Genomic DNA, 72,089 nt, shown 5'->3' on the forward strand with positions numbered 1-72,089 from the left:
AGATGAAGAGTACGCGCACATGAGCACTGTCCGCCTATTGCATGCTCTCAAGAAACATGGCGAAAAAGGGAAGAAGGCCCTGGGGAAGGGGCTTATGTTTGTGGATGCCACCATCAACGACAAGCCTGCCAAAAACGTGATGATCGACACAGGCGCCACCCATAACTTCATCTCAGAACTCAAAGCAAAGCGACTGGGACTAAAACTGGAGAAAGATGCATGTTGTATGAAAGCGGTCAACTCCAAGGCCTTGGCCACAACTGGCGTGGCTAAAGGCGTAAAAGTTAAAATCGACACGTGGGAGGGACAGACTAACTTAGTGATGGTCCATATGGATGACTTCGATGTAGTTTTGGGGATGGACTTCCTAACCGAGAAAGGTGTCATCTCAATTCCTACCACTGGGAGTTTGATCATAATGGGAGAGACTCCTTCAATGGTTCCCGCAAAGGTGAAACCACCCCCTAGTGTGAAGCTTCTATTAGCTTTACAGTTCAAGAAGGGTGTGAAGAAGTAGGAGCCCACTTATGTAGCAGTACCCACCGTGTTCGAAGAATCAGTGGAAGAGATTGTTCCACTAGAAATTATGAGGGTCTTGAAGATGTATGGGGATGTGATGCCAGATAAACTCCCCAAAGCCTTGCCACCAAAGAGGGGGATTAATCACCAGATAGAGCTGATGTCGGGGGCGAAACCTCCAACAAAAGCGCCTTACACAATGGCACCCCCTGAGCTAGAAGAGTTGAGGAAGCAACTAAAAGAGTTATTGGAGGCAGGCTTCATCAGACCGTCGAAGGCGCCATTTGGTGCACCTATGCTATCCCAGAAGAAGCACGATGGGAGCTTGAGACTGTGCATTGATTATAGGGTTCTCAACAAGGTGACAATTCGCAACACCTACCCCATCCCTCTGATCGTTGATTTGTTCGACTAGCTAAGTGGATCCAAATACTTCACAAAGTTGGACTTGAGATCGGGCTATTATCAGGTAAGGATCGCTGATGGGGATGAACCAAAGACAACGTGCATTACTCAATATGGAGCATTTGAGTTTCGAGTAATGTCGTTTGGGTTGACAAATGCACCTGCCACTTTCTGCACACTGATGAACCAAGCATTCCACGAGTATATAGATAAGTTCGTGGTGGTGTACTTGGATGATATCGTGGTTTATAGCGCCACGATTGAAGAGCATCAAGAACACTTAGCTCAAGTGTTTCAGAAGTTGAGAGAGAACCAACTATATGTGAAGCGTGAGAAATGCTCATTTGCACAGGAGAGCATCAAGTTCCTAGGCCACGTTGTGGAGCATGGCCGAATTCGTATGAATCTGGAGAAGGCGAAGGCAATCCAAGAATGGAAAGCCCCCACAAACGTGAAAGAACTCCGCTCTTTCTTGGGCCTAGCCAACTACTATAGACGATTTGTGGACGGCTACTCAAGAAGAGCGACACCCTTGACCGAGCTGCTGAAAAAGGGTGTGACTTGGGCGTGGACTGACAAGTGTGCTGAAGCATTCAAGAGTTTGAAGGAAGCCATGATGAAGGATCCTATGCTTGCCTTACCAGATGTTAGCAAGCCCTTCAAAGTACATACAGATGCATCAGATTATGCTTTGGGAGGGGTACTAGTATAAGAAGACCACCCGGTAGCATGTGAGAGTGGCAAGTTATCTGAAGCTGAGAGGCGGTATACTGCCCAGGAGAAGAAACTCGTCGCAGTTATCCATTACTTGCGAGTGTGGAGACATTACTTGATGGGGTCAAAGTTTGTGGTGAAGACGGATAATGCAATGGTTAGTCATTTCCTTACTCAGCCGAAACTGACCCCTAAGCAGGCTCGATGGCAGGAGTTCGTGGCAAAATTCGACTTCTGTTTTGAGCACAGGGCAGGACGCTTGAACCAGGCAGCTGATGCCTTGAGTCGCAAAGCAGAATTGGCGACTCTAAAGATCTTGGCTAGTTTGTCGGCTAGCGTGGTGAACACTCCACTCAAGGAGCGCATCAAAGAAAACCTGGAGAAAGACCCGGTTGTCAGAACCATCCTGAAGCTCGTAAAAGAAGGCAAGACTCGCTAGTTCTGGGTGGTGAATGATCTTCTATGGACCAAAGGGGGTCGCTTGTATGTTCCAAAAGCTGGAGATTTGTGAAGGACATTACTAAGCGAGTGTCATGAGACCTTGTGGGCAGGTTATCCAGGGTGGCAAAGAACGCATGCTCTTTTGAAGCAGGGATATTACTGGCCACAAATGCGAGATGATGTAGTGGAGTACACCAAGACCTGTCTCGTTTGTCAACAAAATAAGGTCGATAGGAACAAGACACCTGGGTTGTTGGAGCCGTTGCGAGTCCCAAGCCGACTATGGGAGAGTGTGTCGCTTGACTTTATAACCAGCTACCGAAGACAGTGGATTTAAGTGCGATCTTGGTGGTCGTGGATAGATTTCGAAGTATGCAACATTCATCCCGGTGTCAAAGTACTGTTTGGCAGAGGAGACAGCCCGACAATTCTTCAAGCATATTGTCAAATATTGGGGAGTGCCCCAGAACATTGTTAGTGACTGAGATGGAAGATTCACTGGGACCTTTTGGTCTGAACTATTCAATCTCTTGGGGTCACAACTGAACATATCCTCAAGCTACCATCCACAGACAGATGGGCAGTCATAAATATTCAATGGTATGTTGGAGGAATACTTGCGCCACTTTGTCAATGCCAATCAGAAGAATTGGCTGCAACTACTCGATGTAGCTCAATTTTGCTTCAACTCTCAAAAGAGTTCTTCATCGAATAAGAGTCCTTTTGAAGTTGTTAATGGACAGCAGCCACTGTTGCCCCACACAGTGGATGAATACTGCAGTCAGAACCCGCGAGCCTTTCACTTCACAAAAGACTGGAAGAAAACGACAGAGATTGCCCGAGCTTATTTAGAAAAAGCATCAAGAAGAATGAAGAAGTGGGCAGTTCAGAAGCACAGACCACTAGAGTTCAAAGCAGGTGACTTAGTGTTAATCAAGCTGAGGCCCGAACAATTGAGATTCCGAGGAGACAAAGACATCAGACTCGTTCGCAAGTACGAGGGTCCGGTCTCAATCATCTTAAAAGTTAGCCTAACTTCCTACAAAGTCGACCTACCAGCATGGATGAAGATACACCCGGTCCTTCACGTCAGCAACTTGAAGTCGTATCATGAAGATCTAGCAAATCCAGAGCGCAACCAGTCAACTAGAGGAGGAGTCATCATTCAGCCAAGGAGCAAGCGTCAACCTGAAGAAATCCTGGCAGAAATAACGGTCACCATTGACCGTAAAAAGCATAAGGAGTATTTGGTAAAATGGAAGGGGCTCGCAAATGACGAGATCAGCTGGGAGAGGGCAGAAGACTTGAAGAAGCTCACGCAAAAGATTGAAGATCTACGAGCTACTTCGTCGAGGACGCCGAAGAATTAAGTGGGGCAGAATGTGGCGTGCTGCCCCTTTGGCACACCCACATGGGGCCATTTTGTAAGTGAGCATGCCTTGGTGCTTGATCATTAGTCAAGTCTTACACCAAGCAACCTCATGGGATAGGGTAGTGGCAGTTTTATAATTATGCATATGTCGTCCCAGACAAAAATCATATATGTTACTAGGAAGACCTTGTTTCCCTAGAAGGCTCTTTAGGGGGGGGGGGGGTTACCTGGTGACTTAGGGAAGCACCATGCCCATCAGCAGATAGGGGCCAAAGCTGTGTACTCCCTTGCCCTATCAAGGCTATATATTAATAAAACGATGTTTATCCATACTTGCCCCTGTGTGCTCCCTTGTTGCTTATGTGTTACTTGTTTATTATATTCGTTGGGCCACTGCGTGCCACTTGCCTTGTTGTGTGCTTTGTGTTGTGTGGACGTTCCTAGAAATGACTTGCTTTGTGCTTGCTCATACTTCGTTATTGCCCGTTGCATGTCCGCGACTGAGTTTGTTTGCCTACAGGTGTGTGTTGTAGGCTGACTTGCTAGCTTGAAGTGTCTGCAAGTGTCGCACGTTCCGTCTACTTGGAGTACCCAAATAGTCGGCCCATAACACACAACACCACCTGAGCTCTCCACTCGAGGATGGGTGAGCTTTTCTTTCCCTTTACCTGCACCACATAGCACCCATGAGCCAAAACCCAGCAAGAAAACCCAATATAGCATGAATATAATATCAACAATGATCATAATAATCATTTAGGACTTTTAGTCCAAAACAGATGAGTGACAGTCGCAAAAGTCACTAAGGTGGGTTCCGTTCCCTCTAGCCATGTGACGATAGGGTCACCTGGGCTTTATAAATAAGTGATCCTTTCACTAGCTTATCAAGATAGGTGCTCGATGAACTAGTCACCAATATAACCTATCGCATGACCATAGAGTCAACCATGGGATTCCGCTCCCTAGCCACGTGACAACTGTCACCTAGGCCTTTGGCCCTGGCTTTGAGTAACTAGTCCTAGACTAGTCAAGCGCTTATAAGTTTCATCGACCTTAGGATCGGTCCAACATTAATGCTCCTAGAGTCATTCAATGCTGATATCGATTAGATCTAATCTTTTATCGGCCCTGCATTCGCGACACTTATGCCATTTCTGACCCTCAGGTCAGTAATACGCGTGATTAGTGGTGAAAAATACACATTTATTGATTTTAATAGTCAAAATAAATTAAGTTTTGATTAATATTTTCATAGAATTAATATGATTTATTTTATAAATGAAAATATTTGATTATGATTTAATTTATTGTTATTTTGTAGGAATTAAAGTTGTATTTTGGCACTTTGAAATGAAGAGAAAAGAAAACAATTAAATATGAAAAAAGAAGTGAAGAAAATGATATTTTTCTTAAGTAAAGAAGCTCAGCCCACTTGGCCCAAGCTCAACAATTGCCACCAACCCAACATAATCAATTAGCATTCCTTTCCAAACAACTCCAGCAGCCTCCTTCAACATGGCTGAAATTAGTCCAAGCCCAATGAAGGCCCAGCTCCCACTTCCTCCAACTTAGCAGCAGGCCAAACAACTCCAGCTTTTCCCTAGCAAAGCCATCACCCCTGCACGCCATCTGGCACACTCCACGCCTGCCACGTGTCCCAGGCAGCTGCTTCACCCCAGCTTCTTACCCCGCATAGCTCCAACAGTCATGCCCAAACCCCATCTCCAGCTGAAGCCCACGCAAGCCCAACACTTTCAACGCCCAAGCTCCTCCTTCAACGAAGCCTTTGGCCCAAGCTTCAACCAGTCTGCCCAAGCAGCCCAGCCTCCCACCGTTGACCCAACTTTTGACCAACGCAGGCCCATCTGAAGCAGCCCAATCCTCCCAGCCAGTGCCTACGTGGCGCGCTCCCATTGGCTGGGAGTGGGTCAAAACCCTCATTTGCCACCAGCCACTTTCAACCCATATTTTGTGGGTATTGGGCCTTGCAAAATTTCCATTTTGAGATTTAAAGCTCATCTTTTTTGGTGCTTTTGAAAAAGGGCATTTTGACCATACACAAAAATAACTATGTTAATATTTATAATAAGATTTGATTTTTCAAAATCATATTTTATTATTAATATTTCAGATTTATTTTGTAAACCCCAAATTGTTGTTTAATTTATTTTTAGTCATTTTCTCCCTTTATAAATAGGGACTATCATTTCACATTATGTTTATATTTTTTTATAGGTAGCAAAACTCTACCAAATTTTAGTCTCATTCCTCATATTTTCTCTCTAGAATTTCATGAGAATGTCTGCATAATAGGCTAACATTATTAGGAAGGTTAGGATGATCCTATATGCACTATGACTTTGTTTGGTATTTTTGATTCACCATGTGCTTAAAGTTTATATATTTTAGTGATTTATTTTCTTTCATCTCTACTTCTTCATCTTATTATCTATATTTATGTTTACTAATAGTATATAGATTTTGTCATGCACTTTCTATGTATTATCAAGTTAGTGAAAATAATATAGATAATATTTTTATCATTTTCTCCAACTCACTCATATATATGTACTTTTGCTAAAATCTATATAGAATTAGTCATGCTCTTTCTATGTATTTTATAAATAGTAAAAGTAATATTTGTGTTAGGTTTTATCTCCAATCTTTTATTGCATTATTGCCAATGGTATAATGTCATTTTTAGATTTCTCATAAGATTTATCTCATATTTCCATGGTAAAGAATAATAATCACTTGAATACATTTTTATGAAATATATTTGTGCTTCAATGTTAAATATTCCAAATGAATAGTTGGGATGTGAACTATCTATTTGTGTAATTTTTGTGAATCAAAGATCCAAATAAATAAGTATGCATATTGGTGACTCTTGATTATTCCTACTTGTTACCTATTGTTACATCACACTTTATTCTATCTTTATTTATAATCTTTAAATCTCAAAAACAACAAAAATATCATTTATTCTATTTTCCTTATATTATTTATCTCTAAACTTTATTTATTGATTAACTTTATTTATTTGTCTCCTTGTAGAATCGACCGCCCGATCTATACTACAACCACCGCTAAGTGGAAGTCACGTTTGGGCATTAAACAACGCGACCAGTGTCGTGCTTGACTAATCAGTGCCATACACAAGTAAGCAAGCTCTGGTAAGCATTTAATATGCAATCAATGCCCACATTTATCAACCAACATGCCTCAACAACAATCATGCATGTCATATACACAGGGTGCAGTTTTCTTACCTCTGATTCGAGCGAGAATGAATAAAAGAACGACCCTTGAGAACGATAAACCTTTAAGCCCTTTAGCGGTCACCTAGTCATAACCAAATATGGGACACCATCAATAAAATGAGTAACAAAGGTTCTCGAACAAAGATCTAGCCTTTGGGACATCAAACCACACTAATTTGAGTAGTAGGAACAATCCTGAGGCCTAAAACTAAGTTCCCGAGATCAAAACACTCAAACGCCCTCAAAACCCTGCCTGAGCCGTGGCCCTAGCACCTTGAGCCGCGGCCCCCAGCCACACCAGGAGCAAGGGCTGCAACACCCACTACCCAGGGCCGCGGCGCCCAGCACGCCCAAAATGCCTCCACCTGCTTTTTCGAGCTTGGGCCGCGGCGCCCAAGAACAGGGTCGCGACCCCCACCCAGAAACCAACCATAACCTCGATTTTCTTCATTCTAAACCTTCCAAAAACATACCTAAACATGTCCAAATCCAAAAATCAAAGTTCCCAAACATCCCAATGATCCAAAATCATCAAATCCCGAGGCTCAAACGAATAAAAAACTCAACGATTCACAAAATCCAATTCAAAGCTTAGAAACTCTAAAAACTCAAAACTTAAAGCTTAGATTACCTTTGATTGGGTTGTTTTCTATTAAATCCTTCGGTGAAGAAGCTTCTAATCTTTCCTAGGATCGCTATGCCTCGATCCTCGCTTGATTCTGACTCCTAGAACTCAAGATTTCTTCGAAATTGCCTCGAACGGTAAAAGGAACTATCGGGAAGAGAGAAAGTGTTTTCTAACGTACGGTTCTATCTGACGAGCTACTTCAAGCTTAAGTAACCTTAAATAAAACCTAATGCTCGAGGTCCCAAAAACACCCCCAGGGGACATTATAGTCAAAACTCCCAGAATTTCCTCCTGATCTCAATAACTCTCAATTTATCATCAAATAAACATTCTTATTACTCAATATCCCAATAAATGACCCCGTTATGACAAAACCGCTAATTTATAATATAAGACCGTACCATGCCGAATAGCTTGAATATATCTCCATAATAATGGGATCTCATCCATAAATCACAATTTGCACCAAAATACACAAATATGCCCTCAATGGGCCAAATTACCAAAACACCCTAATAATCAAATGTGGATCCACATGCATGCATTTAACATCACATTATAATATAATTCACATAAACATGCATATAATCAGTTAATGGCATAATTAAACAATTATGGCCCTCCTGGCCTACTAATCCAGCCATTAAACTGCATTAAGGATTTCGGGGCATTACATTTATTGTGATGCTTCGAGCCAATGGTTAGGTTTTGTCCTTATGCAGGCAAAGAAGGTGATTGCTTATGCATCACGCCAATTGAAAGATTATGAGCTGAGGTATCCTACCCATGATCTGGAGTTAGCCGTAGTGGTCTTTGCATTAAATGTATGGAGGCATTACATTTATGGAGAGAAGTGTGGGATATATACAGACCACAAGAGCCTCAAGTACTTCTTTACACAGAAGGATTTGAATATGAGGCAGAGGAATTGGTTGGAACTGGTGAATGATTATGATTGTGAAATCCTTTATCAACCAGGGAAAGCCAACGTGGTGGCAGATGCCCTAAGTCGGAGAGGTTAGGGGCAGTTGTATAGTTCGAGGCAGATATCCAAAGAGTTGGCAAAGGATATGACCAGAGTAAGGATTAAGTTAATAGTGGGCCAGTTAGCCAACATTACCCTACAGTCTACTCTTCTAGAGAGGATAAAGGAAAGTCAGTTACAAAAGCCACAGTTGGTGAAGATTAGAGAGGACGTCCTAGCTAGAGTGGTTAGGGACTATACAATATCAGATATGGGTTTGCTAAGATATAAATGTTGGATCTGTGTTCCGATGGATACTGTTATCAGACGGGAGATTCTGGACGAATCTCATACTACCCCGTATTCTTTGCACCTTGGCACCACGAAGATGTATCAAGGCTTGAGAACTTTGTATTGGTGGCCGGGAATAAAGGGGGACATAACTAAGTGTGTAGCCAAGTGTTTGACGTGTCAGCATATCAAAGCTGAACATCAGAGACCAGCGGGGTTACTACAGCCCTTGGACATTCTAGAGTGGAAATGGGAAGACATCACAATGGATTTTGTGGTGGGATTACCCAGTCGATGGGTTAGCACGATTTAGTATGGGTGATTGTAGACAGATACACCAAATCGGCTCACTAATTTAATGAAGACGACTTACACCGTTGACCAATACACAAATCTCTATGTAAAAGAGATAGTATGTCTTCATGGAGCTCTGAGGTCGATCGTGTCTGATTGGGACCCCACATTTACTTCCAAGTTTTGGGGAAGTTTGCACAAGGCAATGGGCACGCAACTGAATTTTAGTACAACCTATCATCCTCAGACCGATGGTCAGTCTGAGAGAACTATACAGATATTGGAGGACATGCTGAGAGCATGTGTACTGGACTTTGAGGGGTCCTGAAGTATATATTTACCTCTGATAGAGTTTTCCTACAACAACAGCTACCAGGCGACCATAGGAGTGGCTCCTTATGAGATGCTTTATGGTAGGAAATGCAGATCACCTATTCAGTGGGAAGAGATGGGTGAGCGCAGATACTTGGGTCCTAAGGCAGTTCAGAGGACCAATGATGTAACGACCCAAATTTGCTAATAAGGCTTAAGGGCCTTGATTAGTGTGCCTGGAGGGCATAATGGGAATTATGTGTGAATTTAATGATTAAGATGTAATTATGATTTAAAGCATGTTATATGACTATTTGAGTATTTGAGATGCGTGACTATGTGTATTATGTTATGTGATAATTTTAGCCCATTGAGGGCATAAACGTGATAATTATGTTATGTGATTTGTACCACGTGGGTGTGGTGATGTCGATGTGATGCACGTGCCGAGACGGTCCTAGAGAGCTAGATAACTCAAAAGTCACAACGGGATTTTATACCCGGCTCGGGAGGAGTCTAGGGGTATTTTGGGGATTTTGTAATTTAGTTCTTGTGAGATAATGGTAACTGGTAATTTGGTAACCTGTGTAACTGTTAGTAACCATAGAGAGTAACATGTTTAGATGGAGAAATGGTAGAATTGTAAGGAAGTAGGAATGACAAAAAGGGCCTTGAGGTTTAGTTGGAATGAGAAATAGATGGAAGGGTAAAATGGTCATTAGGCAAGGATTTGGATTACATCAGCTGAAGGAGAAGGGAATACGTATTACACTTGGGTTATATTTTGGTTTATGCTGAATTTGGAAGAAAGAGCTAGAAAGAAAGGGGAAATGAAGAAGGGGCTGAACTTGTGACCTAGGAGGAGATTCAAAGGAGTTTGAGGCAACCAAAACCAGATTTAAGCTAGGATTGCTCAAAGGTAAGAATTGTACTCTGTTTAAAGTTGAATTTAAGTCTGAATTTTCAGAGATTGAATGGGAAAACTTAAAGGGAATATGGCTGGTTTTACTTGGAAATTTAATTAGGATAATCAAGAGGAAAGAGGTTGGGAGATGGAATTGGGAGGAGTTCAAGCTGAGTTTGATTGAGGTCTTTGGTGAGGCTCGGGATAGAGGACCGTGCTCGCGGCTTTGGGGCATCGGAAGCTCAGGATACAGGTAAGAAAGCTGCACCTGATTATGTGGCTAGGTTGAAACTAAGTGTTCCCTATGTTTGTATGCATTGTTATGTGAATGTGATTAACCATGTGGACACGATGGGACTAAGAGCTCCCTACATTTGTATATCATGTCATGAGATGGTATTATTATGCCATGGGACATGCGACAACCGGCCTAAGAGTGTTGGAATCAATATTTGCACACAGGGCGCGGCTTGGCCACTGGTAGCTGAGGCAGCTTATTTATCACTGAGCTCGGTTAAGCTGGCCGGAGTCAGTGAGTATTACACTGGGGGCGGCCCGAGAGAGCCGAAGACAATGTATTAAATAGAGGGTGCGACTAAGGGCACTGACCCGGAGTATCATTTGATGATGTGATACACTGTTGATTGTGAGCGTGAATATGGTGTTGTGAACGTGATTTGTTGGCTGTTTGGATGACAAACTGTTATTCTGTTGTGAGTTAATACTGATTAGATAAATGTTATGAAATGTTGAATTCCTGGTTGAGCATTGTGAAATATTTGATAAGTGTTGTTGATCTTGCTATGTTATCATGCTTTCTTGCTGGGCCTCGGCTCACGGGTGCTACGTGGTGCAGGTAAATGCAAGGGTAGGCTGAATCAACTATGAGTTGGAGAGCTCTGAGGGCGAGGTGTACATTGTCAGCTGCTCGGCCGCCACGGTCGAGAAATTGTACAGGGACGGAAACCTAAAATGTATATTTTGCCATTAGAGTGACTTGAAGTATTTGTAACTCTTGGAATTTGTTGTAACTAAGACGTCTAAATCCTGTTTTGAGTTTCCATGTATTAAACCGTCATTTTTAATGAAAATAGCCTGTTTGTGACCAAAATGTTTTATTCCTACTCTGATGATGGTATAGAGTTCACACTATGACTAAATGACTTGATTAACAAGTCTTGCACTATTTTAAACACACAGTGTAACGGTCTTGGTTAACCAGGGCGTTACAAATGAAGCCATTGAAAATATCAGAGCTCAGATGCTCGCATCACAGAGTAGACAGAGAAGTTATGTGAATTTGAAGCGCAAGAATGTGGAGTTCCAGGTGAGAGACTATGTCTTCCTTAGAATCTCAACACTCAAGGGGGTGAGGAGGTTTGGGAAGAAGGACAAGTTGAGCCCTAGGTTTTTAGGACCTTTTGAGATCTTGGAAATGATCGGTCAGGTAGCCTATAGACTAGCATTACCTCCGGCACTGTCGATCGTGCATAATGTGTTCCATATTTTGATGCTGCGGAAGTATGTATCTGATGAGACTCATGTACTGAGCTATGAAGATCTGGAGCTGCAGACAGACTTATCCTTTGAGGAGCAGCCAGTCCAGATATTAGATAAAAAGGACAAGGTCTTGAGGAATAAAACCATACCTTTAATTAAGGTATTATGGAGGAACAGTAAGGTTGAGGAGGTGACCTGGGAGTTGGAATCAACCATGCGGGACCAGTATCCTGAGCTGTTCAGGTAAAATTTCGAGGATGAAATTCCTGTAAAGAGGGGATAGTTGAAACATCCCAAATTCCCTAATGTGGCTTGATGCCTGGATTAGGGGGTCGGGAGGCAATAATTGTATTAATTGTGTGCTTATGTATTATGAGCATGTCATTATGTTAATTACATTATAATATAATTATGCGTGCATGTTTAGAAATATTAAATATGTATGTGGGCTCATTTCTTATAAGAAGGACATTTTAGTAATTTTGACCCGTTGATGGTATAGTTGTAAATATGTGTGTGTATAATTGAGACCACATTATTATGTGGATATATTTGGGTTATTCGGCACGAGGCGATCCTAGTGAGCAAGTTAGCGGAAAAGTCACAACGGGGTTAAATACCCGACTCAGGGTGAGCCTAGGGGTATTTTGGTACCTTAGCACATTACCGGCGTTTATCGGGTAATGAGAGATTAAACACTTATTATGTGGAGATAGTTGGGGAATTAGAGGAACACTCGATGATTTGATGGGAAGTGGCAATTGACGAAAGTACCCTTGATGACATTAGAGGATTTAAGATAGTCTTGAGGGCATTTTGGACTTTTTGGCAAAAAGGGACATGCTTGGTCTTAGGCAGCTGAGACTTTAGAAGCACTTAGAAAGAAACATAATATTTCAGCTCTCTCTCCCTCTTGTGGTGCTTGAAGGTTTGAGGAAATTTGGAGGATTCTAGACTAAGGGCTTGAAGGATTGGATTGGCTGAGCTTGGGAATTGGTTCAGGATTGAGCATATCTCAGAGGTAAGGGCTTGAACTTAGTATTTCTATGTCAATTCTATTGAATTTTGTAGGAAGTTTAGAGCTTGCATGTGAGAGGGTTCAAAGATTGAATTTTGGATTTTTGATGAGTTTTCCATCAAGTTTTGAGTTAGGTTTTGTTGCTCGAGAAATGTTAAATTTGTTATGGGAATTGAATTGAGGTTTTAGGTTTGATTTGGGGTGATTTTGAATGGGTTTGGCTGAAGGAAAACCCAAGAATTTTGGGTTCAAAGGGTCGGGCTGCGACCCTGTTCTTGGGATGCCGTGACCTTCTTGAACCCAGGGGGCTAGGGAAGGGCTTTGGCGCGAGGGCACGCCGCGACGTCTGTTAGGCAGCGCCATGGCACGTGTTTAGTAAAAAGGGAGGCTAAGCCTCTGACTTGGGGTGGACCGCGTCACAGGGGCTTGCGGCCGCAGCGCTTAAGGGGTTTTGAACCCCGAGTGGGTTTTTGAGTGCGGGAACTCAACCCTAAGGGCTCGGGATCAATCCTACTACCCGGTTTAGTGGAATTTAATGTCCCGGAGGCTAGGACTCGGTCTGGAAGCCTTTATTTACTCGTTATTGACGGGAACCTATATCGTGGTTGTGACTAGGTCATCGCTAGGGGCTCGGAATAGGGATCGTACTTGAGGATCGTTCATGGGTAGCCTGTACTTGGACCAAAGGTAAGAAAACTGCACCCAGTATATGATATACATGATTAGGGCTTGGCCTGAATGCTGGACACAGTCTTGATTTGGGTGTTGGCCTGTAAATGCGCATGATTATGATTATGCTTGTGTATATCTGTTTTAATGTATTGTAATGCATTGTATCTGTATGTACGATAAATGTATTATATGATTGTTTGTTATGGTAAGGAAGCTAGATTTATAAGCCAAGGATTTGTTGTTGTATCTGATTAAAGATCGATCTGCTAGTCGATGGCATACTTGATTTAAGGGGCTCGACTTATAAGTCGAGGGTCTCCAAGGCTCGACTCATAAGTCGAGGGTTTTCAAGGCTCGACTCATAAGTAGAGGGTCTTTAAGGCTCGACTTATAAGTCGGGGGTCTATGAGGCTCGACTTATAAGTCGAGGATATGCAAGACTCAGCTTATGAGCCGAGACCGACATTATGCGCGTTGAGCGCAGGCCACCATGGCTGGGCCACCCCGGGAGTGCACAAGCACTTGATTGGCTCGGATGCCATATGAATGGGAGTGCAACATGCACTTGTGTAATCCTATGGTCGCTGATCTGTATAGTGTTTATGCTTAGTTCCAGTTATTACTACTAAGCCTGCTGTTTTACTCCGTGAATTGTTTGAATATGTTTTCTTGCTGAGTCTTTTGGCTCACGGGTGCTTTGTGGTGCAGGTAAAGGTAAGGAGCAGCTTGGCCAGCCATGAGAGAGTGATAGCGGTGATGTGTACATATGCAGTCCGCTCGACCGCCACGGCCGAGATATCACAGGGGAGCTAGGATTGGACCTGTTTTGCCGCCTAGGCCGGCTTATTTTGTAACCTTTGGATTGTAACCAACTTTTAAACTTGTGTTACGGGATCCCGTGCAGAGACTAAAGTCTTGGTATAATGGAAAATTTTACTTTTTGACCAAAATTTTTAATACCTGAACCCTTAGTGGAATAATCACATGTTTTAACCCAAATGACTCGTCTAGCGAGCCCAGCACTAATTTTAAACACACATAGTAACAGACCCTAATTAGCAGAGCGTTGCAATATGCATCCAAGTAGGACCTTCCCAGGAGTAACCTCTTGGTTATAGTCATGGGGTTCCAAATCCAAAGTGAGCTCATCACTTGATATCTGAAGAGATTCATGGAGTTGGAGTCTAAGGCGTTTCGTGTCCATGATGGAAACTGAGCATAATGAAACAATAAGCACTCAAGAAAGCAAAGAGTCTTCGAAACCGAAAATCCTTAACAAGTCAAATACAATATAACAGTAACCACAACAAATAAGAAGAATAAATCAGGGAAGAGAGATGAAGTTAGAAGCACAATCAAGATCATTAAGAAACCATAGAATTCAATGGAGAAACCCCACATAGAATTCAACAGAGAAACCCCACGACTAAGACCATAAATTCACCTTGCTAGGGAAGCTGCTAAAGAGCCATGCACATGATGATTTATATATAAATTCAACGCTTTTTGGGGGTGTACATTACTCTATGTTAATTGACACCTATCAATAGATGAAGCACACCTCCTACGAGAAGTTTAAATTCATAAATTTTGATTATAAACTAAAATTAGTTTTTACCAAATTGATACAAAAGGAATTTTTTTTTTTTTTGAAAACATTACAAGGAACTTAAAAAAAAAAAGAATTTTTGGTTGCGACAAAAAAATAAATAAATTAAATAGGAGTAAATTATATTTGCTTTTGTTTTCGCTGAGCGGCGTCGTTTAAAGAGCCCGTTCGACATTTTGGCCTTGGTCATCTATTTCCCACCCCATTCCTAGAAACAAGAAAAGAAAAAGCCCTAAAGCTACTGAAACTCTCTCAGAGAACCCGATCAAACACCGTCGTTTTCCCCAGTTGGTCGATCAACAGATCATTCAGTGCTCTCTAGAGATCGAAGAAGAAATGATTGCTGTCAGTTATCTGCGTTCTCTTCAACCTCCTTTTGCATAATTTGTAACCGAAAAGGTGAGCTTTTGGTGTTTTTTTTTTTTTTTGCAATTTATATTCTGGGCAGCCAAACAAACCCTTGTAAGATTTTGATGGAAAGTGGTGACTAGTACTAACTCGGGTAATTTATTTTATCTGGGCTTTGGGTGTTTTGGTTACATTGTACTAAAATCGAGCTATTTCTGAGCTCAGTTGTATCAAATAGAAAATAATTTAGTAAAAGAAGGAAAATAATTTATTCATTTTGTTGAATTTTGTGTCTGCTGGCATTTTTGTATGATACAGTGCCCTAAAGGTGCTTGGATTTTATGTTCTTGTACAAAGAAGGTCAGAGCTTGAGTTGACACGCTTGTTTTTTTTCTCCTTGTTTTGATTGAATTGTAGTTGAAACGAGATGGCGTCTCCGCAAAATGTAGAATTGGAGGCAGCAAAGTTTCTGCACAAACTAATCCAAGATTCTAAAGATGAGCCTGCTAAATTGGCTACAAAGCTTTATGTGGTTAGTGTAGTAGTAGTATCTATGTAAATTTATTCTCTTTCTTGCATTTGTTTTTGGCTGCTTCTTTTTTTCGTAACTTTTATGTATGTGTATCAGATACTGCAACACATGAAGTCCAGTGGCAAGGAACATTCAATGCCATATCAAGTAATATCAAGGTATTAGAAAAATGTTTTTCTTAAGATTTGACTGTGGTTTGACACACATGTACACCGTGTTGATCTGAATTAGTTACTTCTTAATTTTTTCTGTATAAATTCTAGTAGTGATTTTTCTTTTTTGTATTTGTGTTTTTAAATTCTTTATGTGAAAATTAAAATAATAAAAAAATTGTGGGGGGCTTGAGCCAGCCCCTTCTGTGAGTGGCTCCATGCCTGCTTATAAACCTTAGTGCTTAACATCACCTGGTCAAGTTGTCATTTCTTCCAACCACATCCTGTGTCCCTAATTGTTTCAAATTATCTTGCTTTAAGGGCCATGGAGACTGTCATAAATCAACATGGTCTAGACATTGAAGCTTTGAAGTCATCACGCATTTCTTCAGCTGGTGGTTCTCAACCATCTGATGCCACGTCCGCCCAGTTTGAAGGTAAAATGCTCTTAACATAACATCTGCTGGTACTCCTAGGTTTCTGTTGAATTTGCTTGTCGTAGTGTGCTCCTTTTGGATCTATACTTAATTACCGGAACATTTTTATTCAGGGTCTTCCCAAACTGTTGGAATTGCAAAAGATTCCAAATTGGGCTTGTCTGAAAATGACCTGTCGAAAGTAGATACCTTTGCTTCAAGTAGACCACCTGCTGGTCCAAGTAGTGCAGGTCATGAATATTTTCAAGGACCTGGAAGTCATCGGAATAGTCAATCTTTTGATCATGAAAGTCCATCTAGTATGGACTCTAGGTCTGCTAATTCTCAGTCACAAGAAAGGCGTGATTCGTCAAATTGGGACAAGCAGGCAAATCAAAAGGATGGCAAGAAGACCACCACTAAAAGAAAGAGGGGTGATACATCAGTATCCACAGAACCCCATAATGACAATCCTCAGCAACTTGATTCTCGTAATACTGTAGTTAACACAAGGAAGGGGAAAATGAGCAAGATGGAGTCTTCTTCTGGTTTTGCTCTCAAAGGTGGTGAACATGCTAATTTTAATATTCTCCAAAGTAGCAGTCAAATGGAACAATTTGCTGCATTGTCTGGTAGCATGAGACCATTGATCAGGCCCAAGCAAGAGAGTCAACATTTAATGGAAAAGCAGTTGGATCCGGCAAACACGAACAATTCAATGTCTCGTGCTCCCAATTTGAAATACCCTGATGAAACAGAAGTCTCCTCTACTCATAATCCCTTGTCACAACAGCAAGTACCTTCTGTTGCACATGATATTATGGGTGCATGGAATCAAAACAAAACTGGGTTGCAGCTGGACAAATCTCAGATTCCTCGGTTTCCATCTAATGTTCCTGGCAATGCAGACATTCCATTGCAGTCAGCTGCTTCATCTGTTGGGACAGGTAAAAACTTGGAAAGTTATTGTTGTTGGAGCTATTAACTTTTATGTTGGTACTCTACGTACTTGTTTTGTTGGAAGGAAACTTTGGAGATGGTAGAAATAAACAAGGATCAATGTTTAGACTATGAGAATCTTTATTTTTTTTCATTGAAGATATCTTGATTGAATGAATATGGATGTTTTAGAAATATACATTTCGAGTGGTAATTTCTTTTGGTGTAGTTTCCTTAAATAGTAGATAGTTGAAAGAAAATTTAAAATACAAAATTTGATTAGTGTATCCTGAAGATGGCTTTGGTGAAAATTTAGGTTCTTTTGGAAAGGTTCATGGAGGGCCACCTGTAGGTTCTGGTTCATTTCCAACTGCAGAACCTGGGTTCACTGCTCCACTGCAATTTGGTGGCTCAGTTCTTGCCACTGGAAAGGTTTTTGAGCATGATGGAGGATGTTCAAATAAGTTAGCCGATGCAGGGAAACTTGCTCAGGTATTCATTTTTCTGTTGTTTTTACTGTAGGCTAACAAAGATATGATGCCTAATTTCCCCTTTGTGTCTGTGTTGGATCTCTCTAGTTACAAGAGAGTTGGTAGGTTGGAGGTTCTTTTAGATTTCATTTTTTTTTGGTGCAGCTATTTTGAATTTCTATTCACAAAATTGGTTTTCTCTGCAATATTTCTTATGTATGGCAGCAAGGATGGGACAGCATTGCGTTTGCTTTTCACCATAATCAATACCCTTGATTTTTTTATTTAAAAATTTTCTTATAGGAAACAGAGTTTTATTAGTAATGAAAATGAGCTCTATTTGAGCAGTTTCTAAATATTACTTGTCTTGTTAAGTTGTCGAATTAGGCATTAATATTGCTAAAAACCATAGCTATTTATATGCTTATGTTATTGGGATTGGGTGGTTATATGGATCTTCAACAATGAGGACTTTACGACATACTCCTTCTCAATGCTTCTTTGTGATTGGTATATGTGGTTTTATTGTGATAATTGTGGTGATAGTTTTATGTGATCTTGTGTGATTTAGATTGGAGAAGCCTTTTTGGGGTCGTTTAGTTAGGCTGCAATACAGATGCTAACCTATCATCTCATATATATACAAAATTTGTTTCATATAAAAAAATATGCTTTTATGCTTACACTATCTGAAAAGAGTTTAGCCTTTTTTTTATAATTAAATTACTATATTCCTTGTCAATAATTCCATATGACGCATAATATTAATTTGAATTTAAATAATAATTGTCTTATCATTTTATTGATGTATTTATATTCATATTGAAGTAAAAGTAATAAGAGGACAGTCCTGAAAATCTATGGGATAAAGTTAGATATTAAGGAATGTTATTTGCTGATTTAGCTAGAGATTGGAGTTTCCTATTGTAATTTTCTACAGCCTGATAAAATCAGACTTATTTGCATTTTCCCATTTATTTATACAAGTTCATTTTCTATAAAACAAATTATTGTTGTTGTTTAGAATATTTTCCAGTTATCTAACTATTTGTAGATACAACAGCATCTATAAAAGAAATCTTTTGCCACCTCTGAAAACTCAAAAGTAGTTTTGCCATAGCAGCAAGGAGAAAGTGTTCATGGTGTTATTCCAATAGCTGTAACAATGTGTGCATTGTATACATTCTATTTGTTGCTTCTATTACATTGTTCCTTAATTGTCTTTTCACATGTCTAGTTCTTATCTATATTTATTTTTCTTGTGGTATCGTTGTTGGAACTGTTATTTTCTGCGTTGTATAAAGCTGCTTGTGCTATGTAATGCTTTTTTGTAGGCTGGTAGGCAGAATAGTGTATCAGAAACGAGTGTGCTTAGAAGCACAGGACCTAGAGATGCAGGAAAGTCTCCTGTTCCCCAGTCCCCTGTCAGTTCTGGGATGCCTTTTAAGGAACAACAATTGAAACAGCTGAGAGCCCAGTGCCTTGTCTTTTTAGCTTTCAGGTAGTTATTGCTTGGTTTAGCATTTCATGTTTCATTGGAGAACCCTATAAAAGGATAAACTTTCTTTTTATGGAGTTCTTTCAGTAAGTATTTTGTTTATGCGCAGAAATGGTTTAAAGCCCAAGAAGCTGCATCTTGATATTGCATTAGGAAATATTTTTCCTAAAGAAGGTGAGTAGAATGCGTTTGCATAAATTTATGGTTTTTGCTTTTGTTATTGAACTTTTTAATTTATTAGCTCTTTTAAATTCAGGTGGTAGTGCTGATGGACCTCGTAAGGAATTAATGGATCATAAAGGAAAAGTGCCATCTTCTAGTGAGCCAAATAATGTGCCTGATATGATGCCATTTGGAAGAATGAACAATGCAAGGGAAACAGATAAAATCCCTTCAGCCACCTTGTCTACTGGAAGATTCCAAGACATTGATTCTTCGTCTAAAGAAGCTGGGAACATGAAATTTGAGGACAAAAGTGGCCCAGTTTTTGACCAGGTTTTGCCAGAAGAAAGAAAATATCTTCAAACTTCAAGAAAACCAGATGTTGAAATGCAGACTTCGGAAATTACAGCTTCACAGGCTTGTCTAACAATGGCATCACAACATGAGTCTTCTGGTACAAGGAGTGCTTTAGCTTTTAATGCTCCTGGGGACAAAGTGGAAAATGGCCATCAGCTAGCTGGAAGGGCTAACCAAGCTGTTTCCTTGATGGCTGCGAATAAGCAGATTAGCCCGGAGATTGTTAACTGGACTACTGTTGGTAATCATGATGAAGTTTCAAGAGGAGTTCTGCCAGCATCTGCTGTTCAGCATGAGTTAGTGCCTGAAAGAAAAGATAATGCACCAAGTCAGAGTCACAATCCTAGCAATATTGGTGGTTCAGGGAATCATCACCCTGATAATAATTTATCTCCTTTCTCCTTAAGAGATCATTGGAAACCAGTTTCTGGAATTGACAATTATCATCATACAGTACTACCATTCAAGGATGCTAATATGATGCCAAAACAATTATCACAAGGTGAAAGCCATACCTCTAAACGTATCTATATCACGAATTATGTTTTTGTTTTCTGCTGTCGTGGCAGTCATGCTACGGTTGATAACAGTATATTACTGGGCTTTAAATGAACTTGTATTTACTGCAGAACAATTAGAGGAAGATAACTTGGTACCTACTGATGTACCACCTTCTCCAAAGTACACAATGTCTGAAAAATGGATAATGGATCATCAGAAAAAGAAATTCCTGGATGAGCAAAAATGGGTTCTAAAACAACAGAAAACAAAGCAAAGGATTGCCACATGTTTTTACAAGTTAAAGGTTTGTGCTTGAGACAGTGTTGACCTTCTTATACAAAAGACTCTATTGCATTTTTTCCAGTAGTTTCTCATTTACCCAAATCATGCACCGATTGTTTCTTTTTTGCCCATTTGAAACTTGTGAATAAATAAAGATGCATGTTTAACACGTTTCATCTGGGTTAGATGCTCATTGTGAAGTGAGCAAATCTAGAATGGACAAATACATTGTGCTTTTCCACTTATAGATGCTCATTGTGAAGTGAGCAAATCGAGAATGGACAAATACATTGCGCTTTTCCACTTATAGATTTTTTTCCCTTTCTCTTTTCCATTCTTAGAATAATGATAAATTTAACAATATTGTTTGCTACTTTATTGACCATGTATGCATAAATACTGCCGTGCTACTTGCAAGACATTAAGTTAAATTATGGCTTAATGGGTGTCATTTTTGCAATGTAGCTCATGTTTTATGTTTACTTTATGTAGGAAAATGTGAGCTCCTCTGAAGATATATCTGCGAAAACAAAAAGTGTAATAGAACTCAAAAAGCTGCAACTCTTGGAGCTTCAGCGTCGTCTTCGGAGGTTATTGGTTTTCTTTTTATGCATTAAGTTGTTAACGTAAAGATTTTTATGAGTGGGAGCTGTTTCTATTGGGGGAGAGTGGTGGTTGAATAATTATATATTTTATTTCAAGTTTTAGTCTATTTGTGCTTTATTCATGTTCTAGTTTTAGTTTATGCTATTATATCTTGAAGTTAATTTCTTAGCAAGCTTGCACCTCTATGCAGGAAAATTATGGATCAAAACCTTTGAATTTGAAAAATTAGTTAAGATGCTAGGATCTACCTAAGGCTAGGAAATGTTAAGCTAAGCATATTCACAATAGGAAAGTTGTAGAAGAGCTATGCCCTGTGTAATCCACCCAGGGAAATCTAACTCTTCTATAAACGAAATCCGGTTCCTTATTTATTAATAATTTAATCCACACAACAACTTTCAATTGCCATGTCACTTGCATTCCAGACTTAAGCAAGCATATGTTGTTTTTAAATTCAAAGGTATACTGTTTACCATTATAAAGTGGAAGTTTTCAATAAATTACCTCTAGACTGCACTTTTAACAGGGTTTCTATTTTACTTGGGCAGTGATTTTCTGAATGATTTTTTTAAGCCAATCAATACTGAGATGGATCGCTTGAAATCATTCAAGAAGCATAAACATGGTCGGAGAGTGAAACAACTGGAAAAGTTTGAGCAGAAAATGAAGGAAGAGCGACAAAAGAGAATACGAGAGAGGCAGAAGGAGTTCTTTGGAGAGATAGAAGTTCACAAGTATGTGATTTCTTTTCTTTTGCCATTAATTTTCTCACTTTATTTTTGTGAAGTATTTCGTCTTTGAGGATAATATGTGTTTTACTCACTCATTACCTGAAAAATACAGGGAAAGACTGGATGACGTATTTAAGTTCAAAAGAGAACGGTGGAAAGTTTTCAATAAATATGCAAAGGAGTTTCACAAAAGGAAGGAACGTATTCATCGCGAGAAGATTGATCGTATCCAGCGTGAGAAGATTAATTTATTGAAGATCAATGATGTGGAGGGGTATTTACGAATGGTGCAGGTCTGTCTTACAGTTCCTTAATTGACAAAAGACCACAGTTTAATCTTATTTTTGCGTCCTGATGTTTCTACTTAATAATAGGATGCCAAATCTGATCGTGTTAAGCAACTTCTCAAAGAGACGGAGAAATATCTCCAGAAGCTAGGATCCAAGCTGCAAGAAGCAAAGTCTATGACATCTCGGTTTGAACAAGAGATGGATGAGACAGGAACCGCAGGCATCGTCGATAAGGGTGAAAGTGCTATTGAAAATGAAGATGAAAGTGATCAAGCAAAAGTAAGCCCCCCCTCCCAAGTTTAAATGGAATTGTCCATTACAGAATTTTATCACTAATTCTGTTGGATTATGTTTTCTTTGTAGCATTATCTGGAAAGCAATGAAAAGTACTACATGATGGCTCACAGGTATGGAAACTTCATTATATTCCATGCTGACATTTTCTGCTAGTTTATATCTCCATCTTAGCATTGTATATTTGTTGTGTTGTAGTGGCTTAGTCAGTCTTTTTGCTTCGTATTCTTTCCTTTTTTGTTCCTTATTGACATTAGATTTGGAGTTTTAGGTCTCTTGTCAATTAAGTTCTGGTTGCCTTGCATCTTGTTAGTAAAATCAAGATATCTGTTGTATGTTTTGGATTTTCAGGCCTTTCCTGTTTTGTTTCCAAGTTTAATTTAAACAGAATAAATTTTATGTTCTTTATAGAAAACATTCTCTATCCCTTCCCACTCCATCCCTCTTGGAAGGGTTATCTGGGGTGGATAATTTAGAATTTCCTTTTCCTGCTATAGATAGCGAATTGTGTGCTTGGTTCAAATAACTTACTATTGATATGGTTTTGTGCAGTATAAAAGAGAGCATTGCAGAGCAACCATCTATTCTTCAGGGTGGAAAATTAAGGGAGTGAGTAGATTTGAATTCCTTTATAGTTTAAGTATATATCTTATACTGGGTTGATGAGTTATTTTCTTTTATTCATCATTGTTGCGTTTCCTTATTATTTTGCTGATATGTTGCCGAGAAAGCTTACTTATGTTATTGTTGTTCTTGTTTGTTTATAATTTTGCTTCTGCCCGTCAGGTATCAAATGAATGGCCTAAGGTGGTTGGTTTCACTATATAATAATCATTTAAATGGTATTCTAGCTGATGAAATGGGCCTGGGCAAAACTGTTCAGGTATGGGCTGATTATAAATTGTCTAATGATGGCTGCATTTTGTTTCTAGTTTACATGTTTGGAATATGATGATATGTGCTGCAGGTTATTTCTTTAATTTGTTACCTGATGGAAACCAAGAATGATAGAGGACCTTTTCTAGTGGTTGTGCCTTCTTCAGTTTTACCTGGATGGGAGACAGAAATAAACTTCTGGGCACCCAGTGTGAATAGGATTGTCTACTCTGGGCCTCCAGAGGAGAGACGTAAATTATTTAAGTAATTACAGAAACCCAACACTTCTATTTTCTTTTCTTTGTTGTGAATCACGGCACGTATAAACCTCACTTTTCCTCTATATTGCAGGGAAAGAATTGTGCATCGGAAATTCAATGTCCTTCTGACAACATATGAGTATCTGATGAACAAGCATGATAGACCAAAATTAAGTAAGATTGATTGGCATTACATAATAATTGATGAGGGGCATCGTATCAAGAATGCTTCTTGCAAGTTAAATTCTGACTTGAAGCATTATCAGAGCTCTCATAGATTGTTGTTAACTGGAACTCCACTACAGGCAAGACACTTTTTTATTCTTCTCTTATTTTCTTTTTTTATACCTGCAATGTATAACACATTTAAAAGTTAATTGTTGTTATTATTATTTTCATTATGACGTTGGCTTTTATTGCTGTGGTCATTGCTGTTAATATTATTATTTGATAAATCGATGATGATACTCTTCTAGTTATTATTATTGTGGTGACGATGATAAGTTGATGACAATGTTCACCATTTTTATTGCTGTTCTTTATTTATTTATTTATTATGATAAGGATAACGATGATGTTGGTTTTTATTACTACCGCTTAAGAATGTGCCTTTTTCGGATTTATGTAGAGATTGGCAATGCTTTGTGTAAATATTCTTATACTTAAAGTTCTTAGTTCTGTGTTCTAGGGACTTTATATTTTGTTTTCTGTTTGTTTGATTATATATGGGTAGTAAGGTTCTTGGACTCCCATACCTCTTGTATTTTTTTTTCCTATTAATTATAGGAGCACTGATGTTTTGATTAAAAAAAATAATCATAATAATTATATTATTATTATTTTTTCTTATGGGAGTTAAGTGATGCTGAAAAAATCTATCTTTCCTCTATTATGCAGAACAATCTTGATGAGTTATGGGCACTATTAAACTTCTTGTTGCCTAACATTTTTAATTCATCAGAGGATTTCTCTCAGTGGTTCAATAAACCATTTCAAAGTAATGGTGATAATTCAGCAGATGAAGTAAGAGATGCTTCAAGACGTTGATTTTAGATTCACATTTCTTAGTTGTCTCTGATTGCCTTTCTAATCTTCTGCATTTATTGCCTGGTCATTTTTAAAAAGGCCTTGCTCTCTGAAGAAGAAAATCTTTTGATCATAAACCGTCTTCATCAAGTGCTTAGACCGTTTGTACTTCGAAGGCTGAAGCACAAGGTACTTAAAATTATATCTTTTGTGTAGCAGTACAATTTCCAACTTTATAATCTATACATTCCTTTATAACTTTAATTAGCATAGAGTTGTATAATATAGTTTAAACTATTGTTAAGACCTTACGGTCCTTACCTAGTTAGTGGTTATCAATGAATTGGTCTTATTTATCAATAGATTTGAAGCATGCTTCTTTTGGGAAAGAAGTTTTTGATACTTTAGGTGGTGTTTTCACCTAGCTATTAGGTTTGACTTGTTACGTAGCATTGCATTTTGGTATTTCTGTAATATGTAGCAAACAGCTATTATGAGAATATTATTGTTTTCAATTGCAAGTTTGTACTCAATTAGTTATTGGACTTACGGAGTTTTGGAAGTCAATTATCTTGTTTGACCACAAAAACTCTTAATTTTTTTGGCAGGTTGAAAATGAGTTGCCTGAGAAGATTGAGAGACTTATAAGATGTGAGGCTTCTGCTTATCAGAAACTTTTGATGAAGAGGGTGGAAGAAAATCTGGGATCTATTGGAAGTACAAAGGTGTTTATTACTCAAACTTATGTTTGTTTTCCTAAAAGAGAAGAATTTATAGTCAAGCTATCTGTGGGATGGCCACTATTCTATTATCTGACCTCAATGGCATGTTTTCAGGCTCGCTCAGTGCACAACTCTGTTATGGAACTTCGTAATATATGCAATCATCCTTATCTTAGCCAGCTTCATGCGGACGAGGCACGTTCATTTGCAACTTTTTGGTTCTTAAACTAAATGATTAAAAGTAGTAGAAAATTATCTGTTAATGGATTGAATACTCAAGCCCTTCAAAGTTTTTATTAATTTATTGTCTGTTCTTTCTTTCATTATTTCCTCACATGTAGTTTTATGCTTGAGGCCCTAATCCTGATGTTGATTTTCTTCTAAATGCTCTTGCATATTGAATTGTTTTCCAGGTTGATAATTATATACCAAAGCATTATCTGCCACCTGTTATTAGGCTTTGTGGGAAGCTTGAGATGTTAGATCGACTATTACCGAAGCTCAAAGCAACAGATCATAGAGTATGTTTTTTATGGAATTTAAAAAAAAAAATAAAGAATTGCATTTGATGTTAATTTAAAAACTAGTGGGATATTATCTTCTGTAGGTTCTTTTCTTTTCCACCATGACCCGGCTACTTGATGTTATGGAGGAATATCTTCACTGGAAACAGTATCTGTACCTTCGATTGGATGGGCATACATCTGGTAGTGATCGTGGTGCCCTCATTGACAAGTTTAACAAACCGAATTCACCATTTTTCATATTTCTTTTAAGGTGATTATAATGTTTAATGAGTTATATATATCTTTTTTGATCATCACTGTGTTGGGTAGTTAAGTAGGTAACTGGAATTATTGTACATAGGATATGGGGAAGTGATACATTGGAGGAAGGGCCAGGGGGACATTTTTATACATTACTGTTGAACATGCAGAGTAGCTAAAATTTGGTGAATGGGCTTTAGTAGGCTTTTAGTCAAAACTAATCAAATTCCTAGAACCACCAATTGGCTACTGCCTAGTTCACTAGTATTGAACCACCAATGAACAATGTTTTCTTTTGATTTTGTTAATTTATGTGCCAATACCCATTGCAAAACTTCTATTGACTATGGATGACATTTTTTTATGTTGCTATAGTATACGAGCTGGTGGTGTTGGAGTAAATCTTCAAGCTGCTGATACAGTGATTATATTTGACACTGACTGGAATCCACAGGTAGTATATACTTTCAGTGTTTATTGATTTCATCAAGTAGAAATTTCATGTGATACATTTTCACCAGGTGGTTCGGTTTTCTTATTGATGCATATTCAATTTCCAGGTAGATTTGCAGGCGCAGGCAAGGGCTCATAGAATTGGCCAGAAGAGAGATGTCCTTGTTCTTCGTTTTGAAACAGTGAGCTATAACTCAAATTATATAAAAAAAATTTAATTGACATTTTTGGTTACCTTTTGCAACCTTTCTGTACATTATTATTATCCTACTAAATATTATAATTGTTGTTGCAGCATTTTTTATTTTTTAAAAATACTTCATTGTAGGTATCGCTATTCTTATTAAAAAGTTGGTAGAGATAGGGTCCGTTTGTCATTGAAGAAGATAATCAAAAGCCTTAAGTTTTTTTTTTTATTTACGGTTAGGAAAGTCTATTTTAAAAGAGTTTTTCAAATTACAAAATGTTTGAATGTATTTAATTTGTACAATTTAAAGTTCTCATATTGAGAATCTGTCAAATTTGTTTGGATTAATTTTTTTTTAGTGAAAATCTCATTTTGTAAGTGACTAATTTTTAAAAGTGATTATATATATTATAATTAGAGGATTTGAGTATCATAAAATACCATTCTAGAGAAGTAGGCGGCTGCCTACTTTCTTGGGAAGACCTTCCAAATTGAATAAGATCTTTTAAAAATTTATTCAAACACTCTCAAAATTTACTCATAGGCTCTGGGAGAGCTTTCTAAGTAATGCTAGCTCATTATAGTTGAAACTAATTTATTCAGTTGAGAACAGAACGACATACGTCATTTGCAATAACAAGACTATAGAAGTATTTGCTTCTTAAATTTCTGATTTACGGTTCATTTCTAGTTACTACATATGTTTCCATAATGAATTGTACTACTTGGCCAAATCTGTTGCTGCTAGATTATCACGTTTTGTTCTGTCATAAGGTCCAAACTGTTGAAGAACAAGTGAGAGCTTCGGCTGAGCATAAACTTGGTGTTGCCAATCAGAGTATCACTGCTGGTTTTTTTGATAATAATACGAGGTAGATTTTTGTAAAGTTAACTAAACTAGAATACTATATTTTCATGTTTAAACTAGGTTCTAAGGGTTTTGACATTGATTAATTACAGTGCTGAGGATCGAAGGGAATATCTGGAGTCCCTTTTACGAGAGTGTAAGAAAGAGGAAGCTGCACCTGTGTTAGATGATGATGCATTAAATGACATTTTAGCTCGCAGGTAGGTACTCAATCCGTGGTTCATTTACATTTGATTGGGCTTGCAGAGGCCGTCATTGCTACTTTCTAGCATTTATGTGAAATCTTTGTACTGTGATTCTGAAGGACTCCTCTGGTTTGTCTGGTTTGTTCGGGTCCGGAAGTATTCATGAAAATGTTATTGGATTTTTTTTTGTAACATATATGTAGCTGTGTTATTTCTGTCTAAAGCCCGGAATCAATATTGCGTTGGTTTCCTTACTTTTCCTCTTGGTCCTTCCATATAGGAACATAAACAAATATGAAATTTTCACTGTTGAAATTTCTAACTAATTTTTTTTAATCTGCAGTGAATCGGAGATTGATGTATTTGAATCCGTGGACAAGCAAAGGCGGGACTCAGAAATGGTATGCATTTGAGCTTGTGCAACTCAGGCTGTGAATTTAATCTTGTGCCATGTGAATATGCTTGTGTATTTGGTTTTCTGCTTGGCTAATGGGGCAATTAAACACTTATCATGCAGGCAACATGGAGAAAGTTGATGAATCAACAGGGGACAGACAATTCTGAAACTTTAGCCCCCCTTCCTTCTCGTCTTGTTACAGAGGATGACCTGAAGGAATTCTATGAAGCCATGAAGATATATGAAGTACCAAAAGCTGATGTAGGGTCAAATGTTGGTGGAGTCAAGCGGAAGAGTGAGTATCATCTTGATACTCAACATTATGGAAGGGGCAAGAGGACAAGAGAGGTATGTGTTTGATACTTGGTGGCCTGAACTTGTGCTCGCTCTTTTTTCTTTTGTCCAGTCCTGCAACATCTTGTCTTGTAGTTTTTGAATTTTTTTTTTATTGATATTACTTTTAATATACTTTATAGGTTCGTTCCTATGAGGAGCAGTGGACAGAAGAAGAGTTTGAGAAGATGTGTCAAGTTGAGTCTCCAGGATCTCCTTCCAAGCCAAAGGAGGAAGTTAAAGAAACAAATTCACCAACAGATGCAAATCAAACTGTTATGGCTGTTAAGACAGAAGTTCCAGTTTCACCTGTAGCTCCTCCACCAGCCATTGGGCAGCCACCACCAGCCATTGCGCAGCCACCACCAGCCATTGGGCAGCCACCACCAGCCATTGCGCAGCCACCACCAGCCTGTGCACAGCCACCGCCAGCCTGTGCACAGCCACCGCCAGCCTGTGCACAGCCACCGCCAGTCAGTGTGCAACCACCAGCAGCCAGTGTGCAACCACCGCCAGCCAGTGTGCCAACACAAGCAGCCAGTGCGCCAACACAAGCAGCCAGTGTGCAGCCACTGCCAGCCACTGTGCATCCACTGCCAGCCACTGTGCAACCACCGCCAGCCAGTGTGCAGTCAGCAGCAGCTGCCATATTGCACCCGCCATACTTGCAGCAAAGCAAAGAGGTAACTCCACCAGTCAAGCGAGGCCGTGGCAGGCCAAAAAGAGCCACAACAGATCAATCCCCTGGTGCAGTGGCTCAAAATCTTTCTGGAACTACAAAGGTAGATGCAGGGTTAACAAGAGGAGCAACTTCCACCTCCGAAACAATCTTATGTTCCAGTTCCTTACAGGCAGGTATTGGTGGAAAAGTGCAATATGCCAATGTTGCCAATGTTGGGGTTGCAAGCTCTCAACCAGTCATTGCTCCCTCTAATACTCCGGGTTCTCAATCTAGCACTGTTGGTTCTTCCATCCCTGCACAAGTAAGAGGGCAAGGTCGTAGATCTCAAAGCGGAACTGAAGCACCCCGTCGTCGGGGTAAAAAACAGGTGGTCGTGGCACCTGCTGTTGCTGGTAATTTGATTGGTCCAGATCCAAAACCAAATGAGCTTACACAGAATAAACCTGTGCAACTGTTAGTAAATCAAGCCACCATCACTAGTGGAACCACCTCTAGCTTTCCTGCAACCCAATGCCCTGATTCTATGTCGGGTTCTACTGCCTTACAGAAAACTGGTGGAACTGACCATCATGCCATTGTAGATGTTGCCTTAAATTCTCCACAGGCCACTCTCCAGCTTGATGTGCCTGTCTCTCTCTCTCCTATTCCCTCTATGCCTGTGCAAATGAAAGGACAAGGTCGGAAGGCTCAAAGTGGTGGCTCTGGAACTCGGCGGAGGGGAAAGAAAGCGGTGGCTACCCCTGTTTCTGGTGCTTCAGCTGGCGAGGAATTAAAACCAACTCTGAATTCAGATGTGAAGTCTGATGATATGTCAAAGGGTGACACCATGAGAAGTAAACAAGAGAATATTGCAGAATTGACAAATGTCACCCAGGAGCAAGTATTTCTTTCGCCTGATGGTGTGGCAGCACAAGCTATAACTGAAAAGTCAGTTGACCTTGCTCAAGGTAAACAGACAGATGGCTCTTCAAACATGCATGGCAGTGCTGGTGGGTCCCAAGGTGAGTGCTGTCCATATTTAAAGTAGATTTTTTTTGCACTTAAGTGGTGTTTGGTTTGATGGAATAAAGTAAGAAAATGAAATACAAATAGGAGTGGAAAGGAAATACCAGTTGAATGCTGACAAAAATTAGGTTAAATGCATTAGAAATTTTAGGTCTAATTCGGGAAAATAACTATTTCATTAATTAGATTTTGGAACGGAATAAGTATTCCAGTGGTCTTCTTTAGAAATAAGGGTTTTATTCAATTTGTGGAATAGCTATTCCTATGCTTTTTCTTGTCAAGTCAAACATCACCTTAAACTAAATACTGAATCTAATTATCTAGGGGATTTAATCTTGCGCAGGCAATGCCTTGGCAGATAGTCAAAGTGCGGGTGTGTGCAAAGCTGCTTCTGTGGTGAAGGAAACTTTGCCTGAATTTTGCTCAACTAAAACTGAAAGTAGCGAGCCTTCAAGAAAGGAAGGTGCGGTTTCCCCAACCGCAACTGTATTTGATAAAACCCTTCCTGAAGTCATTAAGAACCAAACTTTAGTGGATAAAACTCTCCCAGCTGTGTCTTCTTTTACTACTGCAGCATCTGGTGGTGTTCCTTCGTCTGCTTCTTTCTCTGGTTCTGTCACAGAAGGTATTTCTAAGTACCATTTTTATGCAAAAGTTTCTATCCGCTCTTACTCTATGTTCACTCACCCTTCTGTTTCTCCAGGCATTCAATCTACTCCGCCTTGTCCTGCTGAACACATGCCAGTGAAAAGGTCAGGTCGAAAGACTCCAAACCGAACTGAAGCACCACGTCGCAGAGGAAGGAAACAAACTGCAATACTATCTCCTTTACCTGATGTTCTGGCTGGTCAGGATCCAAAATTAAGCTTTCATTCACAGAATAAGTCTGCTGCCTCGAGAGGTAAGCTAGGAAGTGATACACAGGAAGTTTCTCAGTCTCAAACAGGTGATGTTCATATGACTGCTGGTGTATCTGGCCATGATCCCAAAAAAAAAGACCAATCAAGCTTTACCCCACAGATGAAGCAGCCAACAAACCCTCAAGCAGCAATTGACAATGCTCCTGGATTTAGTGATAAAACCTCAGTTTTGGGGCGAATTCAAACTGCTGATGTAAATGATGTTGCACGTGTGATGAAGGAGGTATTTTCTGGAACTTGCTTGAAGACTAAAGTTTTGGAGTCTCATGGGAAAGAGGGCAAGTTTGCTCCTAATGTACCAGTAACAAGAAAGACTGTTTCAGAAGTGGCCAAAAGTCAAACTTTGGTGGATAAAGTGCAGTTCAGTGCGACAGCATCAGAAAGATCAGCTGCATTGTCTGACTTTCCAGTGAAGTCTGACAAACAAACTGGGACTGGAGGTGATACAAAAGCAGAGGGGGAAAAGGATTCTGCCCCAAATGAGACCCCTGTTTGCACGATTGTTGTGAAAAAATCTGAAATCAAGGCCACTGCAGGCCATTTTGAAAAAACAGCAGATCCTGGTCAACATTCCCAAGAAGATGCAATTATGGCAGATAGTAAGGAAGTCATTTGTCCTCTTGGTGTTGGAGATGAAAATGAAAATGTCATGATTGGTGATAATTCTGAAACAACTTCTATTGCCATGGGCACTGAAAATCTGGGTGCTCTTGTCCCTTCTTGTATGACTGAAGATGGCTCAGGGTACACACTAAAGCCTTCTGCTAATGAGCTTCAAGTAGTTTCCCAGCATGATTTGAGCAACCACGGAAGTCCCCCAATTCTAGAAAAACCTGAAAATGCTGGTGATTATACTATTGTCACTGCTTCTATTTCTCGAAGTTCAGACGATTCTAGTGTGATGAAGCCTCATTGTTCTACCGAAATTCACTCTAAAGTAAAGCCTGCATCAGAAGAGTCTCCTGAACCTTGTACTGACAATAGAAAGCTTGAGAATCCTTCAATTACCATTGCACCGGTTCATTCTAGTTCTGGTAAGTTTGGGGAGGGTGACTTTGACAATTCTACTTTGTCATCCATGGAAATCGAATCAGCTAATTGCAGTGATGAAGCCATTGTTGTAGGTCCAGAATCATCATCAAAAGCTGATGCTTTTGGAGTTCTGGAATGTTCTGATACCTCCATTCATAGAGATTTCAATTTGCATGATGCTTCTTCTACAGAAAGGAAAATTGAGGCTTCTCATGTTGATGTTGGAGACAAAGCAGAAACCACCTTAGAACCTGTAAACTCAACTACGACTCAGTCTGGTACCATTGAGCTCATTTTGAAAGATCATGCAGGAGTTCCACTTTCACAGGAAGTTAAAAGTATTGGTGGTGATAATGCTGAAGTTTTCAGCATGCAAGTTGACCTGCCTGAGGCTGACAATACAAATGTTATTACTGATGTTGGCTGTACAGTATCTGAAAAAATTGAAGAAGATGCATCTGATGCAGGTTCTGGAGAAGTATTTGAGGAGATAATTTTGCCTTTGCCTTTGTTGATTACAGAAGAAAAGGCTGATCACTCTGGGAAAAGTTCAGCTAGCAGCTCTGTAGAACTTAAGGAAGCAAAAAAATCTCATGCTGAATCTAGTGATCAATTGGGTGTTTCTACTGGTGGTGATTTTGTGTCAGCAAGTACATCAGAAGTGTTTCCTGCATCCTCAAGAGACAGGGAACAAAAGGCTGAGGGTTTGTATGAGACAGGCCTAGATCACGGCTTAGCACCTCCAGATGCACCAAAAGATTCTGAAGCTAAGATTGATTTAACTATGGCTGGAGAAGTTATGCCAGAAAAAATCCTAGAGCCTTCTGAGAAAGGTCAGGTTTGCAGCTTGGGGCCTGCAGAGGAACTAAAAGATTCTCAAGCAGAGATGGATGTTGAGTTTGGGCAGCCTATGGCTGAGGAGATTTTGCCAGAAAAAGCTGTGGAGTCCTTGTCTTCTTTGGAAACAGGAATAGAAAAAATTGAATGTTCATCTGCCAAGGGTATAGTTTGCAGCGCACCTGCTGCAGAAGAACCAAAAGATTTAGGGGCTGAAATAGCTGTCCAATTGAACTCAAATAACACTAGTGGGGATTTGTTGGAAAATATTCCAGAGCCTTCATCTTCTTTCGAGAAAGGAGTTGATTTGGATGTTCAATTAAATTCACGCGATGGTGGTGGGCTTCTGCCTGAAAATACATTGGGTGTTCAAACTTATTCATGCCATGTCAGCAGGATACTGGTAGAAAATGTTGTAGACAACACAAATCCACCACCCTCTTCTTCAGTGACAGAGGTAGAAAAGATTGAGGCCTCATCTGTGAGGAGTCCAGAAGAAATGGAGGAAAAAATTGAGGGCTCATCTGAGAAGGGTCCAGCAAACCTCTCTGTACAACTTGAGGGGTCTAAAGATCTTGAGTCTAATATGGAAAGCACAATGGAAGCATGTCAGGTTGTTGGGGACATCTCAGATAATTTGGGTTCAGATACTCTGGATCTACCTTCATCTTCTTTGGTGTCAGAGGAAGAACAAATTGATGGTTCCAATGATAAATGTCTAGTTAACAGTTCAGGAACCCTGCCATCCCTTGCTGGCGGGATTCTTCCTGAAAATTGTTCACAACTTATGAATAGACCTCCATCTTCCATGGAAGTGGACGAGGGAAATATCGGCATTGACAGCTCTGTTGGGCTAGCAGAATTAGAAGGTTCTAAAGATGAAGTTATTGATCAGATGGCTGTGTCTCATGGCGATCAAGTTATACCTCAAAATGTTGCAGATACTGTGGATCAATGCTCATCTCCCTCTACAGAAGTGAGGGTTGAGGACTCATTTGAGAAATGTCAAGTTGATTGTTCAGTGGCACAAGGGGAAACTAAAATGTCTGAAGCTCAAATCAGTGATCAAATTGATGCTACTGTGGTTAGTTTTGACAGAGAAAATATGTCAGAAGCTGTGGTACCTGCATCTACCTTGAATGAAGTTGAAGAAGAGATTAAAGGCTTGTCAGAGGAGGGCCCAGGCAGCAGCTCAGTACCAGAGGATAAATTAAATGGTAATGATGCTGAAATGGGTCATGATAAGCCGGAGCTTGGTGGTTCATTGTCGGAAGATCTGGCTTCTATCCATGAAGAGATTGAGCGCTCATCTGAGAAGAATCAAGCAAGCAACAGTGGAGCAGTGGTGGAATTGGAGGGTTCTGATGCTGTTACCAATGATCAAGTTAATTCATCCCAGGTTGGTGGGAGTCTGCCAGATAAAATCAATGTTTTCTAAAATCTTTGAGGCTTTCCAATCAATGCATTCCAGTAGATCCTAAGAGACATGATATGTCATATTATTCTGGAGTAAATATATTCAACGATTAAAAAAATTGGAAGTTCTTGTAGTATTCCTCTGCTTTTCTTGACAACCGGTAAACAAATAATAATTGTGATAACAATAATAATAGCAGTAATACTACCAAGTATTAATGTTAATAGTACAAGATAAAAGTTCTACCTCTTCATCGACCACTTTAAAATACATGCTGCATACATAAATATATACCTTGAGGAAGCTTTTTATGTTCATTATTTTTGTGGCACTGTGTCTTGCACTGAAACATATTCTTTCTTGTTCTTGTGGCTTCTGTATAATGTTGTGTTTAAACTCAGGCTACCGTGATGTTACTGGAAAATGATAATCAGACTAGTATTGACCTTCCTGCGTCTTCCATAGTGATGGAGGGCAAGAAGGTTAAGGGAAAGGAGGATTTACTTAGTTGCTCGGTAGCATTGGAGGCATCTCAAGGAATGTCGACTGGACCAGTGAATTCAGGTAACGAGTCTCAGCGTTGCGGGGTGGTATCAGATACTGTATCTGAAAATATAGATCATCAGCCTCAACAGTCCTCAGAACCTGAAGCCAATAATGATACCAGAAGGGAACTGGATGGCAGTATTGTAGCACCTGAGAACTCAGATTCTGATGTTAAAGATAAAAGTTGCTTCTCCAGTTTGTGATACAGTACCCGAATGTGAAAACATTGATCAGCTTCAACAATCATCAATGGCCGTCAATGATCTGACGTAGCCAACCAGCAGTATTATAGCATCTGAGAAATCAGAGTCCGAAGCTAAAGTTGGAGTCGCATGTCCAGTTTGTGAGACAGCCTCAGAATGTGGAAACAAGGATTTGCCTCCATCTTTCTCAGCAGCAGAAGAGGGTCCTCATGGCAACTCAGTAGAACCTGAAGAAGAGATCAAAGAGTCAGAATGATTAGTTGAACGTGTACAGCTAGCTAGCTAACCTTTTGAATATTTTTTCTTTTCATTTTAAGAAATGCTTTGGCCTGTATAGAAGTTATATTCATATTATGTTATGCAGTTTATATGAAAGAGATCATTTATAACTTAAAACATGTATGCTCTATGGTTTCGTGGTCTTCATAAATTGGCCAATTGATTTAACAAATACAAAACTAGGGCAGAGTTTTTACAGTGGAAAACTGTCTAGTGAATAAGAATTAGGATATAAAAGGAAACTAAAATATTCTTCATCAAAATTATCACTTCTCATAAGCAAATGAACCATATGCTAAATATTTTTTTCATATGCTGCCACCAAACATAATAATAGAAAGAGTTAATTTAGATTTTAACAACCACAGATTAATTGTTGTTATGCCTTACGTGCAGGTCCGAACTTACCCATGTTTCATTGTCTACGACAGCAATTCATCAAATTTATTAGGGATGACAATTTACCCATAAATTTGTTTACGCATGGGCCCTACCCATAGGATGGGGTATTAGCCGATAAATTAGTATTTAGGGCAGATTTAAGTGTACGCAACTCAATTATCTTACCCGATTATATTATATTATAATTTACTTTACAAATATAAATAATATATCATATTAGTATTTACAATCTCAAATACGTGATTTTATTATATTCTTATTAATTTTTATAAGTATAAATAATGAATAATTTATTATTAGTGTTTACTATCCTTAATACTTATTACATACTATATTTTATTTAATTTTATAAGTATAATATATTAATTTTTATTTTTCAAGTATTTTTTTATTTTAAATTTGATTAGGGTAAGATTATACATGTGTACCCTATATCCGTTAGGGTAATACCCGTACCCAGAGCCGGCTATGTGGCTGTGCAACTTGGTTTATTGCCCAGGACCCAATAAACTAAAGGGCCCAATTCATTTACCTACCTTTTCAGTTTTTTTTTTTTTTTTTTAAATAAATAAAATGAAACGTTGTTCCCACTTTTAAAGGAACGATTATTAAGTTCCATTTCTAAAAGTTGTTTCTATTCCCAATCCCACTTTTAATGCTAAATTGTTAATTCATAAATATTTAGTCAAACCCTCAAACGGTCAATTGCTTTCATCATATATATATATATAATATTATATATTAAAAATCAAGAGTAAAATTCATGAATAGAAAAGGATAGGTAGGCTTTTAGTTAAACTTTTTTTTTTTGTTAGGGGCCCAAATTTTTAGATTAGAACAGGGCCTCCAAAATATTTAAGACGACCTTGCCCGTATCCTACCCACAAAAAATTATAGGATAATAGGGTAAGGTATGTGTAGAACTTTTTTTTTATAAGGTAGGGTCGTGGAATAGATATACTCTATCTGTCGCTATCCCTTAAAACAATTGAGAAAATAACAAAATATATTTTTTCACTTTAAATGCTTTATATATATATAGTTTTTATTACAAAGATAAGTTATATTTACTCTCAATGGGTTGCGGTTATTGAAATATTTAACAATTATGACTTAATTGATTTTAAAAGTCAATTTTTGTTTAAATTGGTAAGTTATATTCGATTACATAAAAAACGGAAAGTTATTATGCATCACACATGTTTTACTTCATTTTTAATTAATATATTCCATTTTATTGTCCCACTGTTTACTCTATTCCCCCAAATGTCTTTCCCTATCCATCTCTTGATATCAAACAAAAGAAAGAAAAAAAAGGTTCATTTTGAAGTCATTTTGAAATTTTGAATGTTGTCTTATTAGTTGCAGTTTTAGTTTTATAATTTGTAAAATGACAATAATTTTGATGTTTGTGGATGAGTAGATTTCTTCGATACGTTGTTTGTGTTTTTAAAGAATTTAAAATATATTATTAATGTTTATTTTGTTTATTGTTAATGATTAGTTATTTTACTATGTTTGATTTATCTACCATTTAGTTTAAGTTAATAGATATTTTTTTTTTTGAGAAAAAAGTTTAAGATATTTTAATTGTTAATATAGTCCTTTAGGTATATATCCATTTTACTTTAAAAAGATGGAATTTGCTTTTGGTGTACATTTTTGTTGCTTGGATGTTTAATTTGATTGACTAAATTTTCTAGGCTTGAAATTTGACTCATATGAGTGGAGAAGAGAAAACCTTTTGTAAATATAATCTTTTTAGTTTATATTCAATTTAGCTAAAAGAAAAAAAATTGAATTAGACATTTTATAAACTAAATAATTTAAAAAACACTTTTGTTTAGTTTTAAACTTATTGTAATAGTTATAAACAGAAATTAACTATGTGGTATATTAATTTCACAATTGCTAACTATACGGTTTATTTTCATTAAAATATAAAGTATCATATAACCAATGATTTGGCATGATATTTTAAATTGAATTAAAACAATAAACTAGTTAGTTTATGAATTATAATTGTAGTGTAGTCAGGTCATACATATTATATTTTAAATAGTATATTTCGTTTTTATATTTAAAAATGCTAGCTACAACTATGTTTTTTCTTCATCTTATTTATATTATAAAATAATAGTTTAACTAATTATGCTATTGTATTTGAATGTGGCTCGGCGAAAAACAACTTATTCCTATTATTTTAAATTTTAAATGATGATAAGCAAATAAAAATCCAAACAGTTTATAAAATTATGTACATAAAGAACACATTATTGTTGGTTGAAGAGAGAAACGTAATAGTAATTACAATAATTGCAAATCGAAATCAACTATAAGGTATATTAATATTGTTTTCAATAGCTAACTATATGGTTTATTTCTATTAAAATATAAAAGCAATACATATTTAATGAGTAGGGATTATAAGCAAATAATAACCCAAACAATTTATAATATTCTACACATACTAAGAATGACATTTTTGTCGCAAGAGAGAAGCGTAAGAATATATTTTAATCAAATTTATAATAGGCGGTATATATGGTGATAAAGTTGTTTTACTTTATTTTGGGAAATTTGTAGTGAAAATCAATAAGCAGTCTATAAAGTTGCACATAAATCACAAAGTATTTTTTTTGTGCTGTGAAAAGTAAGTAGTCTAAAATGTTGCACTTAAGTCACTAAGTGTGGACCAACATTTTAGTCAACGACACTGAGTCAATATGAACGACAGTAAATAATCTTAAGAGCTAAAATCAAGTAAAACGACACATGAAATTTATAGTGGTTCAGCCCCAAGAGTTGGTAATGACTTACGTCCACTTGCACTTTTATTGTTTAAGAAAGTCTCTGACTCAAGATCAAGAAGAACAAAGTTCAACTGAGTTTCCTAAGCTTGAGAGAAAATACAATCGATAGGGATTTTGTATGTAAAATGCCTATTAAGCTTGTGAAAATAATGACGGCGAGAGATCCCTATTTATAGAGTCTTTTAGTGGGCTATGAGCTCTACAAAATGATCTAGGCCCTACACGTGTAGTGTGGGGTTATTACAATTGATTACATATTCAAATAATACAAGAAAAATACATTCAAATAACAGTTACATAAATATCTTGTGATATTTCATGGTATCTCGTAAAATCTGGATCATTTCGTTTGAATGACTTGATCTTCGAACAAGCCTCCCTTCGAGCAGCATATCATAAGGCAGAGTGATGCCTTCATGCTGATGAAGCTTACTCGAGCAGTTAGCTTATCTTGACCAGCTCTTGGGAGTTTTGATGTTGTTTACTGACACGTGTCCTCTTCAAATGCCACATCATCATGTCTAATTTTGAGTAACATTTTCCCCCCAAATTTATCTTAGTGTGACCAGCTCTGGATAAACTTGCATGCTTCGACCAAGATGTCACCTTTTCACATTCTAACACACTAAAAATTGTAGCTCCACTTTTATAGGCAATGATGACACCTTCTCGGTAAGGCAACTGATGACTTTTGGGCTCCCTAAGCAATCTGACACCAAGCTTCGAGGCAACAATGATGGTAATTTTAAAAAAAAGAAGGAAACGTTTCATTTACCAAGACAATTGTCATCATATCATCCTAAAAATTCATGACGTCAGTTGCTCGCCGCAAAGCATGAGGCTATAAATAGCCTTGCCTCTTCCTCGTCATTTTTTACATTCTTAAGAATTTCTTAAGCATTTCTCCCTCAAAAACTCTCCTAAACCCAAAGCTTTGCTTTTCAATTTCGTGGTTCTCAAACTCTTTCATCTTCAGATTCTTCTTCAAAGTCACTACTACAGTAAGTTTCTTGATCTCGAACTCATATTTGCTTTGCTCTGTAATTCCTTTCTCTGATTTTTACTGCATCTGGGAATTCCCCCCCCCCCCCCCCCCCGCCCAAAAGGTTGGTGAAATTTTTTGTGAAATTTTTTTTTAACTGCCTTCTGGATTCATCTTGAACCTTGATCGAATATACCATCGTGTTTGTTGGTGCAACACACACTGCTTAGGCACACATACGCTGGTCAAATACTCACTTCCCCTTTACCTATTACTATATGTATGCACACGATCACTGGGGAAGTGATTATTCAATAGACCTAGACTTGCTCCAAACGCTAGTCGATGAAGTGTAACATACTTGACCAGACATTAATCTCAACTGCGACATTATGATTTTCAATTTGTTCCCGATCAGGAATATTTCCGTAAGGTTGAAAAATTAAACCAAGGAATAAAGAAATTCCTTCCAAAAGGTTGGACCTATGTAGCCCACCATGACTATGTTGATTCACTCCCGGTCGAAGTTTCGACCAGTGGGAGGGAAACAAGCAGCTCTTCGTTTGTTAAAGAGGCTGTAGCTATTTCCTTGTTTTTTAGGCCCATGGGAAAGGCCTCCTCCTACTTTTGGCATGCTCACTTGAGCAGCCGCCTTGGACAACCTTCATTCGAATGAGAAGAATTGTAGGCTACTCGTAACCAGAACCAACCTTAGATTGGTTGGCCTGTTCGAAACCCACCAGACCAACGAAAATGCAACTGGTGAAAGAGCTGCTGAGAAGGAGGTGAGTAAGGAGACGGGGCAATCTGAGCAAATCCAAGCAACCCCCACTTCTACGAGGAGGTGGGAAATGGGGATTAGCATAAAGGAGCAGGAAGATGTCCTTCGCCCAGAGTTCCACCATCTTCCACAGATAAAGGGAAGGGAAAACAGGTGCTGGAGGAGGATGAAGATCTCCTCAATATGTCCTTCTCTTCCTCTGACGACGATGAGGACCTCCCACGTAATAATAAATGCCTTAATTCTTATGTAGTTAAATGTAGACATAAATTGTTTAACTCATACTATTCAAGCAATAGTATAGATACAAATACTGTTATTGTAATAAGTGTATTGCTCACTCCTCTTTATATCCTCTGAAGAATTCTAACATGTTTGCTTTTGATTGCATTGATGTTGGACGCATATATTCATGATGTTTACGCCTCAACACCTACTTCGATCAAGAAGGCAGCTAAAAGGAAAGCTGCTCCTGGTGTCAGCTCAAACAAAGAGCCCGCAACCAAGCAGGCCAGGGGAGACCCTCCTACCTCAACTTCTCTAGCTGCACCAAGCCAAATTCCTGTCGAGCAGACTTTTCAATCTGATTGGGCTTCACTAGCTAATCAGACTCCACCAGCCAGCCAGCCTCCTCCAGTGAACACTTCTCCTATAGCCTCGGTGGTTGACCACATCCCGCCTCCAAAAATAGTGGAAAGCCTCAAGTTCTTGGCTGAGGCTATCTGCACCCACACTCAGAAGCTCTCCCATCATCCCCTAAGTTCTGAGGCCTTCGCCACCCTCGAGAGGGTATCTATTGACCAGGCCCTTGGTGGGCCATGTTGGAGATTTTGTTGGCAAGCATTTCTTTTATTCTTCAAACAATTATACATTTTTATACAAGTCTTCTGCTCAATTCTAGCCTCATCATTTTTGCAGGGTAAGATGACATTGGCTTATACCCGTCCTCAAGCACAGAATCTTGTTGATTCGCTCACAAGATCAAGGGCCACTGTAAAGTAGTTTAAAGAGGCCAACCAAATCAATCATCAACAAGCCAGAGCTCGAGTAAGATCTTAAGGGAAAGATTCTCGAGAGCAAGGCGAAGAGCCAGGTTATTCAGGCACTCTAAGTGAAGGAGACAAATCAAACACATTTCATTGGGGAGCACGAGTAGAAACAAAAGAGCCTCAAGGATTGTGCCCATTAGCTCGAGACGAAGCGGAAGAGGCTCGAGGAGGAACTAGCACAACAAAAGGAAAAACACTCCTCGTACTTGACCAAGTTTAAGAGCGCCACCTTTAATTATTTTTTTCATGTTTTGGAAGAACAATAAGAAGGCGAACTTCGACTATTTACCTTCCAATCTTCGAGATAAGGAGATTTCCAAGTGTATTGCTCGTGAGGAGGAAAAGTCTGCTATTGCCTCCCCAGAGAGTCCTAGTCTAGAGATCTCCCACAACCTTGACGGCGACCAGGGTCTAGAGCAGGTCGAGGATGACGTTGTCGAACAGTGAGGCAGGAGTTCCTTTATCATTTTTATCTCTTTTTTATTTACATATATTCTAGACACCCAGGCCATAAGGACCGTGGTGCAAAGACAATGGCTGACCGAGCAGCTTTTAATCTTGGGTATCACTGTAATATGTTTCTTTTATAACATACAATATGTTGTTCGTTTATTTTTGACTGGATATAACAATTTCCATGCTATATAAGTTTTCCAACTTTCCTGCTCACGTGAACAAGCAAAGTGCTACTCAGTTGTGGTTTTTACTCTTTTGCTTATGTGAGATTGTGTATACCCTATATGCCCCCCAAGTGATCGAGGAGGTAAGTCCTTGATCACTTGCCAAATGACCAGGCCTGTTCGAGCTAACACTGCTGCTCGAAATATCATCATAAAGTAGTATACTTGTTTAGGAAAAATCACACATGTTAAGCAATACTTGTTAAATAATGAAAACTGGCAATGTTAAGTGTGTTAAGCACACTCCCTTGTAAATATCTTGTATTAAAATGGACAAAATCATGTCTATTGAATTAACAAATTCATATGAGCAGTGAATGTTTTGAATAGAAACATTTGGATTGAATTTCATTAAATAACTGGTCGGTTTAAGGAGCAAAAATATGCCTTTTGACCAAGTAAAAACAAACAGTTTAGAAAATAATTGGTTGTTACAAAGAATGGGAAAAATGTGCCTTTACGGCTAATAATAATAATAATAATAATAATAATAAAAATAAAAATACACTGGTCGTGAAAAAACGGGCAAAAACGTGCCTTGCAACCATTGTTACTCATAATATTTTCTAAGATGTTCACCGTTCCAATATCTTGCGATCGGTTCACTGTTTAATCAAGCAAGTTTATACGTTCCTAGCTCCAAAACATGTATGATTTGGTATGATCCTTCCCAATTATGCCCCAAAACTCTTGCTGCAGGCTCCTTAGTGTTTTGGAACACCTGTTGCAAGACTAGATCTCATGTGGCAAACTTTCTGTCCTTAACTCGAGAGTTAAAATATTGAGCAACCTTTTGCTGGTACACATCTACTTGCAACTGTGATTGCCCTCGTTTTTCGTCGTTCAAATAAAGAGTTTCGGCTAACAATTGATGATTATGGACTTGGTCATATGTACTTCTTTGATGTAAGGGGGGGGGGGGGGGGGGTTAATTCAATTGGTATAATAGCTTCATAACCATAAGATAAGGAAAATGGAGTATGACCAGTTGATGTATGAGCAGTAGTGCGATATGACCATAACACTTTTGGTAATATATCTGACCAGTTGCCTTTAGCTTGCTTGAGTCGTTTGTTCATAGTATATTTTAAAGTCTTGTTAACAACCTCTACTTGTCCATTTGCTTGAGGATGAGCAACTGCTGAATTTTTTTTTTTGTGATACCATGCCTTGTACAGAAGTCTGTGAATAGATCACTGTCAAACAGAGTACCATTTTCTGAAACAATATTTTTTGGCAGTCCATATCTCCATATAATATTTTTACCACGAAGTCAAGCACTTTCTTTGAAGTAACTATTGCCAGTGGTTCTGCCTTAATCCACTTAGTAAAGTAATCCACTGTAACGACTGCAAACTTGACTCCTCCTTAATCCCATAGGTAATTGTTTGATCAGATCTATCCCCAGACAACAAAAGGCCATGGACTTTGCATTTGTTTAAGCTCATTAGAAGCTGCTCGAGGTATCTTAGAGAATCTTTGGCACTTATCACATTTTGGCACATACTCCATTGCTTCTTCATTCATTGTTGGCCAAAAATACCATTGCCTTAATATCTTCTTTGCTAGGCTTTTCCCTCTGCATGATTGCCACATAATCCTTCATGCACTTTGATCATCAATAGTTCATCCTCTATTTTGGTGACACATTGGAGTAAAGGCATTGATTACCCTCGCCTGTACATTATTGCATCCATGATTACATATTTGGAAGCCTGCCTTGATATTTTTCGCGCTTCGTTTCTGACTTGGGGAAAAGATCCATGCTTTGGATAATTAACAATCGGAGTCATCCAGAATGGGAAATTGTCTAGCAACAATGTTGTCTCTGTTTCATTGATACTTGGTTGGGCAAGGTGCTCAACTGGTACTATGTTAAGAGTGTCTCCATCTTTAGCACTTGCTAACTTGGCTAAGGCATCATCATTTGAATTCTGGTTGCGCGGTACTTGTTGTATAATATATTTCTTGAATTTGGCCAGGATATCTTTAGCTTTGCTTAGATAGGAAGCCATTTTTATACCTAAAACTTCGTATTCCCCCAGTATTTGGTTCACGACTAGTTGTGAATCACTGTATATGTCTACTGATAGAGCTTTAAAGTCTCTTGCAAGTCGTAATTCATCGAGCGGAGCCTCATATTCTGCTTCATTGTTTGAGGCATTGAATCCAAACCATAACGCACAACGAATGTGATGCCCGTTAGGTGTAGCTAAAATTATACCAGCTCCATCGTTATGTTCATTTAAGGAACCATCTACATATAGCTTCCACATTGGCCAGGTTTCTTCATTTTCTTTTGGTGCTACACCTTGCTTGTTTTCATCTTGTACCCATGTGCATTCAATAATGAAGTCAGCTAATGCTTGTCCTTTGATGGCAGTCTGTGGCTGATAATTAATTTCATACTGCCCAAGATCTATTGCCCATTTAAGCAATCGACTTGATGCCTCAGGTTTCTGTAGCACTTGCATGATGGGTTAGTCTGTTAGGACGTGATTGAATGAGCTTGGAAATATGGTCTTAGTTTTCTTGCGGCAAGAAATAGGCAGTTAGTCAGTTTTTCAATTAGGGGTATCTTGTTTCAACTTCTACCGCCTCTTGCTGATGTAATATACTGGATGCTGGATTTTGTCTGGTATTCTGATTAGTGCTGCACTAACATCATGCTCAGTGACTGCTAGATATTAATAAAGGGGTTCACCATCGACGAGTTTTGACAGGACTGGGGGCTGTGCTAGGTGCTCTTTTAGTGCTTTTAAGACTTTCTGACATTCTTCTGTCCATTCAAACTTGTTATTTCCTCTTAACAGGTTGAAGAATGGAATACATTTATCTGTTGATTTGGAAACAATCCTGCTAAGGGTTGCGATTCTTCCAGTGATGCTATGTACATCTTTTATCTTGGTTGGGGACTTCATGTCAATTAGAGCTTTGATTTTTTCTGGATTAGCCTTTATTCCTCTTGAATTGACAACAAAACCAAGAAATTTTCCTGAGCTTAACCCAAACGAGCACTTTAAGGGGTTCAACTTCATATTGTAATGCTTCAAGATATTGAAGCATTATGCTAGATTGTGGACGTGCCCCCCAACCTTTTTTGACTTGACCAGTATATCATCAACATAGACTTCCATGTTGTTGCCTATCTGGTGCTTGAAAATCATGCTAACCAGTCGCTGGTACGTCGCGTCAACATTTTTGAGTCCAAAAGACATTACTTTGTAACAGTACAAGCCTATCTCGGTTCTAAAGCTGGTATGCTCCTCATCGGGTGGGGGCATGCTGATCTGATTGTATCCTGAGTAGACATCCATAAATGTAAGGACATCATGCCCTGCAGTAGCATCAACTAATTGGTCGATCCTTGGTAAAGGAAAGCAGTCCTTGGGGCATGCTTTGTTCAAATTTGTGAAGTCAACACATGTCCTCCATTTTCCATTGGGCTTTGGCACTAAAACAGGGTTTGCAACCCACTCAAGGTAAATGAATTTTCTTATAAACCCATTTTCCTTCAGCCTTTCAACTTCTTCTTTCAAGGCCTTAGACCTTTTGTAATATTCACTTCTATTAGTAAGGGTATTATGGTAATTTGGCTTGGGGGTCAGCGTATTATGGTAAATTGTATGTTTTTATGTCTTTAATTATATGAACTATGATATACATGAATTATGGTGTATGTTATCTTATTTATTCCTTCAGTCAGTCCATACACATGTTTCTTCAAGTATTATAAGGTCAAATAGTAATAGTAGTTATGATATGGGGGTCAAAGTAGAAATATAAGATTTTATGGTAGAAAGTGTAATTAAGGAAAAGTAAAACTATTAGTTTAAGTAAAAGACATGCAAGGGCTTTGGAGGTCACGTTAGAAAATGTAAAGGTTGGGGATAGTATGGTAAATGGGTTTTATACGATTATTTACCAATAAAATTAAGGGTGGAAATTAAGTTTAGAGATTCAGACGACGATAGTTAGACACTTTGGAGTTACATTACTCGATAGAGTATCAGGCTAAGATGATCCTTCTTGATTTGAATTTTAAGGCTTGGAGATTCAAAGGAGAGTGGGGAATTTTATGTTGGTGGACCAAGGATAGTACAAGGGAATGAAGACTTCGAAGATTTAATCTGAGAACTTGAAAGGTAACTCTTTGAACTGTGATTGTTCATGTTATGATAGATCTAGAATTTTTGATAATGTAAGAGAACTTAAGTGTATATGGGTTAATTGATGAGTATTAAAGGTTTATGATTGATGATATCTGGGTTCCAAGGGTTAGAAACATGTTAGGATAGTTGATTTGATTATTTGGGGTCGGAGTTTTGCGATTTGGGTCGATTCCTAGGTTTAAAAATCTCATCTGCAATTTCCAGAAAAAGAGCCTAGCATGACCGCGCCCAGCCCTAGCGCGACCGCGCTACTTGGCTGGTTTTCACTAGTGCTCTGTGAGCGCGACTGCGACAGTTGCCCAGAAACATGAATTTTGGGGATTTTAATGCACCCTTTAGATATAAGTTTGTACCTTTTTGGTGCTTTATGCAATAAATTTTTAAGACTTTCTTAAGGATATCGTGGGGATGATTTAGCCTTAAAAAGAATATGAGTGTATCTTAATATGGTTTTGTTTGGTTTGAGGTTTTAAACTTTGATGTTATGTGTCATATTTAGGCTCGCTAAGGATACTTGAAGAGACGCGTTAGGGTGTGTGGACCGTTGCTTCTTTTGAGGTAGAAAGAGTGGACACTTGCACACAGGGTGTACGCTTGAAGTACTTTTATGGTAGAATTTGTCTTATATGATATGTTTACGTTAATGTATGAATATGCTAGTGCATATTATGTTTAATAGCTTACATGTAATTGTGGTTTATGTGTTTTGTATGTATATGTGATAACTGTATGGCATGCTTATGTTTTAAAATGCATGTCTACGTTACGAAACTGCATGGTTATGATATGTTGAAATTGCATGCTTACGTTATAATGTGCTCACTGCATTTGTCCAACTCAACTTAGGCTATGATATTTCATTTTATGTTATGTTTGTCTTTATTGTTATTATTCAAATAAATTCCTGGTTAAGGTTATAAGGGTTGTGTCCTACACAACTCTTCTTGTTGGGCTTTGGCTCATGGGTACACTATGCTGCAGGTAAAGGCAAATATGTGGCTGCAATGCAATAAGTTGGAGAGCTTTGGTGGAGGGCGTACATGTTAAGGATGTAATGACCATAAGGGATCGGGCCTACCAAGGAAATTTATTAAGTATTTTGGAATGATGTTTTAGTTTTGTTGTCGGGATTAAAAGTTTGTTTTATTTTACTTTATTTATGATAACTACGAAACTCTGGAGTTTCATTATTTTAAACGTTTGGTTTGTTATTCACGATTGATTTTCTATAAAAAAAAAGGGTGTTTTTATTTCAAAACTAATTATTGTAATAGTCAGTTAACGCTTCAAGAAATTGGGGTGTCACACCTTTCTTTGTCGAGCAGTCTCCTTTTCTTGTTGTACGAGCTTGAAGTTCTTGTTGGTATTAAATATGAAAATCAGATTTCACAGCGGAATGTGTTCTTTAAAAAATCTATTAATACCAGCCAGGATCATACATATATAGATATATTAAATCAGACACAAATAGATTATAGATTTCCTCTTGTAGCCTATCAAGAGTCCACAAATCTTTTTGTATAAAAAAAGATCTTCCTATCCTTATTCTGAAAGCTCACACCTTGATCTTCAAGACTAATCCTCAAACACACAAGGACGTGTGTGTGCACATATGATTCAAAAGGTTGATTTAGAACTCACTAGATATACTCAGTACATAAGATCTAGTGAGGTTTGATATAGAGAGGATGTTGTGAATATATTTTTAGGTTTATAAAAATCTATCGCTTTCTTTTCTGAGAGAGAGTCTGACAATCAAAACTTCTGACAAAACAGCTTACTTGAAAAGTATCGCTTTTTTTTTTTCCAGGTTTATAAAGACAATTAACTAATTTAATTAATCTTTTATTTTATTTAAAACAAAACTAATCAGTTATAATCTATTTAATTATTTATTTTAAATCATATTTAAAAAGAATAATTAAATATATATAATTAAATAAATAAATTATTTGAAATTCAAAATTCAAATCTCAGGGATAGAAAATATCCCTGTGGTGTCACTCACTGTGCAATACAGTGAGTGGCCTGAGCCACATTAATGTTTTTCCTAATTTTCTCATTTGTTTGTTTAATTAATATTTAAGACAATATATTTATCCCAAAATAAATATCAGTTAATTCAAAATTAACTTTATCTTAAAATATTAGTTTTAAATAAAGAAATAAATATCTTATTATAAATAAGATAGTTATTAATCTCTCTTTATAATAATCCAAACATAATTATTATTTATTTTAACATATAGTTTTTCAAAATAAAAAACTATATAGTTAAATAATTAATTAATTCATAATTAATCAATTGCCTATAACTATCACTTAATTATTTTCTTGCTCTGGAAAATTAATTCCTTTGCAATTAAGTCATTCTCTCTACAAATATTTCTTTTGACATCCTTACCCTTGACAGTGCAGGACAGAGGTGATCTGAGGACCATTGACCTATAATACGAAGCTCCAATAAACTATATTATTAATTAAACTCTTTAATCTAATAATTTTATTTATTAATTCCATGATTACTCCACTATAAATATGGAATTGTACTCTAAGTATTTATAGAATTATATTTACAAGTTTTCCCTTGTAGTCCATTGATATAATCAATAAATGTAGTTTTGTCCTCCATTTATTGATTCATTAATTAGAGATGATTAAGATTACCGTTTTACCCTTCTAATTACCTCTTGATCCTCAAGTTCCATTAATTCACTAGCGAATAGTTAATCTATAATCATATTATAGATTTGAGCTCAATAACTATACAGTTCCAGAATTAATCCTTAAGGGAACCAATATTTGATCTGTTAGGAAAATATGGATTCCATTATTATAAGTCATGTTCCCAGTCATTCATGATATTGAATCTTCAAAACAAAAGTCATTAGCCTCATTATACTAAGAAACCTTAACGAGTGAATCAAAAGATCCAATAAATACAAACAAGAGTTCATTAATACTTAGGATTTAGATTGATCTACAAATTATTATCTATTATGATAAGAATAAAATCTTTATGTTAAACGATAACTTCATAAAGATAATTAATTCTCATCTGTCCTGTCATATATAATCTCTATTATATACAACACCTTTACTAAGATGTCTATCTACATCAACGATCTGAATCTAGATCACTTGCATCCCATATGCTTAGTAAACCACAATGTAACCATTCATTAAACATTCCTTACTTTAATATATTACTGACTATTTTATTCATTATATATGATCTTAATTCTCCTGTACTAATACAAGATCATATTCTCATGAATGAATAAGGATTTTTTTTTATATTATTATATAATTAATTCAAACAATAATTATAATATTCAAATCTAATAAAATTGTACTTTTATTTAAATAAAAAACTGTCTTTACATGCTTTTAGGGCATTAATCTTAATAATTCTCCTTATCGATATTCAAGGCATGGCTAATCACCATAGGGCTGATGCTCACCATGTCCTTGTGTGACCAGGGGAACACGTCTTGGTTAGTTCTTAAAAAACCTATAAGTTCAGACTTAACTTCCTCCGCTAAGTTTTTTCCGATTCTCACCATTTTGGTCGGCTCTTCTTGGTCGAGTGGAACCTCTTCAAGGTATTCAATTGGTCCCACTCTAGTATCCTAATCCCCAAAGCGAGGATCAAAGTCCCCTTCCTCGCTTTGGGCAACACCCTATTTGGAGTTGCTCTGCTCGTTCGAGGAAGCTTGCTTTTTCTCCTCTGATGTACTCATCTCCATTACCGTTGTTGGCTTGCTTTCTTTTAGTCTAGCAAAAATCATTTTGGTCATTGCCAAGCCTTTCTTAGTAGTTGTAATGGAAGAGTTGTAACGTTCTTGGGCTTCCCGCTAATTTCCTTTAACACATCCAATTCCAGCATTGGTTGGGAATTTCATTGTTAAGTGGAGTATGGATGTGGCAGCTCTCAAGTTAATGAGTATTGGTCTTCCAAGTAAGGGGTTGAAAGCTAAGGGGAGGTCGACCACGACAAAAGTGTCCATGATTATGTTGAACTTTGGTGCAGCTCCAACGATTACTACTAGCCTGATTGTCCCTGTTGGAGTCATTCCTTCCCCAGTAAAACCATACAAGGTCTGCGTGTAGGGCTCAATGTCTCGAACAAAAAGTTTCATCCTTTGAAGAGTGGTCTTGAAAAGGATGTTAGCTGAAGAACCATGATCCACCATAGTTCGTGCATCAATGATATTGAAAATTTGGGCTTCAATTACCAAGGGATCGTTGTGTGGGAACTTGATGTGTCTAGCGTCGTCCTCGGTGAATGTAATAGGTTTACATTCGTACCGAGGTGTTTTGGGAGTACGCTCCTCGATGGCCAACACCTCTTCTCCTGGTTCATGGCGTAGTGTTCGGGCATATCACTCTAAGGACTTTCTACTTTCACTAGCCAGGTGTGGTCCTCCACAAATTATATCTAGTCGACCAGCTATCGAGGCCGATTGTAGTGGTTGGGCTGGTGCATCAGAACTTCATGCAATAGCCTGATTCTGTTCAATGGGATGAAGAATGTATCTTCTCATGGCCTGTTGAATTTGGCAGATGAGAAATTCAATTTCATCCTTGAGTTGATTACATTCGTTAATGTCATGTCCATAATCGTTATAGAAGCGACAGAACTTGTTAGTTTCTCTCTTGCTTATATCTTTCCTAATAGGATTTGGCTTCCTATACGACACTTCAGCCTGTGTAGCTTGAAAGACTTTTGCTCGTGGCCCTAAGAGCGTAAAGTAGGTGGTAAAATGAGAAATGTATTCTCGTGGCTTATCATTGGTCTTTGCCCATTTATTGTCATTGTTATTATCACCACTAGAATTGTTATTTCGTTTGCCACCGTTGTGGTTTTTCTTGTTACCATTACCATTGGTTGTCTGGTTTGTAACGCCCCAACTTACCGAGGGTTACTTACGTGACATAAAAATACTTACTTTGACCCAAAAGTCCATAAATTTAGTTAAGGTATTATACAGGAACCCAAAGACCCAAAAGTTCCCGAGGAACAAGGCCATACATTTAGTTAAGGTATTATACAGGAACAGCAAGGTCAAGGGAGCGACCTGGGAACTAGATTCAAATATGTGAGATCTATATCCCGAGCTATTTAGGTAAAATTTTGAGGACAAAATTCCTGTAAGGAAGGGATAGTTGTAACGTCCTAACTTACCTAATAAGGCTTAAAGGCTTGATTAGGGGGCCATGATGTCAAATTATGTGTTTATGTGATATATATGTGTATCATTATAAGATTATGTGAGTTATATTATAATATGACTTGGTATGCATGTTTAGGTGTATTAAATATGCATGTGAGCTTGTTTCTGATTAAAAGGGTAATTTTCATAATTTGGCCCATTATGGGTATATTTGGCATATATGTGATATATGTGTGGGACCACATCATTATGTAGTATATTTGGGTTACTCGGCGCGAGACGATCTTAGGGAGCAAGCTAGTGGGAAAGTCACAACGGGACCAATGCTTGACTCGGGGTGAGTCAAGGGGTATTTTGGGTATTTAGTAAATTATCGAGATATTGGGTAATGAGAATGAATATTTGAGGATATATTTGGAGTTAGTGATCCCAGGAGGAAATTCTAGGGATTTTGACTATTTTACCCTTGGGGACTGTAATGATCCAACTTATTCTAGACTTTGGACCATTAAAACTACTTATACATAGACACTATTCTTAAGAAAACTTACATACAAAATAGTCATAACTTTATTAAAAACTGTAAAACCAAGGTTAAAATACAAAAAATTCGGGGTAGGATATGAGATCCCATTGTTTGAAAATAAATCATAACTTAAATCTTAAAATTCATTACAAAACAAAGTGCAGAAAATACATAGAAACATAATAAAATGACTAAAAGCAACTTCATCCTCGGATCGTTCACGCAGTCCACCGAATCCATTCTTCCTCAATACACAATCCCAAGCTGCCAAGAATCTTCCCACCGCCATAACTATTTTCCTACACATATAAAACAAAGGAATGAGCCTAATGCCCAGCAAGGAAAATCTACTACAAGCATGAAACATAAACATAAACATAAGCTATAAACATATAACATATGGTTTGCTAACTAAGCAACTATAAGCCTCGAACCACAATGAGGTTTGCTAGCTAAGCAACTATAAGCCCCAAGAACATAAAAGTGTTGGGGTTTGCTATTTAAGCAACTATAAGCCCCAAAACATATATCATAACATAGAAAAAAACATACTATAGCATAATCATATAAGCATATAATACTATCCTATTTTCCTTACCAAATACCGGGATGTGAGAACAAGGACAGGATTTTGGAACACTCCTATAAACCATTAATGAGAAGGTGAATATTTCTAAAAGAAGGAGATGAAAAAGCAATAAATCTAAACCATCGAGAAGAAGAGCTTACCGAAATGAAACCTCAAGTTCAAAGAACTTAATTGCTTAACCATGAATGGAAAACAACAAGTTAGGATTTGAGTAGAGAAAAACTATAAAAACTAATGAAACAAACAAAAATGAACTAGGGATAGGAATACCTTTGAATGCACTATGATCAAACTACACCTCGAAATCGAAATACACACTATGAACCTTACTTCCTAAGTGTTTAATAAGCTTAAGATGATAAAGCTTATAACCCTAGCCCAAGTGTTTAACACTCTAAAGTAAACCTAGCAGCTTGAAGGCTCTGAACTTAGCTTGAAGAATGAAAGAAATGGCTGGGTACTAGGTCCTATTTGTAGAGTTCAAGAATGAAAAGATCTTCTTTTATCTTGAATAAAAATAATGAATTTTTAATTGAAAAACATTTGAATTTTCGTTCAGCAGAGGCTTAAGACTCGGTCAAAAAGATTCCAGGCTTATTAAGAGGTTATGGAATAAAATGAGCTCGGTTTCAAAATTGTTCAAAAATAATGCCCTAGAGCCGATATATCGCCTAGGCTTGTGTTCCCGAGGCTCGTCGAAGTGTTCGTGTGGAGTTACGTGTTTTTCGTATTCCCCGAGTGGCGATATATCACCCCCTAGAGTTGCGATATATCGGCATACGCTGAAATATTATACACGTAATTGCACTTTTTCAGCCTAATTTGAATTGAGTAAACAGCTTTGACTGAGTCCTATAACGATTTCAAAGTTGTTGGCAGACTCTGGGATTTTCAAATATTACTCTTAATAAACTATTCCTCAACAATACTTAATTTCTTAATAAACATGCACACGACAAGTGTCATTCTCTTATTGGGTCTATCTAAACCTTATAGTATAATAAATATCATCTTCATAATCAGTTATATTAATCATACCTTATGTTATAATTAATATTATTAAACTATAGGTTAAACTTATAAAATCTATAAGTGTTGCTACGAGTGTTCAACTAAGTCCTAGCTTGAACCAAAATCCACAGTAATAAACATACTACTACTACTATAGGTTAAACTTATAAAATCTATAAGTGTTGCTACGAGTGTTCAACTAAGTCCTAGCTTGAACCAAAATCCACAGTAATAAACATACTACTACTACTACTACTGCTGCTGCTGCTGCTGCTGCTGCTGCTGCTGCTGCTGCTACTATCTAACTAGCTAAGTAAAGTTCTTGGACTCTACAGGGACATTTTTGGGGTACCTCAAGCCTTGGTATATGCTTAAGGTTACTTAACCTTGAAGTAACCTGATAGAAATAGAAACACGTTCAAACACACACACACACTCTCTGTCTCTCTCATTCTCTCTCTCGTTCTCCTTTTTGACACTCGATAGCATTTTTGAAGGAAACTCGAGTTTTAGAGCTCAGATTCAAGCAAGGTTAGAGTCATAACGATTCTAGGGAAGATTAGAAGCTTGTTAGTGGAAGGAATTTAGCTGGAGAACAACATAATCAGAGGTAATCTAAGTTTTAAGTTTCTGAGTTTTGTTTCCTTAAGCTTGGATTGGATTTTATGATTTTGATGAGTTTTAATTCGAAGGAAAGTCAGCTTTTGTTGCCTGGGATGTACCATTGATGTTTTGGGATTGAATTGTGGGTTTGATTTGGTTTTGGGATGAGTTTTGGAGGATTTAAGTTAGAGAAAAGTTGGGTTCGCAGGGTTGCGCCACGACCCTCATGAACCCATGGGCCTGGACAGTTCTTTGAACCGCTATTGTGTTGCAGTGCTTGTGGGCTGTGCCGCGGCCCATGTCCAGTGTATTTTGGGGCTGGGCTATCTGGTTATGAGAGTCGCGACACTAAATGGTGGGGCGCCGTGGCCCTAATTGGCTGTGCCGCGACGCAAATGGGAGTTTTTGGCCAATGAAGGTTTTGAGCGTGGGAACTCAAACCTTAGGGCTCAGGATCGATCCTACGACCCGATTTAGTAGGATTCGACGTTCCGGAGGTTAGGACTTGATCCAGAAGCCTGTGTTTACTCGTTATTGACAAGATTCTATATTATGGTTGTGACTAAGTTATCGTTAGGGGCTCAGAATAGGGATCGTGCTCGAGGGTCGTTCATTTGTAACATGTGCTTGGACTAAAGGTAAGAAAACTGCACCCAATACATGACGTATGTGATTAGGGCATGGTCTGAATGTTGAATATAGATTTTATCAGAGCTTGGGCCTCTGAGAATATGCATGATTATGATTATGCCTGTGAATGATTGATTGAGCATGCTGAATGCTCTATATCTGGATATTTATTATATGATGAATGTCTGTTAGCATTATATAATTGAGAAAAGCATTGACTTATGAGTCAAGGTCGACAATAGCGCCGAGTGCTGGTCGAAAAGCATTGATTCATGAGTCAAGGTCGACAATGACACCGAGCGCTGGTTGAGAAGCATTGACTTATGAGTCAAGGTCGACAATAGCGCCGAGCATTGATAAAAAAACATTGATTTATGTGTCAAGGTTGACAATAGCGTCGAGCGCTACTCGAAAAGCATTGACTTATGAGTCAAGGTCGACAATAGCGCTAAGCATTGGTCGAAAAGCATTGACTTATGAGTCAAGGACGACAATAGCACGCTAAGCGCTGGTCATTTTGGTTAGGCTAATCAGGAGCGCATTATACGCTTGTCCGACCTATTGGTCGTGGAAAATTCAGCGCTAGGTACGCTGGGCTAGCTCCAAGGCTGGTTATACAGAGGATAGAGCTAAGGGTACCAGGGTGACTTATTAGTCCCATATCCTAGGGCTGGGCCCCGGACTTGACTTATAAGTCAAGAACGACATTAACACACTGAGTGCGGGCTGAAAGCATTGACTTATAAGTCAAGGACGACAATAGCGCTCTGAGCGCTGGTCGATATGGTTATGCCTAATCAGGAGCACATTACATGTTTGCCCGCCCTATTGGTCGTGGAAAATTCAGCGACAGGTACGCTGAGGATAGAGAAAAAAGCCTCGGGGTGACTTATTAGTCCCATATCCTAGGGCACGGAACCCCGGTATGATTCATTAATCATTTATCTTGGGCTATTGACCCATATGACGATGTAGTCATTTATATGGAAGGTATGCATGCATGAGTAGGGTCATTACTGATAGGCATGCTGTTGACGACGAAATCTCGTCAACGAAATCAGATCGGAAAACTCAAAGACAAGTATGAAGATATTTAGATTTAGATAAAAACTTAGAATAAGCTTCAAGAAGCCTTTGTACATTGCTCAATAGCCTGAGTGTATAATGAGTTTTTCCAACCCCTTTTCTGGAGGGGTAAGGATCTTTTTATACTGGAGCTCTAATGGCTCCTCATACATTGTGGTCCCAGGGGACAAGACTGTACATAGGTACATTGTCTGGGTAGTGGCATAGGTCGTGGTGGAGCAGAAAGTCATGGTGTCGGCCTGGCATGTGGTTAGAGGTGTGCACATAGTGCTTCCACTCTCTGTACCAATCTGTACCTTCACCACGTGCGTGATATAGATGTCAGGGTCACGCTTCTGTCCTCCTCATGGCCGTACGTCCTGCACCCGTACACGTACGGGTACTTTGTATCTGATGAATATGTTGGTGTGTGGCACCTTGGGGGACCGTGGGACTATGGTGGTGTGAGGCACTTGCACATGGGTGCGCGGTGCCTTAATGCCCAGGTGCGCGAGGTCCTTGCACATGGGTGCATGAGGCCCTTGGTGCGTGGCCGATAGGTGTTTAGTGGAGGCCATGCCTCGCGAGGCCCCTAGGGGCACGAGATGCTTTAGGGGGTCGTGGGACCATGAGTGCGCGAGGCCCTTGCACATGGGTGCACGAGGCCCTTAGTGCGTGGCCGGGGGGTGTTTAGTGGAGGCCATGTCTCGCGAGGCCCCTAAGGGGGCGAGACGCTTTAGGGGGACGCGTGACCATGAGTGCGCGAGGTCCTTGCGCATGGGTGCGCGAGGCCTTGATGCCCAGATGTGTGAGGTTGGTGGCGTCCCGCAAGGTTTCAGGTGCATGGTAAGTAGATGAGGTTTGGCGAGGAATGGAGTGTCTCACTGTGCATGACCTGGAGCGCCTCGCCACGTGAGGTTGGGTGAGGCTTGGTGCGCCTCGCCGTGCGAGACTGGGTGCGGCTGGCCAAGGCATGGAGGGCCTTGCTACCCGAGGCTGGATGAAGCGTAGGGCACCTCGCTACACGAGGCTAGGTGACGCTTGGCCGAGGCACGGAGGGCCTCGCTACGCGAGGCTGGGGGTGTGGCTGGCCGAGGCATGGAGGGCCTCGCTACGCGAGGCTAGGTGACGACTGGCCAAGGCACGGAGGGCCGCTACGCGAGGCTGGGTGTGGCATAGTGCGGGACACCCTTCTAGGCATGAGACCCATTCGAGGCATGAAACACCTTGATGGCGCGAGGCCATTGTCCTAGGGAAATGCTCACCTATAATTTCCATACTTCCATCGAGGAAAGATTTAAGAGAAATTATTCCATATTCACAAGACCCATAGGTTTGAGCCCAATAGCATGAATGCCCGATCTTTAACCACGTAGCCTAACCAGGGACCAGAGGTTTTTTCCTTGCTCAATTTTTTGGCATCCACACTTGCCCCCCAGTCTATAGGGAGGCCTTTCGGCGTTCTTGTAGACTCTTCTCTTCCTTTTTATTATTCCTTTTTTTTTGTATTTATCATGCTCGAGGTCCTTTGGAACCCACATGAAAGGGGGTTCGATAGGTCTCTCTTTGGTGCACCTTGATTGTGTCTATAAGGATACATTGACCCCTTGGGTTCTGGTTATCCTTTTACATACTTTTGCGCGCGCTCATTATTTCTTGCGAGAAGCGTCCTTCTCGTCATTAGGCATAGTACTATTTCTGCAAGCGTCTTCTTTGAGACCCTTTTTGCAAGCGTCTTCTTTGAGACCCTTTTTGGAAGTGTCTACTTTGAGATCCTTTTTGCTAGCGTCTACTTTGGAGACCCTTTTTGCAGGTGTCTACTTTTGAGACCCTTTTTGCAAGCGTCTACTTTGGAGACCCTTTTTGCAATTTTTGAGGTGATCTCCCCTTGGGTTGGGACTTTCATGGCTAGATGGTCTTCGTTCAATCTCAAACTTGGTCAGCGACCCCTTTAACACGACACCCCTCTCTATATGGAATCTTCAGACGTATCGGTTGTAAGGCGACTGGAGGAAGGTTTGCTTTCTTCAACATGCGAGTTCTTACGACCCTCTTCCACCCGTATGTACTTCTATGCTCTCTCGAAGAAATCATCTAAACTTGAAACTTCTCTTTTGAGCATGTTACCCCATAACTTGCTTCCTGGATGAACTCCGGCTGTAATAGCCATCTTGAGCTCCGCTTTGGTTAAACTTCCCACCTTTGTTGCTTCTATACTGAACCTATGGATGTAGTCCTTCAAACTTTCATTCTCGCCTTGTTTTATGTTAGCGAGGCCGGTAGCTGGCATGATGTAATCATAGGCTGCATGGTGTTGCTGAAGAAATTCATCAGAGAATTTTTTCCATGACTCGATTGTTCCTGGCCTTAACCTCTTGAACCACTTGTACGCCACTCCTTTAAGCGTAACGACAAAGCAATGACACTTTGCCCTATTGTTGACCCCTCTTAACCTCATCAAGTTATTGAAGGAGTCTAAGTGATATTTTGGGTCTGTAGTACCCTCGTACGGAGTCATGCGAGGCTCTCTGAAGCCAGTGGGCATTTGCTCAGCCTGGATCTCCCTTGTGAAGGGCGAATCACGGTCAAATTCTTCGTCATCCATGTGCCCCCCCAAGTGCAGTAGTGATCTTGCCTCGTGGGCTTCGCATTTTGGTGTCTAGTCCCCTCCTCTTTTTGCATAAGGAGTCTTGCGGGTTCTCGGGCTGATCCCTTGCCTTGGTTGTGTTCCTCGGGGGAACCGCAGGGGGTGCGTTTCTTACTTCTGACCTCTTCCCATGGAGCTCTTTTCTTAGGCCAGGGGGCGCCTCTTTTGAGGGGACATCGGCCTCGTTCTTGTAACCATCATCTTCCCTCCGCCTTTGCTCCTGGGGACATTTCGTCGGGCTAGGTCCCCCATGGTACTTTGTCTGGGAGGTTTTACTGGTGGAAAGTTGGGTTCCCCCATCGTCTATGGGGATAATGTTTTCCCCTTTTTCATGCTCCTTCCCTTTATGCTTAGGGAGGGGTATGCTTGACTTTCCTTGCAGCAGGTTGTTTAAAACCTCCTGCCTGTTCCCTATCGTGGTTTCCAGCCTTCGAGTCTTTTTATGCAACTCGTGAATCTCATCCTTGTAGAAGCGAGTCCTTGAGCTGGAACTTACCGAGCGTACTCCGGGACCCTTGCCTGGCCAGTGCGTCGAGGGACCTGGGTCTTGGTGACCTGAGCGTGGTGTCAATGGGGGTCGGTTAAGCGGATACACAGGTGGCTCTGAATGACCTCTGTCAGGCCGGATAGCTGGGGACAATGCTTCCTTCTCCTCCCCTGGGGGAAGAGGATCCTCTGGTCTACCTCCATGCTTAGGCGGAGGGGGGTCTTTCTTGGAAGCCCTCCACTCTACTCCATCCCAACGAACTTCATGCTCTTGCATTTGCCATAGGCGTTTTGAACGTCTTAGCATCTTTCTATGTTGGAAGTGATGAGAGAACGTTGGCCTGATGCTTGTTCTTCCCACAAACGGCGCCAAACTATTGACGGAGAAATCTCGTCAACGAAATTAGATTGGAAAACTCAAAGACAAGTATGAAGATATTTAGATTTAGATAAAAACTTAGAATAAGCTTCAGGAAGCCTTTGTATATTGCTCAATAGCCTGAGTGTACAATGAGTTTTTCCCACCCCTTTTCTGGAGGGGTAAGGATCTATTTATACTGGAGCTCTAATGGCTCCTCATACATTGTGGTCCCAGGGGACAAGACTGTACATAGGTACATTGTCTGGGTAGTGGCACAGGTCGTGGTGGAGCAGAAAGTCATGGTGTCGGCCTGGCATGTGGTTAGAGGTGTGCACATAGTGCTTCCACTCTCTGTACCAATCTGTACCTTCACCACATGCGTGATATAGATGTCAGGGTCACGCTTCTGTCCTCCTCATGGCCGTACATGTAATGACCATGAGTGGTGTGAGGCCCTTGCACATGGGTGTGCAGGGCCTTAATGCCCAGGTGCGTGAGGTCCTTGCACATGGGTGCACGAGGCCCTTGGTGCGTGGCCGATAGGTGTTTAGTGGAGGCCATGAATCGCGAGGCCCCTAAAGCGTCTCGCCCCCTTAGGGGCCTCGCGAGACATGGCCTCCACTAAACACCCCTCGGCCACGCACCAAGGGCCTTGTGCACCCATGTGCAAGGGCCTCGCGCACTCATGGTCCCGCGGCCCCCTAAAGCGTCTCGCGCCCTTAGGGGCCTCGCGAGGCATGACCTCCACTAAACACCTATCGGCCATGCACCAAGGGCCTCGTGCACCCATGTGCAAGGACCTCGCGCACCTGGGCATTAAGGCCCCGCGCACCCATGTGCAAGGGCCTCACACCACAATGGTCCCACGGTCCCCCAAGGTGCCACGCACCAACATATTCATCAGATACAAAGTACCTGTACGGGTACGGATGTAGGACGTACGACCATGAGGAGGACAGAAGCGTGACCCTGACATCTATATCACGCACGTGGTGAAGGTACAGATTGGTACTGAGAGTGGAAGAACTATGTGCACACCTTTGACCACATGCCAGGCCGACACCATGAATTTCTGCTCCACCACGATCTGTGCCACTACCCAGACAATGTACCTATGTACAGTCTTGTCCCCTGGGACCACAATGTATGAGGAGCCATTAGAGTACCAGTATAAATAGATCCTTACCCCTCCAGAAAAGGGGTTGGAAAAACTCATTGTACACTCAGGCTATTGAGCAATATACAAAGGCTTCCTGAAGCTTATTCTAAGTTTTTATCTAAATCTAAATATCTTCATACTTGTCTTTGAGTTTTCCGATCTGATTTCGTTGACGAGATTTCGCCGTCAACACATGCTTATTATGATTTGGTAACATGTTATTAATTGCTTATGAGTATGTTTAAGTTTTCTTGCTGAGCCTTGGCTCACGGGTGCTTTGTGGTGCAGGTAAGGAGAAAAGAAAGTTGGACCATCCTTGAGTTGGAGAGCTTAGGTGATGATGTGTACATATGCGGTTGCTCGAACACCACGACCGAGGTTTTAAAGAGGAACTAGGGTCAAACCCTATTTTTTCGCTTAGGTCATCTGGTTGTAACTTTTCCATTGTTGTTAACCTTTTTAAATGTATTGGGATCCCGTGTATGAAGTAAACGTTTTTGTGAAATGGTTGTACCTTTGATAAAAAATTTTAACCCTAAAGCGTTAATCACGTTTAGTTACACGGTTATGGCAAAATAACTCGTTTAGCGAGTTTAACACTATTTAAAATACACACTGTAATGTTCCCTGAGTAGTTGGGAATTACAGTTAGGGCCGCGGAGCTTATGGGATTTATGGGCCTTGGGAAGGTTTTGAGTGTAGGAACTCAAATCTAAGGGCTCGGGATCGATCCTACTACCCAGTTTAGTAGAATTCGACGTCCTAGAGGCTAGGACTTGGTCTGAAAGCCTTTATTTTCTCATTATTGATGGGATTCTATATTATGGTTGTGACTAGGTTATCACTAGGGGCTCAGAACCAGGATCATGCTCGAGGGTCATTCATTCTTAACCCATGCAGGGACCAAAGGTAAGAAAAATGCACCAAGTATATGGTACATGTGATTATGGCTTGGCTCGAATTGTTAAACATGAATATGAATAGGGCATGAATGCCTGAGAATGTGCATGATTATGATTATGCTTGTGATTATTGATTAAGCATGTTGAATGCTTTGTATTTGGGTATTTGATTTATGATATATGCTGGTCTGCATTATCTGATTGAGAAAAGCATTGACTTATAAGTCAAGGGCGGCAATAGCGCACTGAGCGCTGGTCATTTTGGTTAGGCTAACTAGGAGTGCATCATACGCTTGTCCGACCCAATGGTCGTGGAAAAAATCAGTGCCAGGTACGCTGGGCCAGCTCTAAGGCTGGTTATATAGAGGATGGGGCAATAGGCTCCAGGGTGACTTATTAGTCCCATATCCTAGGGCTGGGCCTCAAACTTGACTTATGAGTCAAGAACAGCATTGGCATGCTGAGTGCCAGTCGAAACCATTGACTTACAAGTCAAGGACGACAATAGCGTTGAGCATTGGTCGAAAATCTTTGACTTATAAGTCAAGGGCGGCAATAGCACACTGAGCGCAGGTCGATATGGTTATGCCTAACTAGAAGCGCATCATACGCTTGTCCGACCTATTAGTCATGGAAAAATCTCAGCGGCAGGTACGCTGGGCCAGCTCCAAGGCTGGTTATATAGAGGATAGGGTAGAGGGCTTGAGGTGACTTATTAGTCCCATATCCTAGGTCCCTGAGCCCCAGTGTGATTTATTAATCATGTATTAGGGTGTTGAGCCCCAATATGATTTATTAATTATGAATTAGGGCGCTGAGCCCCAATATGATTCATTAATCATGTATTTTGGGCATTGGGCCCTGGTATGGTTCATTGATAATTTATCCAGGGAAATTGGTCCCATATGATGTTGTAGTCATTTATATGAGTGGTATGCATGCATGAGTAGGGTTATTATCGCTAGACATGCTTATTATGATTTGGTAACATGTAATTAACATCTTATGAGCATGTTTAAGTTTTCTTGCTGAGCCTTGGCTCACGGGTGCTATATGGTGCAGGTAAGGGGAAAGGGAAGCTGGACCATCATTGAGTTGGAGAGCTTTAGTGACGTTGTGTACATATGCTGCTGCTCGACCACCATGGCCAGGGTTTCTTAGTGGAACTAGGGTTAAACCCTATTTTTCCACTTAGGTCGACTGGTTGTAACTTTTCAATTGTAATTAACCTTTTTGAATGTAGTTTGGGATCCCATGTATGGAAGTAAACATTTTTAGTGAAACGGTTGTTTCTTTTGACCAAAATATTTAACCCTAAACCATTAATCACATTTAGTTACGCGGTTATGGCCAAATGACTCGTTTAGCGAGTCTAGCACTATTTAAAATACACAATGTAACGATCCCTGAGTAGTAGGAGATTACAACTTGGTATCAGAGCATGCCAAGGTTAAGGGTTCCTGAAGACAAGTTGGGCATGTACACTCATTAGTAAAGACAAGCTCCACTCAGGGGTTGGTAACTATTTATGTGGTTATGCTTTTAACTGCTTAAATATGATATAAATGACTTATTAGGAAGCATGAGATATTCTGATAGGGCCTGGCCCTTGACTGTTGATATGATTATGTGTTTCCCTGCTTAGTTGATATATGAATAGGTTACCTGCATGATATTATGTTGGGAAGAGCAGGGCTTATTGATTTGTGCATGAATGTTATGGGCGTGTATTTTAGTACCAAGGTGATATGTGAATGTGGTGCTGTTTGGTTTTCCTGTGGGAAGGCTTTTGGATGTGCTCATTATTCTTAATGGGTCAAGTCATTGACTACAGAAAAATTTGGAGGTTATGTACCCAATGTAGTTAGTGAGACCCGGTGGTGTTTATATTGAGGTTGGAAATTATAGCCCGGGCCAAAGCCAGAGCCCTTCGCCTGCCCCTTAGAATTGGTAGCAGGTGTTTACAGATATGCAAGCAAGATTGCAGAGGCAAAAGGAAGAGATTAGGTGTTTAAAATAGCATGTTCTGTCAGGGAACACCTCTTCCTTTGTTATGCCGGGAGTGGCACAAATTTTGGCTCAGCCTAGGGTTGAGAACATGTGGGAATTACTATATGAGAGATTTCAGGAATATTACCCTCCAGTTTTTGAGGAAGGCCTAGATCCATTCAGAGCTGAGCAATGGATGGGCATGGTTAGTACCATCCTCGACTTTATGGGGGTGGTAGGTCACGATATGGTGATCTGTACTACATATGTGATATGGGAAAATGCTCGGACTTGGTGGGAAGTGGTATCCCAGATGCGAGACACAACTACGATGAATTGGAAGGAATTTAGGCAGTTGTTTAATGAAAGATATTATTGTGATGCAGTTAAGACTGCAAATACAAATGAATTTCTGAACCTGGTTCAGGGAAACACGACGGTAACAGAAAATGTTAACAAATTTGATGGGTTGGCTAAGCTTGCTTTCGATATGGTACCACAGATGTGGCTCGGAAAGAGCGATTTATCCAGGGATTGAATTCCAGGATAGCTCAGGGCATTAGAATCGCCCTAGTTCATGAGATCTCTACCTATGCTCAGGTGGTAGGGAGGTCTTTTGTTGTTGAGAGCATAGGAAATGAGATATGGAGGGAGAGTGTTGGAGAGAGTGGAGCTTAGGTAGTGATACCTCCGTTTATTGGATCAGGTAGGGGCAGAGGCCCTAGTGATCAAAAAATAAAAGTTATCAATGTATTCAGTACCCTTGGATTAGAAAATAGGTTTCAAAGTTCTCAGATGGGCCATCAGAGTGAGGACGAGGATTGGAAACTCTACCCAAAATGTACTCGGTGCAGGAGGCACCATCGGGAGAATGCTGAGGAAAGGCATGTTTCTTATGTAGGATGTTTGGGCATCTCAATAGGAATTGCCCATGGCTAAGGAAGGATGAACCAAATGGGGCAGACAACTTGACTCCATCTCGAGTGTTCGCTTTGATGCAGTTAGAGGTTGAGGCTGAGACTGGTCCCTCAATAGTCACATGTCAGCTTCCTAGTTTTGATTCTTATCATGTGTTGATTGGTTCTGGTGCTATGTTTTCTTTTTTTGTTGCATCTAGTGAAAGTACCGGATTGGTATGTGGATTATGTGGTTATGTTGGGATGAGAATTTGGAATCCTACTGGTAACTTTTAAGAGATGGGTTAGGTTATTGTGGGAAAAGATTCATCAATTGACTTAATAGAGTTGGCTATGACCAACTTTGAATGATCTTGGATATGGATTGGTTAGCCAAGTATGGGGTAACAATAGATTGCAAGAAAAGATGGTAACACTTGAGCCTGAGGGTGAGAAACCCTTTATATTTGTTGGCACTGTGCATGGACCCCGTATACCTATGATATCTATACTTAGAGCTAGAGACCTATTGTAAGGGGGATGCATAGAATTCTTAGCTAGCATGGTGGATACCACTCAGGTCGTGTCAGTGGGACAAGAACAGACTAGATTAGTCTATGAGTTTTTGGATGTGTTGCCAACGGATCTGTCGGGGTTACCCCTGCACAGGGGGATAGAGTTTCGATTAAGTTGGTGCCAGGGATGGAACTAGTGTCTAGGGAACTGTATTGAGCGGCTGCAGCAGAGCTGAAGGAACTAAGGGTTCAGTTATAGGATAAGACGGTATTCTCCAAGATAGATCTTCGATCTGGTTATTACTAGCTGGGGATCAGGGAAGAGGATATACCGAAGATTATTTTTTTGTATCAGGTAGGGGCATTATGAGTTCTTAGGCATGTCTTTTGGTTTGACTAATGCCCCAGCTGCTTTTATGGTTCAGATGAACAAGATGTTCAAAGATTTTCTAGATCGGTTTGTGATCCTCTTTATCGACGATATTTTGGTATACTCTCAGTCAGAGATTGGCCAAGGCCAAGGAATGCCTTAGAGATTAGGAGTTTCCTTAGATTGGCAAGGTATTATATGAGTTTTGTGGAAGTATTCTCAAGGATTGATACCTCATTGACAAAACTGACACGTAAAAATCAGAAGTTGCATGGTCAGATAGGTGTGAGAACAGCTTCTAGGAACAAAAGCGGTGATTGATTACAGCTCCAGGTCTGAGTCTTTCTACAAATCAGAACAAGTTTATGGTTTATTGTGACGCCTCAAGACATGGTTTAGGTTGTGTCCTTATGCAGACATGAAAGGTGAATGCCTATGCATCACGTCAGTTGAAGGATATGACCAGAGCTGGAATAGATTTATTGGTGGTCCAGTTGGCCAACATTACGTTATAGTCTACTCTTTTGGAGAGGATCAAAGAGAAACAGGTGAGTGACCCACAGTTGGGAATAGCTAAGGACTATACAGTGTCAGGTATGGGTTTATTGAGGTATAAGGATCGGATTTGTGTTCCGATGGACACTGGGATTAGACGGGAGATTTTTGGATGAATCTCATACTACCCCTTATTCTCTACATCCAGGCACCACGAGGATGTACCAGGATCTGAAAGATTTATACAGGTGGCCTGTGATGAAGAGGGACGTAACTGAGTACGTGGCAAAGTGCCTGACCTGGCAGCAGGTCAAGGCAGGGTATCAGTAACTAGTAAGGCTATTGCATCCTTTGAGTATTCCATAGTGGAAGTTAGAGGACATCACGATGGATTTCGTGGTGGGATTGCCCAGGATACTGGGCCAGCACGATTCATTCTGGGTCATTATGGACCGGTATACGAAGTCAGCTCACTTTTTACCAGTGAGGATGAATAATACAGTTGACCAGTATGCAGATTTCTATGTGATAGAGATAGTACTCCCTCATGGGGCTTCGAGGTCTATCCTATCAGATAGGGACCTTGTTTTTACTTCTAAGTTTTGGGGAAGTTTATAGAAGGTGATGAGTACAACTTATTATCGTCAGGCTGATTGTAAATCAGAAAGGATTATCCAGATATTGGAGGACATGCTGAGAGCATGTATATTGGGCTTTGAAGGGTCCTAGAATGAATATTTTCCTCTAATAGAGTTTTCCTATAATGACAACTACCAGTAGACTATTGGAGTGGCACCTTATGAGATGATGTATGGTAGGAATGGTAGATCTCCCATTCACTGGATGAGATGGGTGAGAGAAAATATTTGGGTCCTCAGGTAGTTCAGAGGACCACTGAGCCTATTGAAAAGATTAGAGCTCGGATGCTCGCTTCTCAGAATAGATAGATAAGTTATGCTAATCTAAAGTAGAGGAACGTGGAGTTCCAAGTGAAAAACTATGTCTTTCTTAGAGTCTCACCATGGAAAAGGGTGAGGAGATTTGGGAAAAAAAGGCAAGTTGAGCCCTAGATTTGTAGGACCATTTGAGTTCCTAGAGAGGATCGGTTAGAAGGCTTATAGATTGGCCTTATCTTCGGCACTGTTGGCCATACATAATGTATTTCATATTTTGGCATTTCAGAAATATGTGTTAAACGAGACTCATGTGTTGAGTTATGAGGATCTGGAACTGGAGGAAGAGTCATCCTATGAGGAGTAGCCAGTTCAGATTTTAACAGGAAAGACAAGGTCCTGAGGAACAAAAACATACCTTTAGTTAAGGTATTATAGAGGAACATAAGGTCGAGGAAGCGACCTATGAGCTAGAGTTAGATATGCGGGATCAATATCTCGAGCTGTTCAGGTAAAATTTCGAGGACGAAATTCCTGTAAGGAGGGGATAGTTGTAACGTCTCAAATTACCTAATAAGGCTTAGGGCCTTAATTAGGGGGCCATGATTTCAAATTATGAAAATTATGTGATTATGTGATATATATGTGTATCATTATATGATTGTGTGAGTTATATTATAATATGACTTGATATGCATGTTTAGATGTATTAAATATGCATGTGGGCCCATTTTTTATTAAAAGGGCAATTTTCATAATTTGGCTCGTTATGAGTATATTTGGCATATATGTGATATATGTGTGGGACCGCATCATTATGTGGATATATTTGGGTTACTCAGGACGAGATGATCCTAGGGAGCAAACTAGTGGGAAAGTCACAATGTGACCAATACTTGACTCGGAGTGAGTCAAGGGGTATTTTGGGATATTTAGTACATTATCGGGATATTGGGTAATGGGGATAAATATTTGAGGATATATTGGGAGTTAGTGAGATAAATATCTGGGAATTTTGACTATTTTACTCTCGGGGACGTTTTTAGGTACCCCGAGCCTTGGGATTTGCATAAGGTTACTTGAACTCGAAGTAACCTCTCATAATTATAAAACTCAGAAAACTCTCTCGTTCTCTCTCCCGTTCTCTCATTTCAGCTTGTTAGCGTTTTTGAAGGAAATTCGCGTTTTAGAACTCGGATTCAAGCAAGGTTAGAGTCATAACGATTCTAGGGAAGATCAGAAGCTTGATAGCCTGAGGATTTAGCTGGAAAACAACGTAATCAGAGGTAATCAAAGCTTTAAGTTTCTGAGTTTCTATTTCCTTAAGTTTTTTTTAGCTTTGATTTGGATTTTATGGTTCGGAGAGTTTTTGATCCATTTGAATGGCGGGTTTTGTAACGCCCTACTACCTTAGAGTCATTACCATGTGATTTATAAATGTGCCCTTAACTCGCTAAATGAGGTTTTAGGTTAAAAAGTGCGATTAAATCAAAATAAAGGCTCATTTGACAAACGTTAACTATAAAAGATTTGGAAATTCATTAAAATCATAAAAGTTCTATATTGGGATCCCAAAATACTGTTTCAAAAATGTATTACAATTCAAAAGGTACATTAAAGTTGACCTAAGCGAAAAAACCAACCATTTATAGTAAGTTCTTCAAAATAACCCTGGTCGTGGCAACCAGGAAGGCCGAACATGTACCCGCTGCTCCACGCTCTTCAACTCATGGTTGGTCGACCTTTCCCTTGCCCTTACCTACACCATAGAGCACTTGTGAGCCGAGGCCCAGCAAAAAAAACTCAACACATAGCATATCACAATTCAATCCAGTAATAAAACAGCTTAAACAGATAGCAGATTAAACATATAGCGGCCTATGCCGTCCCAGGTGCTTTACTAGGCACTGGGTTCACGGTCTTCACCGAGCGGGTGAGTGCAACAACCTTAGAGGGTCTCGCCCTAGTGGCCTGCATTTAGCATGCTTAATGTTGATTTCGGTCTTTGCCGTCCCTGACCTTCGTTGTTCCCGGCCATTGTCGTTCTTGGCCTTCGCCGTGCTGGGAAAACTTATACAGGATCTTGTTTATTTTCATGTAAATCTTATATTAAACATATTAATATAAGAAAACCTAGAACATGTTTCTAAAATTGAATTCATACAGAGATAATGATAAGAATACTTACATTATTGTGCAGTGGAAGGATTGAGTCCTTCCTTCAGTTTCTCTAACCCTTGTATCCTTTCTGTCGCATGGTATCGCCAAGAAACTGAACCGATCTTCAATTTTCTTCACATTCTTCCAAAGTATCCTTAGAATCACCTAGATTAGAGTGGGAAATTCTCAACACATGAGATAGATACAAATAGAAGAAGAGAAAAGATTATTGAGGCTTAGAAAATGACTTATGCTGTAGAGAGAATCTAAAACCTAGAGCACCAAGACTAGATCTTCTGATCTTCTCAAAAACTTCTGACAAAAATCTGATTTCAACTCTCACTTAGCATTAATTTTATAGGCTCAATTAGGTCATTTATTTAATTAAAAAATTAATAAAATAATAGCCAATAATCAGCCCTAGGTCGAAATTATCATGGGCTTTAGGCCCGTGAAATTTCCCTTTTAATTATAAGCCCGTTGGACTTAAAATCAAGGACTGTATTATTTTCTATTGATTTAATTAATTAAATAATTATTTAAATCATTTATCAAATTAATTATTTATAATTTGAACCTTGATTTAAACTTATTTATTAATTTAAACACCAATTTATTTTAATTAATAAATATGCCCTAATTTATCTTTTCTTCTCTAAATTACATAACTCTGTGAAACTATCCAAAATTGACCTGGTCAACTTTGATAATTCTAATTCATGATTAAATCAATTAATTGAGACTATCAAGATGATTTTATCCAAGGTACAGTGGGGACCATGGGCCTATGAAATCAAGCTCCAATAAGTTATCATAAATTTAACAAATAAATTTACTAATTAATTTCTCTTGACTCCAGTAAAGACTCAGAGTTGCACTCTTGATGTAACGCCCTGGATAACCAAGACCGTTACACTGTGTGTTTGGATAGTGCAAGACTCGCTAGTCAAGTCATTTGATTCAAAACGTGTAACTAATGACGTAAGCAAGTTAGGTTAAAAAGAATTTTGGTTATAAACGATTAAGTTTTACTAAAACACATGTTTGATACATGGGATCCCAAAACAGGGTTTAAATGACGTAAATATAAAATTCTTATTAACAAATAAACAACCAAGCCACTCTAATGGAAAAATTCACAGTTTAGGTTCCCGTCCCTGTACATTTCCCCTGATCGTGGTGGCCGAGCAGCTGACAATGTACACCTCGCCCCCAGAGCTCTCCAACCCATGGCCAACTAGCATTACCTACACCACGTAGCACCCGTGAGCCGAGGCCCAACAAGAAAACATAACATCATAATATAACAGTAATAGCAACTAAACAGTTTGTTGAGCATAATCCAAATAATCACAAGGCATTAATCAGTTACCAGCACACCATAAAGCACATTCAAGGCAGCACACTGGCCAATAACCAACAATTCAACTCCAGGTACACATCAAGTCATACACCATAATCAACAATAGAACCTATGCCAAGCAATAACTAGGGTTAATGCCCGCAGGCCGCACCCTCTGTTTAATTCACTGTCTTTGGTTCGCTTAGGCAAACCCTAGTGACATACCCACTGACTCTGACCAGCTTAACCAAGCTCAGTGATTAATAAGCTGTCCTCGGATACCAGTGTCCGAGCCGTGCCATGTGCGCTAGTGTTGATTTCGACACCCTTAGGCCGCTTATCACATGTCCCAGTGGCATAATACCACCTCATGACATTCATATAATTATAGGGAACTCTTAGTCCCAACATATTCACATAGCAATACAAACAAATATAGGGAACACTTAGTCCCAACCTATCCACCTACATAGGTGCAGTTTTCTTACCTTGATTCGAAGTGCTTTAATTAGAAAGGACGACCCCCGAGCACGATCCACTTCCCGAGCCCTAGCTTATCACCTAGTCACAACCAAGATAATGGATTCCATTAATATTCAAATATAGGTTTTCATATACAAAACTAGCTTCCGGGAAGTCGAATCCCACCAAACACGGTGGTGAGATTGATCCCGAGCACCCTAGGCTCGATCCCCGTACTTTAAAACCTTGAACGTTCAAGTATGCGTCTAAGGGATGCGGCCCCTAAAGCATAGCCGCGGCCCTGCCCTTAAAACAAAACCAAGGCCCTCCCTGAAAGAAGGCACGCGCCGCGGCCCTTGCCTTGGGCGCCGCGGTGCTCACCCTTGGCCGAGCCCTCCTGGCTCATCTTCATCCTAGGGCCGCAGCGCTCTAGAACAGAGCCGCGGCCCTTCCCTTCGAGCCCAGAATTTCCAACATTTCCAACCTCCAAACCTTACCCAAAATCATCCCAAAGCTCCCTATTTCAATATCAATCATTCCCAACACTTTTAAGACAACTTTAACATCATAATTCAACAGGAAACCCAATCTAAAACTCATTGCAATCCATGTTTCAATCTTTGAAACTCAAGAACATCAAACACCAAAACCAACCATACAGAACTCAAATTTAAGCTTCTAAATCATAAATTAAAGTTTACCTCTTCAGTTGAACCCCGTCTCTAAGCAGAATCCCAGCTAGTTCCCAAGTTTCTAGCTTCAATTCAACCTTAAACACCAAAATTATAATTATCTTACTACTCAGAAAACTCAGAGCTTCTAACCTCAAAAACACAGTTTGATTCTCACCTTGGCTTTGATTAAATGTTCCTTGGATAATCCTTGAGCTAAGCTTTTAGATCCCCACTGAAACCCTTTGAAATCCCAGCCTAAATCCTCCAAGTTTTCTCTGTTTTCCTTGTGTTTTTTCTAGTTTCCTTGAGAGAGAAGAGGGAGAGAGAATGAGAGTCGGTATAATCTTCCTTTCCACTAGCTTTTGTCTTAACCAAGTCTATCCTTTATCCCGTTAAGTCAATCCCGAGCCTCGGGATGCCGGAAACGTCCCCGAGGGCAAAATGGTAAAATCCCCCAACATTCCCACCTAGACTTCCTAACCTCAAATATATCTCCATATATTTATTTTCATAACCCGATAGTCTAAATAACTACCCGATACCTATAATACCCCTGACTTATCCAAAGTCAACTATTAAGCCCCGTTGTGACTTTCCTGCTACTTGCTCCCTAGGATCGCCTCGTGCCGATAGTTACAAATGCACACACATGTACACGTGTATATATATATATTTATCTATCTATCCACATAATAATGTGGTCTCAACAATTTATCACACACATTCACATTTATGCCCTAACGGGCCAAAATTACGATTAAGCCCTTACCAGCCAAATA

At 39.5% G+C, this 72,089-nt stretch overlaps 1 protein-coding gene across 1 annotated transcript; it reads left to right on the forward strand.

Annotated features, from left to right (window-relative positions):
- The first annotated feature begins 15,107 nt into the window (after positions 1–15,107).
- On the forward strand, positions 15,108–35,596 carry LOC133819357 (chromatin structure-remodeling complex protein SYD). The gene is made up of 35 exons (XM_062252579.1): positions 15,108–15,305; positions 15,672–15,786; positions 15,883–15,944; positions 16,260–16,375; positions 16,489–17,301; positions 17,610–17,785; positions 19,098–19,264; positions 19,371–19,435; positions 19,518–20,282; positions 20,410–20,585; positions 21,056–21,153; positions 21,718–21,903; positions 22,013–22,193; positions 22,275–22,469; positions 22,554–22,597; positions 23,037–23,093; positions 23,271–23,367; positions 23,452–23,624; positions 23,712–23,925; positions 24,518–24,643; positions 24,746–24,835; positions 25,255–25,371; positions 25,483–25,563; positions 25,782–25,889; positions 25,976–26,145; positions 26,511–26,589; positions 26,696–26,770; positions 27,550–27,647; positions 27,736–27,843; positions 28,172–28,229; positions 28,346–28,573; positions 28,702–30,241; positions 30,589–30,870; positions 30,949–34,433; positions 34,853–35,596. The coding sequence occupies exons 2-35, from the start codon at positions 15,682–15,684 to the stop codon at positions 35,198–35,200; spliced, it is 10,683 nt and encodes a 3,560-aa protein (XP_062108563.1). The 5' UTR covers positions 15,108–15,305; positions 15,672–15,681; the 3' UTR covers positions 35,201–35,596.
- Positions 35,597–72,089: the final 36,493 nt, after the last annotated feature.

The sequence above is a fragment of the Humulus lupulus genome, chromosome 2, assembly GCF_963169125.1.
Source record: "Humulus lupulus chromosome 2, drHumLupu1.1, whole genome shotgun sequence".
NCBI lineage: Eukaryota > Viridiplantae > Streptophyta > Magnoliopsida > Rosales > Cannabaceae > Humulus > Humulus lupulus.

Excerpts from the sequence above, each read along its gene's own strand:
- LOC133819357 (XM_062252579.1), top strand. The coding sequence starts at position 15,682 with ATGGCGTCTCCGCAAAATGTAGAATTGGAGGCAGCAAAGTTTCTGCAC. Across the intron at positions 23,926-24,517 it reads TAACTGGAACTCCACTACAG|AACAATCTTGATGAGTTATG; the intron begins GCAAGACACTTT and ends TCTATTATGCAG. Across the intron at positions 27,648-27,735 it reads TTTTTTGATAATAATACGAG|TGCTGAGGATCGAAGGGAAT; the intron begins GTAGATTTTTGT and ends GATTAATTACAG.